This window comes from Lontra canadensis, unplaced genomic scaffold, assembly GCF_010015895.1.
Source record: "Lontra canadensis isolate GAN:19392208 unplaced genomic scaffold, GSC_riverotter_1.0 scaffold21, whole genome shotgun sequence".
Classification (NCBI taxonomy): Eukaryota; Metazoa; Chordata; class Mammalia; order Carnivora; family Mustelidae; genus Lontra; species Lontra canadensis.
Genome location: NW_022631015.1, coordinates 11,712,356 through 11,784,444, shown reverse-complemented (window position 1 = coordinate 11,784,444; position 72,089 = coordinate 11,712,356). Strand labels below are relative to the sequence as shown.

The window sequence follows — 72,089 nt, the reverse complement described above, 5'->3', positions numbered from 1 at the left end:
ACATGCGAAGATTTTGAGACATAAGCATTTATAGAGGTCCTGCCGTATTGTATTTTTAGCTAACACTTATTTGGCTCTTACCATATGCCAGACACAATATGCCAATATGAGTGCTTCACAGGTATAAACTTATTTATTTATTTATAAAGATTTTATTTATTTATTTGACACAGAGAGAGAGATCGCAAGTAGGCAGAGAGAGAGGAGGAAGCAGGCTCCCTGCTGAGCAGATAGCCCGATGCTGGGCTCCATCCCAGGACCCTGAGACCATGACCTGAGCCCAAGGCAGAGGCTTAACCCACTGAGCCACCCAGGCGCCCCGATAAGTATTATTTTAAATTCCATTTTGTAGAAGAGAAACTGAGTCACAGAAGGTCAAGTAAGTGACTCAAGATAACACAGCATAAAAATACTGTAATTAAATGAATAATAAAGTTACCAATTACCAAGGAATAGGCAGGTGTCAGTTTGTTGGAGTCTTGAGAGAACACCTCTTAATGTTCACCTGTTTCTTCTCTTCTCTGATGATCACCTGTCGATCATCAGAGCACACCTGTTGTTTATTGCCTACTCAAGATGGGGTACTATAGGAAATGGTTCCTAATAGAGTATTATACTTCCTTCCAGAAAAGGTCAGAACTAGGATGTTAGGGCCTAAGACCACTGTTTCTCAAACTTAAATATGAATAGAGATCAACTGGGGATCTTTTTAAAATGCAGATTCTGATTCTGTAGGTCTGGGAGGGGCCAGAGACTCTGTATGTCTCACAACTCCCAGGAGGTGTGGACTTTGCTGGTCCAGACTTGTTAATTTGAGTAGTAAAGAAATTGGACAAATTACTGCCTATACATGATTGAAAATAAAATTGGCCAATCTGTAACTGACAAGTAGAGAAGTCACCCCAAAGGAGTGAAGTTGAGCGACAGGGAAATCTTAGTTTCTTCTCCCCATTTTGACCATATATCACGGGAAAAGTCAAGATTCTTGAAAAATCTCTTTTCAAGTGAACAATTGTTGCCAATCTCTATGTCATTCATAGTTTCCTAAAAAATATTACTCAGAGATGAAATTGGCTTAATACCCAGGCCTTTAACTTATCTATTGTTCCCACTGGACCAACAGCTAACTCTTAAAATACCTTTTCAGTTTATCTTTAACCCAGAAGCATGGGTCTTTTCCTGGTCTTTGGCTGGCTCCCTGCTTCCTCAGCCTAAACAGAGGCCTATCCTGCTGTGGTCACTTTTCCTGCCTGCTGCTAAAGGAATTTTAGGGAAACAAAAGCACTGAGCATGCACCCCACCCCCCTCCCTTTATCCCCCATCCAAGAGGCCTTTCTGCTTTGAGATTCTGCTCTTGAACACCACAGGTGAAGTTGCCCCAGGAGCAGAGCACCTCCCTTCCTACTTAACAGGCATGGTGAGGTTAGAAGGTTAAGGTATCCTGCCCTTCAGAGCATCTTACAAAGATTAACAGATCTGGACAATGAGCCTCTGGCAGACATCTACAGTTACAGGGGAAAGCTGCCCTAGGCAGTCAAGGGACTGGTATTTCTACAGACAGGAGGAAGTTTCAAGCACAAATTGGACAATATCTCAGAATCCTTGTGTGTATAATGCTTGTGCACAGATACATGTATGTATATGCATAAAAGGTATAAATATAATGCATTACATAAAACATAATATGTGCTTTATATATGTATTTTATATGTAACATTTTATATTTATATTTATATATAAATACATACCGTTATGAGCTGTATTGTGTAGTTCCAGGATTCATATCTTGAGGTCCTAACCCTCAGTACCTCAGAACGTACCTGTATTTGGAGAGAGTATCTTTAAAGAGACGATTAAGTTAAAATGAAACCACAAGGATGGATCCTAACACACTATGACTTGTGTTCTTATAAGAAGAGATTAGGACACAGTCAATGCACAGAGGGGAGACGGTATGGGAACACGGGAGAAGGCAGCCATCTGTAAAACAAAGAGAGAGCTCTCAGAAGAAACCAACCCTGCTGAAGGTTTGATCTCAGACTTCTAGCCTCCAAGAATTGTGAAAAAATAAATTTTTGTTGTGTAAGCCGTCCACTCTGTAGTATATTGTTATGGCAGCCCTAGTAACCAATACATAACACTCACACATGCATGTGTGCGCGTGCAGACACACACACACACGCACGGTGGCCACAAAGTCTGGAAAAGCAGACAAACACATTGTAAAAGATTTACTGTTATCACACTACAGTAAATGATAAAATGATATTATTTTAGAGTCAAGACTTTATGGCCATCCTCTATAGGTAGAAACACACACAAACATTTTGCCCTCTCCTTGCACTGGGAGAGAGAAAGGGATATAAAGCAAATATAAAATGGACAGATAAGGCTGACACAGGACTTCGGAATGCTCCTACATGGTTTTCTGCCAGATGTGGGAGTGGAGAATAATGTCTCTAGAGTTATTTTCCTCTGACAGCCATTGGGTTCGCTCTGACTTTGTCCCACCAAGTGGCCCGAACACATGCCTCCACTTGGCCTTGAACGAGACACCCTTCATGTTGCTTTGGACTCCTTTGTATTTGTGAATGTTCTTCCCAGACACTCTTCAGTGAAGTCTCAGACTGGGGGAGAGTTGTGCCTGTCTCGTGGTGGTTGATCATTACTAAGAATTTGTAGATTCTCTGACCATCATTACGCACAGAAACTGAAATGTAAAAGTGAAAACAAAACCCCCTGAGAAATGAGAAGGAAGAGTCACTGAGAGGAAGAGAACCAGCTTCACCGATCCAACTCTCGAAAGTATGTGGCTGTGGGGGGCGGGGACGTGAGGGAGGAAAAGTTCCCTTCTTCTGCCACAGCAGTAATTATAAAAATAGTGGTGTCACTGCTTCATTAAATGAGGAAGTCCAAAAATAAGTATTATTGACAGAGTTAACAACTTACCAGGACATCTCAGGTCACTGGAAGGGAAGGGAAGGGAAAGGAAGGGAAGGGAAGGAGGGGAACTCGGGTACTTAAAGAACACGTTATGTATGCCCGGAGCCTTCTATAGATTAGGTCGGGTGAGTTGTTGCCATAATCATGTAAAGTAGGTTTCATTATCCCTGATAGAAAGAGCTAAGAGACAATAAGTCAGATGTTGCTCGTTGAATTACCAATCCCTTTCTCTCTTGCTGTCTTTCTCTGTGGAAGATGGAAAAGGTGAACGAACATGGACTTCTCTACCTTCCCTGCAGCTAGGGGTAAGCTGCCTATATGACAAAATTCCAGGCAATGATATGGAAGCATCTGCGGAAGATTCCCAGGGTAAACTTCAAGTCTAAATGCAGAGACTTAACATAACCAACTGCCTATTCAGCATCTTTAGCCAACGAGCTGATAAAACTCTCAGTCCAACTGGTCCGACTCATCCTCTTGGCCTTTCCAGTGTCTCTGCCCGGTCCCTGTGTTCGCCATCTAACTAAATGTCAACCCTAGTGTCCCCAGTGTGTAAGTCTACCAGCTTAGTCATCACTGCTTCCTCTTCCTCTCACGGTCCGTCCATATCCAGTCAATCCACAGATTCTGCGACTCTAGGCTTCTCCTTACCTCTGCTGCTGCTGTCCTGCTCCAGGTCACCAGCAACTCTTGGCTTTGAAGCCTCCTAATGGGACGCCATGCTTCCATCTTGCCGCCTCCTTCCATGTAGCCGCAATACAGCGCCCACAGTGACTCTGTTAATATGTATATTGTGTTCTTCCTCAGCTCACAATTGTCCCATGGCTTCTCATCTCCCTCGGAATAGAAGCCAAAGTCATCAGAGCCTCAGAAGTCCCCACCACGTGACCTGGCCTCCTGACCTGTTTTTCCTCGAGTGTCCCCCTCTCTCCTGGTTCATTCTACTCCAGCTACATAGATCTGGCATTAGAACTTTGCACTGGATAGATTCCCCTCCCCTGGAAAATTTTTCCATAATTTATTTTCATAGTTTAACACTACCTTGTCTTTATGCAAATATTACCCACTCAATGACATCTTTTTTGACCCACCTCACTTAAAATGCAATTTCTCCTTACTGCCACCACATGGAGTATCCTTCCCTTTTCCTGACTTTATTTTGTCCATAGAATCTCCTACCATCTACTACTACATTTTTTACTTATCTTGTTTATCCTCCATCACCCCCTCCATCCCCACTAGGATGTCAGCTTCATTTGGACAAAGAGTTGTTCTATTTTGTTAACTATGGGAACACCTAGAATAATACCTGATCTGAAATAACTGCTCAATAAATCTGTGATTAATTAATGAGTTCATTGATGCTAGGGGATTTAGAAGATGTCATTTCCTCCCTTATATAAGGGATAGTCATCCCTTGAGAAATCATTTGCTATCTTTAAAACTGCTGAGAATATTTCTGTTGAAAATCAGCTGGTAGCCTTAAAATGATGCTGAGAAAAAAAGAGCAAAGGATGGAAAAGTCTTAAGTCATGCTGAGTCCCTGAAGCATCACCTGCAATCTTATCTCTAGACATAATGTGAGGAAATATCACCTTATCCACACAAACCAGGTATCCACAAACTATGCTCCGCAGTCCAACAGTCCTCCTGCTTGTTTTTGTAAATAAAGTTTTGTTGGAACACCTCCAAATTAACATAATGTCTATGGCTTCTCTTACCTGCAACAGAGTTGTATGGCCCACAAAGCTTATAAGATTTACTATCTTCTCTCTCTCTTTCTTTTTTTAATCTTCTCAACTCTTTTTTGTTTGTTTGTTTGTTTGTTTGTTTTTATTTGACAGACAGATCACAAGTAGGCAGAGAGGCAGGCAGAGAGAGACAGGAAGAGGAGGCAGGCTCCCTGCTGAGCAGAGAGCCCGATGTGGGACTCCATCCCAGGACCCTGAGATCATGACCTGAGCCAAAGGCAGAGGCTTTGACCACTGAGCCACCCAGGCGCCCCAATCTTCTCAACTCTTGATTTAAGCAAACATTAATTGAATTTTCTTTTTTATTTTTCCAGTCAAAAGGATTGTGGTAGTCATGGGCTACTTGGATGTCCTGCTGTGGGAATGGCATAAGAGAACAGCAACCCCAGATCCATGGATCCATGACCTGTGGAGCCATGACCACATTCTCAGAAGCCACACTTCACGTAAATTGCTATTCCATAATGGCTAAGCATAGATGCCAAGCTCATGAGTTGCAGGCTTCCTCCATTGAGTGACTTTGGCTCAAAGACTCCCATCAACTCGGCTAAAACTTTCTTGCAACTGCACTGGAATCTCAGATTCTCCCTATCAAACCCTCCTCCCTTCCCTTTCTGCTTCCCAGGAATCAGACCTGTATCATGGTCTGAGGCATCTTCCTACATATTCCTTCGCCCTCCTTCCTTACCCTTCACAGGTGTTTTCTTCAATAAATCTGTCATGTCTAGTCTTGTTTTGCATTTTTATTCTCAAAGGATCCCAGTGAACATAAGTATTCTTGACCAAATGCTTCTGTTACTCTGAGTTCTTGATGTTAGACACGAAGAGCTGATAAGAAGGGATTTTAAGATTTGAACCAGCATCTGCCTGACTCAAAACTTCATACTTTCTTAACACTGTTCTAGTATTGTTATTCCCCTAGACACTTTTTTTTTTGTTGTTGGTTTTTAAAAGATTTTATTTATTTATTTATTTATTTAGAGTAGGGGGAGGGGCTGAGGCAGAGGGAGAGAGAAAATCTCAAGCAGACTCCACGCTGAGTGTGGAACCCTGACACAGGGTTTGATCTCACAACCCTGAGATCATGACATGAACCAAAATCAAGAGTCAGACTCTTAACTAACTGAGCCACCCAGGTGCCCCTTGAAAACACTTTTTTTTTTCTTTCCTCCTTATATTCATTCATTCAGTAAGGAATCCACAAAATCTTTATAGTCATGAACTGTGTTTTATTCACATGTATACTCTAACACCTAGCAGCACTTGTTAAACAGTTGGCAACTTTATGATAATTCATTGGATGAATGAATGAATGGGTGAACAAACATTTATTGAATATCTGTGAAGCAACTCTTCCTCTAAGTCAGAAAGGAAAGATGACAACAGGTGTTGACAAGGATGCAGAGAAAGGAAAGTCCTTGTGCTCCGTTGGTGGGAATGCAAGCTGGTGCAGCCACTCTGGAAAACAGTATGGAGGTTCAGAAAATTGAAAATAGAGCTATCCTATGCTCCAGTAACTTCACGACCCAGGATTTACCCAAAATAGATGAAAACCCTAATTTAAAAGGATACATGCCAGTAAATACACCCAGTATATTTATAGTATAGTATATACATGCCAGTAAATATACCCAGTATATTTACAGCAGTATTATTTGCAATAATCAAATTATGGAAGCAACCAAATGTCCATCGATAGATGAATGGATAAAGAAGAGGTGGTACACACACACGCACACACACACACACACACAAACACACATACACATACACATACACACATATTGGAATATTACTCAGTCATTAAAAAAAAGAATGAAATCTTGGGGCATCTGGGTCACTCAGTCAGTTAAAGCATCTGACTCAGTTTCGGCTCAGATCATGATCTCAAGGTCCTGGGATTTAGCCCTCCATCTGGCTCCATGCACAGCACAGAGTCTGCTTGTTCCTCTCCTTCTGCTCCTCCCTCTGCTCTCCTTCTCAAATAAATAAATAAATAAATAAATAAAATCTTAAAAAAAAAAAAAAGAATGAAATCTTGCCATTTGCCACAACCTGGATGGGGCTAGAAAATATAATGCTCAGTGAAATAAGCCAGAGAAAGACAAATACCCTATAATTTCACTCACATGTGGAATTTAAGAAATCAAACAAACCAACAAATGAAAAAAGCAGACTCTTTAAAAGAGAACAAACTGGTGGTTCCCAGAGGGTCAGTGGATGGGAGGTGGATAAAATAGATGAAGGGAATTAAGAGGGCACTTTCCATGATGAACACTGAGTCACGTATAGAGTTGTTGAATCTCTAGACTGTACACCTGAAACTAGGATAATACTGTATGTTAACTACACTGAAATTAAAATTTAAAAAAATTTACTAAGAAAAAGAAAGGAAGGATGAGAGCATCTGGAAAAATCCCCCGTGCTGTCCTCCCCATGCCAGATTGCAGCTGAATTCAGTGCTACTCAGCATCAGGGCTCCACATACTTTATTTCCTACATTTGCCAGCCCTGAAGACAAGTTAGATCTGATCTAAACCAGTCTCTCATCTAACATGCACTTATCCAACCACACTGACACAGTCTAATAGAGGAATCTTTCTTTCATGTTTGAATGTACTCTGTATTCTTGTTAAAAACATAATGATCCTCTCGCAAAAATGTACATCACTATCCAGATGAAAGTGATAAAATGGAGAAAAGAGCATCATCACATGTGAATGCAGAAATGGCCTTGATTACCTCAAAGGAAGGCACTGATAAAAAGCTGTAGGGAGATGAGCTATTTTCAACTCATCTGAATGATGGATTTCTGAGAAAGTCCTTCGCATTTGCTTCTAGATGCTGATCTCACTAACGAATTTTCCGTGGGCTATTAAAAACAGACATTGTAGTCAATGTCTTAAACAACTGCTTGAAGACTTCAAGTTATCGTTATAGAGTTGGGAAGTCATTTTCGTTGGGAAGCTCATTTATTGCTGGAAGTTTTAAGCTAGCTTGTGAAGATCTCATTAATGCTCTTTCTCAGATGTTTCAAGATACATCAGCTTCTACATTAGTCTTTTTCTGACTAATTCCCACTCATTTTTCTGGTTTCTCAAGTTACTATGTTTTAATATGGAGGTGTGCCAGAGTGATGGCACAAAGTGTGTTATGTCAAATGTATTAACTGAGTCGACAGAATCTATCAGTGGGAGCTGGGAAGGGGGAGGCTGGTGAGAAGTGCAGTGAGAACTAAGACCTGGGAGAGCCATTGACATTGTTTATTCCCATCAAGAAGAATTTTAAAGAGTGAATTCCACCTTCCTAGATTCCTTCTAATGTTTCCAGTCAGTGGGGTTGCTCTAATGAGTTCAAATTGAGATTAAAGCCATAGCTACAATTTTTATTTCAAAAGCTTTTGCCAATAATGATGTCTCCATTTGGGGGAGATGAAGTGGAACAAACTAGAGGTTAAGAATCAAAGCACTTGGATTGGATTCCTGGCTCTGACTACTCAGTCCTTTGTAACCTTGAGCCAGTGGTTCTTCTCAGGCATGGATACACTCCAGAAGCTCCCCCGATAATTGAGACGTGTACCCAGGAGCACTGCTTGAGGCAAATCACTTAAACTTTGTGAAATCCCATTTCCTTAATGCTCTGAAGAGGACATGGGATTCACTAGGGATTAGGAATTCTTGTTGCACATTAAAAACGGCACCTTTTTAAAAATAGTGGTACAGGACCCCATCCAAGACCAACTGAATCAGAGTCTCAGAGCGCGGGGTCCAGGCACTGGGGTTTTGTTAAGAATGCTCAGGTGGTCCTAATGTGCTGCCAGAGTTCAGAAACGTTGTCCTGATCTTCAGGTTCAGTACTAGTCCTCCAGCATGTGAGAACCATTGACTCCCTCTGAGGCTCCCACGGAATGCAACAAGAACCTGTCCGGGAGGCTCTGCACTTTATGGCCAAAAAATATCTCCAGTTTATGTCCTTGGGATCCAGGCAGGACTGATCTGGGGGTATTTTTATGGGAATAAGAGGTCACACCAGCAGTCAGATTTTTTACTTTGCTTTCCTTCTCACCATTTTTCTTTAAGCATACACAGACACACAAGACCTTTTTTATGGAGTCATGAAATAGGTACAGCTTGATGCATTTTTATCTATGTATACCCCTGTGTAGCCATCACGCAGACCAAGATATAGAATACTTCCAGAATACCCCTGAAGACTGGCCATACTATTTCGAGAGGATGTAGAAAGTCTGCAGAATCTGGCAGATGGGCTGTGTTCACCACCTGCCATGGTATTCTCCACCTACATCGTTGTGTCATGAAATACATCATTAGATGTGATTCTCCCATCTCTCTTGCCACTATTCATGAAGTTATCAAACATGCTTTTTTCTTCCTTCAGAAAATATATACCTTGTTTTCCTTTTATGTCCCGGGATATTGGCTCTATAATCCCACTCCACACTGGCTCTTAAGGCCAAGGACTGGGTCTGTCTTCCTCACCCCCTATGCCTGCAGCCCTTATATGCTGATGGACATTTGTTGAAAGAATGCTGAATAGATACATGACTTTGTTGGAGGGACGGCATCCAAACAAGAGGAGACATGCTCCTGACTTCAAAAACTTTTCTGTGATGTAGGTGGGTTGGGGAGGGTTTGGTGTAGGTACGCTCCAAATACCAGGAGTGCCTTGTGAGTCATTATAAAATGAAAGATCATCAGGTCAAAATGATTTACTATTGACTCAAGCATCAATAGACTAAAACCTTCCAGGGAACAGAGGAAGCAGAGTGAAGAGGCCATCTGAGAGAGCCCCTGGTTAACAACAGTGGGCTCCTGGATAACGAACTCGGGTCTTGAGAGGAGCAAGGAGAGTAGGAGAGAGAGAATCCCAGATTAGTGGAAAGATTTGAACAATGCCTTCAGGGCAAATATCTAGCCAGTCTTGTGAAGTGAAAAACAAGCACATTATCTGAGTTGGAAATGGGCAGTGTTGAGGAGAAATAAGAGAGGAAGGAGAAATGTTACAATAAAGCCTGATGTGGGATGTCGACGGTAATTGCCAAAACTTTTTACTGTGTCACCAAATAGTACTGCCAACAGTACCTGTGGATGCTTGTTCTGGCAGTCATGGGGGCAGGGGGTAGAGAGAAAGGCTGAATGCAGGTACATGGATTAGGAGCTGTTTCCACTACCCAGATATGAGCCCATTTGCAGGGGTTAGCAGTGGTGATCATGAGGAAGACATGCCCAAGCCTTCAGCAGGTGCGGAAAGTCAGGTGTTCAACAACACACAGGGGATACAGGTGTTAACCCCAGAAATGGGAACTTAGGGACTGGGTGACCACCTGAGGGGAGAAACTGATGGTTTTGACTGGCTCTTCTTTTGGGGTTGGGCGCGTTCTATGTCTGGTGTTTGGGTAGCACCAAACTCACGTTTGGAATGTGAGAAAGGAAAGAGAAGGAAAAAGGTGGCCAATTCCATTCCATTCTCTGGCCGAGGATATCTTGAATCAGTAAGGCTCACTACTACCTAAAGTTGAGACTGTTTTATGTACACTTGCTGTCTTCTGGATACATTTAATGTATTTATACCTGTGCCCTCCAGAAGAAGTATGAAAGCTTAGGTAAGCCTGGAGAGACCGGGGAGCCACCATTTTCGGGCCAGGTAAAAGGAGCCTTTGCAGCTCAAGGGTCTGGCTGAGCCCTGATCTGCAAACATTTTGATCATCCCTGATTTGGAGCCAATAGAGGAAAGCACTAACACGTCTCATAATTGCATATCAGACCATAATAGCACCAAAAGCTAAACAGCACGACGATCCTGTCTTTTTAAAAGGTGCCAGATGATTAACAATGGTGCTTAGATCTTATTTGTAGATATGCCAGCACTGGTAGACACCATCAGAACACATTCTTCAGGGTAGGAACCGATCACAGGCTGGAATTTATAAAATCCTGGCATGCCTTGGACAGCAATTATGTCATAGTCGTCCAGGGGCATAACTGGCATCGTCTTTTCCCTGAATTACCAAATCCTGAGCATTACCGGAGGCAGAGGAGCAGAACAGAAGGGGCAATAATAAGGTCTGGCCCGACCCTTCTTAGACAGAGTAGGAGAATGTGCCCTGCTTCTTAAGCCTCTCTGCAGCAGACTGTGCATATGAAAATAATAGAGCCCAATCAGGCCGCCCCAGGCTCCGAAGGGTACATAGCGTTCCCACAGCAGCAAGGAAGGGAACACAGGCGCAAGCAGGCCTTTTCTGCCAAGAACTTCTCCAGTAAATTGTTCAGGTAATTTATGTCACTGAACTATACAATTTGTCATCTTCCAGAGAGCAAAACACAAAACATGCACATACAAAAAAACAAAAACAAAAACAAAGCAAAAACCAAAAAAAAAAAAAACAAAAAACCCAACTAAATACATAAAGAAGAAGAAGAAAGAAAGGAAATAAAATAACTGAATTAGAACATAAAATAATATTCCCTGCAATATGGGACTTTTTTTTTTTTGAGAGAGAGTGTGTGTGCCTGTAGGGGGAGGGGCAGAGGAAGAGAGAAAGAAAGAATCACAAGCAGATGCCTTTGAGTGTGGAGCCCAATGCAGGGCTCCATCTCATCACACTGAGATCATGACCTGAGCTGAAAGCCCCCTGCAGTATGGGACTTTAAACACAGTTTACCCCTATGTTGTCTTGTCCATTCCAGAGATGTTAAAAAAGAAAAATCTTTTATTGTCACTAAGACTGATGAAAGCATTTTTAATTTGGACATGGTGTTTCAGTTTTCTTTTCTTCCTTTCTTTTTCTTTCTTTTTGTTTCCTTCTTTTCTTCTTTCTTTCTTTCCTTGGCTATTTCATGAACATATAAATTGTTCGCATAGTGAAAAGTTGTTGCTTTCCCATGATGGTGCCAGAGCCAGGCACTCATTTGCATATCAAAAGCTAGTTTGGTCAATGTCTTTGGTTAGATGGCAGTGGTAAGTTCCATTCACAATGGATTCTGAATCTTTCATTTTAACCTTAGACATGCAACAAAGAAACTTGAAAAAATATTAATCGTTTCAAGTATACTTTGCCTTGCATTAGTCAATTTTCTGCCTAGTCAAAAATGCTGTTAGAGTTGAAACAATATTGTTTTGGGGATTGACAAAACTATGGCAGACACAAGAGGAAATCTAGTGAAGTCTCTTAAATTAGAAGTAGTGTATCAAGTTGGGACTGGCTCTAAGAAACGTTGAAAAGAGGCAAAGGAGGCCTTTGGTGCTTCTCTCTTCTCAACGAGCATCATTTCCAGGACATCCACTCATCTTCACATTGTCTGAGTCTTGACCATGTGCATGCCATCTAACTTTGATGATTGGAACATGAAATCAAGGCATTTCTCTCCAACGTTGGAAGAGGAGCCCACTGCCGTCCTTCTGCTGGAGGGCAAGAGAATGATCTTTGTCCATATGGGTGGCTCATCTGTGATATGTAATAAGCCAATTGATGTTACCATGGCACAGGAAAGAAACAGCTCAAAAGAAGCTTGGGGTTCACTTCCAAAGAAACTTTCAATGTTCTCATGTAATATACATGCAGTAGTGACCAGAAAAGAGCAATTATGTCCACATAGGACTCTGTAACATTGAGTGGAGCTATGAGGAAATGGAACCTTGAAATGAAGAAGAAATGGCCACCATGGAGGTTGGGAGCATGCAGAATGAGAACTACATTTCAGAGGTGTTAAGATAAAGAATGAGGGGCAGAGAAAAAGGGATTGGTAGACTATGTTCAGAGGATTGTTAGTAGAGAATAATTACAAGATAAATCGTAATGCCAGCTTGCCCATCAGGATAATATTATGGTCTTTGTGCAACAACAGAGGATCATTGATGACAATAGTGACAACAAAACACAAAATAGTGTCTATTCATGTAGACACATACTCTGTCATTCTTGGCTCCCAGGGATTTTTGTTTCCTCCTTCTGTAGGGAGATTCTTTAGTTAAGGTGGGGAGGAATGCATCCTCGAAGCTTGAAGCTGCAACAGAAGTATTTTCTTGCTTGACTATTCTTGACATTCTTTGTATTGTCCTGGAATTTGTTTGGGGTAGCTAGACTGGGTAGGAGTGCATCACTTCTTAAGGCCAGGAATTCCCCCACAAACAGAGTTGGCCAGGGTCAACTTAAGCAAGCCTATTGTTTCTTGGGCTGTAAGTGTTCAATGAGTAAAAACTTACTAAAAATACCTCTGCAACTAAGAATAAAACACCCATAAAAGTAAAAATAAGTGACCAAACCCAAACCCACTTCAAAGTCAGAGGTATGTGTTTCTTAGGCAAAATTAGCCGAGCAGCAGGTTTTAATGTTTGCTTGTAAATTTAAGGTGGGGAAGAATGTTCTATATTATTGTTCACCAGAAGGACCCATGAGGATATTAAGAGTAATTCAGAGATGTTCAAAAACCCATGTGAGAATACAGAGTAGCTCCTGACCTTAGCATAGGTCAAGAAGATCATGAGTCTAATCCCAGACGGTTCAATGAACTACAGTTCTGACTCCCCAGATCTATCCTACTCCCCAAACCAGGCTCATCCACAGTCACACATTCTTTCATTGACTCATTTAACAAATATTTATTGTGTCTCCGGTATGAGCTAGGCACTCTGCTATGCTTTGAGGGTGTAAAGATGAAAAGACACAGAATCAAGGGTGGGAGGGACATGTGAATCAACAAGGCATAGTGTGATAGCACGCCCTGAAGGAGATACGCCCAAGGAGACCACACAGGTGGGGGGTACCTATCTCAGCCCGGAGCCTGCCGGAAGCTGGGGAATTGCATTCCACATAGGAATAAACACAGTCCCTTGAGATCAAGAATTTCAGGAGTACAAGTTATGTGTGGAGGAGCCACGGGAGATGGGGCCATCTAGGTTAGCGGGTCTTAAAGACCCCTGTGCCCCCAAATGTGACTCCATTAACTCCATGCTTCAAGTAGTCTCATCTCTCATGGCAGTGTATTAAGACTCGGAGAACACTGAAATATTTCTTTGAAGATGTATGATACCTGGCCACCGGCATTTGAGTTTAAATTAGCAAGCCCAGAGAAAATAAAACACTGGACAAGGAAATGTAGGGGGAGAATAAAAGAAAGTCAAGAAGAGTCTAGGCATCAAAGGTTTACTACGGACCAGTGCAGTAGGATACTTCAAATCTGGAGAGATGGTCCTGATGCCTGAAGAAATCTGTACCCGCAGAGAAAGGAAGAATATGGGAAGAGAGCAAGTAGGTCCTTAACTAGGGTCATTCCTTGCCAGCTCAGTTAGATAGAGGTCTTGGTACCCCAAGCCTTTGCTCTAACTGCGCTGCTGAGGTGAAGTGCTCTTCTAACATGCCCCAAATTTGGGATACCCGAACAGAAGGTCAAAGTCATCTTTAGTCTTTCCTCATTCCCCCTTGCCAGGCAAACAGTCCTAAAGCAGTGCTTCTGACACTTGAAGGGGGCGTAGGGATCACCTGGGCAATCCGGTCAAAATGCAGATTCTGTGTCCACAGCTCTGGGGGAGGGAAGCCTGCATTTCTCCCCATCTCCCCAGTGGTGCCAAGGCTGCTGGTCCAAACACCAGGTTTGGAGTCACCAGGGGCTGGAAAGCCAATCTCCTTGGCATCTCTCACATCTGGCCTCTTGTCTTTGCAAACCTCATAAGCCTTAGTTCAGGTCCTCCATGCCTGCCTTCGGCACAGCTGGTTCTACGCTGAACCCATTCTCCACACCGGCCCAGGGTGATGGCATAAAAAGGGAATAGAGCCATGTACATCCCTGCCTCAATCCCTTCAAAAAAAATGCCACTTTGCCAAATAAGTTATTTTCCAATTTTATATTTTAGTTGAACTCTTAATGCAGAAACTTTCCTGAAATTCAAGATTTAAAACATATACAAATGGTGCCGCTCTGGCCAAAGCAGAGGGGAAACGCCTCTGTTCTCCATTCTCACCTACTCAGTTTCCCATTTTCCCCTAGCAGCTCTGAGGTTCTTCCAGAAACCTGGATCCTGATGAACTAGAGATCTAACAATGAAATCCAGAAGCCATTTCAGGTTGAAGCCAATATGTACCTTTAAAGAGGTTACTCATTTTTCACTCCTTGAGGAAATGAGTAGAAAACTGCTCCCTCAGAGAGTTGTTTTACAGATTAAACTAGATTGTGTGTGTCTCATACCAGGGATAGAGTAGACACTCAATAAATACTTGTTTCTCTTTTCTCAAAACTTTACAGTTAGATATGTTTTCCTTTGGCTGAAACTTCTTTCTCCCAGTAATGATAATAATCATGCCAGTATCACTGGAAGCGGTAACATACTGGCCTTTTTAGTGTGAATGGACTTAGTTTAGGCTCTCTTCCTGTGAGCAGGCTTTGACTGGGGGTGGAGGCTGCTCGGAAGGTCCCTGAGCAGCTGCGGAGGGGGGTGAAGAACTGACCAGAAGGGACAACCGATGCACAGTGTGGGGTCTAGGCCAGAGGAAAGGATGAGCCAGTTTCCCACGAGTGTTTATCACTGGTACACCGGCTTTCATATCATTTAGCACGGAATGCTTAGAAATCCTGAGCAAGTGGCTGTTAACTAAACAAGGATGTCTGCTTGTAGTTGCAAAGTGCCACGTACACTGGCGGGCACCGAGCTTCCTGGGAAAGGGTTCAGTCCTGATTGTCTCTCTCAGACTGCATGTGACATTCACAGCTGGGGATGAAGCAAGACATTTGGTACTGCTCGGTGGGCACAGGTGTGGTCCCCGTGCTGGAGCTCTCACTCCTCGAGGGCAAGCAGGGGACAGCTGTCTCACTTTCGTTCTTGCCTTGTCCACATCTCTCTCTCCTTGTGGTCCCCTGGCCAGTCTCCTGTCTCCCTGTCACAAGGTATCCGCCCCAAGAGAACTCTCAATTTATGGCCCCACCCAAGAGACTGTGGGCACCTTTCTGGAACCAGTTTTTTCCCAGCTCTCCGCCACAAACAGGTGGCACGACAGCCTGAAGGGTGCTCTTGGGCAATGCAGAGGAAAGGTCCAAAATGTATGTGAACCGGCTGCTTGCTTTCACCAAACCAGACAGCTTTATGCGAAACCCGAACCTTGTTGCTTAAAGGATTTTACTGCTTCAGGTTCCTGGTGTGAGATCGGGGAGCCAGGCTGGGGACGGAGCGCTCTCCCTGCCCTCCAGCGCAAAGCACTTCCTCCTCAGGAAACTGGGTCAGTCCCGGTGTGGGGCCATGGCACCATCTGCGGGTTCCCAGGAACCCCCCAGGAGAACAGCCTCTGAAGGTCTTATCAGACTGCGGCATCTCAAAGCCCCCTGCGATGTTATGCACATAAAACGATAACCTCCCCCACAGAGTTAATAATTACTTATAGCCCTTGAAAAGCCAAACACATCCGCAGTTCCAGTCAACACCAGGGAGGCAGTGGAAATGCCAGCTGGCTGGTAAAGCAGGTGAGAGGCAGACAAATAAGGGCAAAGGAAAGCATCCACCCAAATCCGCAGCCTCTCCAGGTTCTGAGTGCCAGGAAGGCTAAATTCATCCCACAGATCCTCGTGCGGGCTCACGCAGTCTCTCTGCCCTGCTGGGAGTATGTTAGCAACTGCGATTTGCACAGGGACAAGAACTATGACCAAATATATCACTGTGCACAATGGGTCTGATTGCAGCGATGTCCATAGGAATTTCCGCCAGAAGCAGCTGGCTGTCTCACTAGCCTTTTGCAAACACACTGAAATCAGAAAACCTGCACAGAGAAAATATGCCAGGTGAGGAGAAAATGTCGGGGGACCTTCCTGATACTCTCCTTACACTTGCTTCTGACACCCCCCTCCCTGCCACCGAGGTGGGGCGTGATGTCTAAGGCGATGCGTCCAATAATTCGAATCATGCCAACTCTTTCTCAGGAGATCTGCTTTTGAATAAAATAGTAAGAAGCACGGAACTTGACAGTTTAACCAGACACCGCATGGATGACCTCCATGGGTTTTCTGGTTTGGAAGTTAATTGTCACCATTTCCCAAAGAGCTAGAAATAGGCTGTTCTGTTCCAGGGATAATACAATCTTGTGCCATGTAAAATGCTTCTCGTCTGGGGTGCCTGGGTGGCTCAGTGGGTTAAAGCCTCTGCCTTCAGCTCAGGTCATGATCCCAAGGTCCTGGGATCGAGCACCGTGTTGGGCTCTCTGCTGGGTGGGGAGCCTTCTTCCCTTCCTCTCTCTCTGCCTGCCTCTCTGCCTACTTGTGATCCCCGTCTGTCAAATGAATAAATAAAATCTTTAAAAAAAAAAATGCTTCTTGTGCACTCTCCCACTGCCCACACACCAACTGTGAGCCAGGTCAGGTGGGGGTGGGGGGGTGGGGAGGGCTTGTTGGTCTCATGCTGTAGCCCAGGAAGGCAAAACTGGAAGGTAGTAAATGGCCTGAGCGTAATTCTCTTGGTCTATGGCCTTGTGTTTGTCCCTGTTCAGGCCGCTAGGATTTCATTCAAAGCAAGGTAGGAAAACATGGGGTGTCACCAAACACAAGTAACCCAAAACCCTGACTCGAGCCAGCACAAGAGTTTGGACCTCCCCAACCAAACCCTTCGTCAGAAGCAGCACAGCCAAGATTTGGAAAATACCAGTGAAATGTGAAGAAGGAAAATAATGCTTTTATCTTCCCCTTTTGGTTTTGCTAATTTTTCAGTAAAAGGGGACGTCAGAAAACCCCAAGTTATGCAATGAGGAGGCTTCCATTTCATTAACTCAGTTAACAGAAACACGGACCGGTTATTCCTCTGACTGCGTACTTTTTTTTTTTTTTTTTTCTAACTAAGGAGCCAATGTCAGAAGAAAGGAGTTTGGGGAAACGTTGGTCAGAATGTAAGGGATAAGGTAGTACATTCAAAAGCATTTTGTAAATTGAAAAGAGTAATTGCTGCAGAAAATTGAATTCGAGAGCTTTTCGCCAGCGTGAAGTATTATCAAAAACCTAAATGATAGCTCCTAAATTTTTTCCCAAAAGCTCCACCCAACCATGCCTTTCAAGCCTAGATGCTTTCAACCAAGCAAGGGTCACAAAACCCAGCCTCGAAGGGGTCAAAATCTCACCTCCACCAAACACTGCCCCCAAAGCTCTCCTGCGCAAAGTTTTATTGATGGTAGCAGAATCTTGCTGGCTGTGGACTGGATCTGACCGATATGATTCATTGGTCCCCGGATTGAAGAACAGGGAGTCCTGGGCGCTGGGACAACCACCATTCTCAGTGCGGGTCTAAGAGGCAGGAGGGAAATAGCGTCTTCCTGCTCTTGCAAGTTTGGAAAAGACTCTTGAGTCGGAACCAGGGAGTTTCACCACCTGTTACCTTAAGGAGTCCTTTTTTTAAGCACTTTGTTATGCACGGAAGCAGGCTGGTACTGTGGGAAGGGAAAGGCTTAGAGTTCTGTTTGTAAGGTTACGTGTAAAGCCTGTTGTGGGTCCATGACCTGATAGTCACTCGATGTAATTTACAAACACGGGAATGCTTCATTCATTTGTATCACCGGAGAGTGACACAGTCCCCGCAAATGGAATTCCCAGACTACTGAAACGTGTTCCCTGAAACACTAACATTTTTATATTATAATCATTTTCATGGTATTTTCTCTGATGTCTATTGCACCTGTCCCTGCCTTATTAAACAGAGCCCAGCAAACCTGAGTAGCCTTTACATGGTGGCTATTAAAATAATTGTTTCATTGCAACAATGAAAATGTTTGCTACTCGAAAAAATGCCCCCCACCCCACTCCCACAAAGGGAATTATGAGAACTTTTGTCTCTCTCTCTTCTTCCTTTGCTGCAGGTGGTTGTGCCTTTTACATTCTCCCTTTCACCTGCTTGCTCTGGAACTGGATCTTGCCCTCACTCTGAGCTGTTGCTTTTCATCTGCCCTGGGCTGGAAATGGAAAATGCTAGGCTTGTCCCAATTGTGTGTGTGTTTTTTTAAAGATTTTATTTATGTATTTGACAGGGAGAGAGATCACAAGTAGGCAGAGAGGCAGGCAGAGAGAGAGGAGGAGGAAGCAGCCTCCCTGCCTAGCAGAGAGCCAGATGTGGGGCTCGATCCCAGGACCCTGTGTCATGACCTGAGCTGAAGGCAGAGGCTTTAACCCACTGAGCCACCCAGGTGTCCCCCAATTGTGTTTAACAGGAGCAAATCAGTCTCCAAATAAAGGACAGGGTGACTGAATACGTACCAGCAATGGCATTGACTTTATAGCTTTGGAAATGTTCTTCTCCCCAGCTCTCTTTGGTGTTGTCAAGGTTACCAGACAGGACACCTTGGGATGAATGAGATGGTCCGTGCATTCCCGCTGGTGAAATTGGTGGAACCGGTTATTTAACAAGCCAGAGTGGAAGTCACAGGAGGTGTAAGAGTCCCAGGTACAGTCATAGAAGATCAGGATTTGGATATTCAGCTGGAGTTTGGAGAACCTGAGGTCCACAAGCTGTGTTTCTGGGTTTCCTCAGGACTGGAAGGGAAGTGGTGAAGGAGGTGGACCCCAAGGATGAGGTCCAGCTGTTGGAATTCAGGGTCGTTCACTGTGGGGTGGAGACCAGAGTGGTAGAAATTTACTCTGCGTTCCCTTAGGTTAAAAGGGGAAGGAAATAAAAACAAACAAACAACAACAACAACAAAACCCTCAAAAACAAAACAACAACCAATGGCTTGGCACCTTCAGCATAAAGTCCAAACTCAGAAAATTTGTGATCTAGCCCCTTCCCAGGCCTCCCTTTTCACTACTCGCCCAACTAAATGATGCCATCCCCCTCTCCAGAACACCTTCCTGACTCACCATCAGTCCCTTCCTCTGTGATGAGTTCCTCCTCTGGGGTCAAGGCTCAGGCGACCTGTGAGCGTGGGTCACATCCTGCCCTCAGATTTTTTTGTTTTAAGATTTTTATTTATTTATTTGAGAGAGAGAGTTGCAAGACAAAGCACAAGCCGGGGCATGGGGCGGTGTGGGCGTGGTTGGGCAGAAGGAGAGGGAGAAGCAGACTCCCTGCTGAGCAGGGACCCTCCCCTACCAACAATGGGGGACTGGATCCCAGATCCCTGGTATCATGACCTGAGCTGAACAGACACTTCACCGACTGAGCCCCCCCAGGTGTCCCTGCATCCTGCCCTCAGACTGCATGTTTCCTAGCCTGACCCCCTGGACTGTGAGGGCTTGAGGACCAACACAGCTTCTTGCTCATTTTAGCGACTGTGGCACCCAGCCCGGTGATTGCTCTGGGGATGCTCGGTAAGTGTGGACTGAAGGAAGGAAGGAATGCACATTTTCATGTAGGAAAGCGGCCCCAAAGAAATGTCTGGAATGAAGCTGGGCAGCCTTCACAGCTTGATCCTGGTGACAGTGGCAGGAGGGGCAGAGGACGGAAGCTGGGGCTGATTGCATGCGCCTCAGGCCCTCTTGGTGTGGACAGGACACTCCTCCTTCTCCACAAGCTCCCCTGAGTCACTCCAGAGTCCCTGCCGGTCCCCACTCTAAGGGCTAACCCTACGATTGGCTTTGCCATCCCTTTGGTTGGTCGGGGTGGGAAAGGGCTCTGTTTAGAAAGAAACTAAATGAATGGCTGCGGAGCCTTTTCAAGTGTTGCTAAGGCATTTCTGATTCATGCTGGCAGCCTTTGTGTTAACTATATGGGACTTTTGAGTCAACATTTTTGTTGCTCTTTTTAAAGTTAATTGATTTAATTTATTTAATTGAGGTACAACATAGATAAGGTGAAATTCAGATTCTCTGTGTTATAATTCAGGTCTTTGACAAATGAATACATCAGTGTAACTTATACCCCTCATATTTCTGTCACCCTAGAAAGTTCCTTCCCGCTCCCTTCTAATCAATCTGCACTGTAGGGCAATTTTGAAAAAGGAGAAAAAAAACTGCCATGTTGGTTGTCTTGGAGCTTGCCTGATCAAAGCAGGCTGTGTTATGTGATGAAAATACTTGCAAATCAACGCTGTAAATGACGTGATCCAGGACTACATGGAGTGGCTCAGTTTGCTACCAGGACATGAATTGATGGAAGTGAAAGGCATTAGAATGTCACATTTGGAGTCATAACAATGCAGATACCTGCACCAACCCCAGTGCCATTAAATTGGCATTCCTTGGCATGAGATCCAGGAACACATATTTTAAACAGATGTCCCCAGGACGTCTGATAGGAAGTGGGGCAGGGGTTGGCACAAACCGCACTTTGGAAAACATAGGGTCCATTATGGTTGGACAGAGCTCATTACTGATAGATGGGGAAACCAAGGGACAGAGGGGCTCATTCAAGATCACACAATAAATTCATGGCATGGCCTACATTTCTGGGAGAGGAACTGGCAAGGTCAGGAACACAGTCATTTACTCTGGCCTACTGGGGGGTGTCCACAGGCCAGGGCTAGCCCCAAGGCACAGCATCTCTACGACAACACCCTGCTTCAGAGCTCTGGGCCTCTGTGTGTCTGAGAGAAAGTGAGGAAGCACCCACTTGCCCTTCCAGCCTCGAGACGACGGCAGACCCAGAGCCTTGAGGACTCATTGGAGACACAAAAATTTGTCCCCACCCTAATTCTTCCCCTGTCTTGACAGTGAATTTCAGGGACTGAGCTACTCCGTGGGAGGATGGCAGCTCTCCACTGCGCTGAGAGAGAAAGATTAGTCCTCACAACATTAGGACAACCAGGACAATGTCTCCTCCCCATTTGACAGATAAGCAAGGGAATCAGGTCCTGGGATGGCTGACACCATTGACGAGTGACAAGGCTGAGGCCCATTCAGCCTCCCAGCCTCCTCTGTGGCTCCAACGCTGCCACATGTGCAGCATTTTGGTGGTCCCTCAAGCAGAGTTGTCATCTCTTTCCCCACCTAGACAACCCCAAACAGCTGATAGATCACTGGAATGAATTGCCTTCCTGATGAACCTTTGATCTTTCCAAGTATTAATTTATCTCTGATGTGTGGGCCTCCCATCTATGAGGTTGTGGAGAGAGGCAGGAAGTCAACACTCTCCAGAAAAGAACAGGGTCTCATAGCCCTCTCACCCTCTCCCCTCAGTGAAAGGTAAAACTGAATGACCAGGGTGCCTGGGTGGCTCAGTGGGTTAAGCCGCTGCCTTCGGCTCAGGTCATGATCTCAGGGTCCTGGGATCGAGTCCCGCATCGGGCTCTCTGCTCAGCAGGGAGCCTGCTTCCCTCTCTCTCTCTCTCTCTCTCTGCCTGCCTCTCTGTCTACTTGTGATATCTCTCTGTCGAATAAATAAATAAAATCTTTAAAAACAAAAAACAAAACAAAACAAAACAAAAACTGAATGATCAGAGTCCTCAGACCTGCTTGGAAGTGGTGTCAAGACCAAAATCCCAGGGGAGACAGGACTCGAGAGCAGCTGGGAAGCCTTGCTTGGGTGAGAGCTGTGACTTGCATCACAGACATTTACCATGGCAATGTGGAAGAGCCCTCTGGCCTCCAGCTTCCATGCAGCCCCTCTTGTAGTCCCTGACAAGTCTTGTCCACTCCCAAAAAAGGGTAAGTGAGATGGAATTGCAGGCTGAGGTCCCCAGATTCATCCCAGTAACACCCGAGAGCCCACTGTGAGAAGAGACAGTCAGGGGTCTCCGGTCTCTGTTGGGGTCCTGTTGCACCAAGACCCTGGGCAGCCACTTCATCCTCTGGGCTTTAAGTTTCTTATTTGTCAAACAAAGCATTTGAATTAAGTTGCCTTTTGGGTCACTTCCGGCATTGTGAGTTACAGTCTACCCCTCCCAAGCCCAAGCTCCCAAGGACCTTGACTTTGTTTTGTTTCCTCTTGGGTGCAGATACAATGAGCACACAGCCAAGAAAGGCAAAGGTCGAACAGTCATTCCAGACAGAAGGGTAGACACTCATTGGTGAGATTCTTAATCTTAAAACTCTTACCTTTTTATCTTTGCATCCTTAGGACAAAATACCTGTCAGTACATGCTTTAAAAATGGGTGTGCAACCCATCTGAGAATTAGGGCTCCATGTGACCTGTTCCTGACTTGCCAGTCCACTCAGAGAAACACTGCGTACCCACTAATAAAAATGTAACAGTAATTGCAATTATTACTGTATCCCTTGAGACACTTTCAAGGAAGGAGGTCTAATTCACAACCCTGGGAAATTCTCCTTAAAACTCCCATCCTCTTTTCTCCTTATCTCTTCCACACCTGCTGCTGCTCATGAACTTCTTACCCTTGAACCCCCTCTTGAAACACACTGTTCCTGCCTTCTGCAAAGACATGGCCTCCTCTGGCCCCTGCTTTTTGGGTTCCTTCTCCCGTCCTCCCGCCTGCCTGCCTTCCTTCCTTCCTTCCATCTTTCTTTCTTCTTTCTTCTTTTCTAGAGAGAATGAGAAAGCATGTGCACAAGGGGGGGTGGGGGAGGCAGAAGGAGAAGAAGAGAGAATCTCAAGCAGAATCCACACTCAGCATGGAGCTCAAGGTGGGGCTTGATCCCAGGACCCTGAGATTATGACCTGAGCCAAAGTCAAGAGTCAGAAGCTTAACGAACTAAGCCACCTAGGTGCCCCTTCCCTAACTTCTAAATAGCAACCTTAAGATCCATCATTCTAGATATACACCTTCATTGCTTTAACTCTCAGAGACTTACGGGCTTCATTCAGGCCACTAACAATGGAAGCAAGGGGGCCAGTCACTCTCTGTGTGACCCTGCTTCACTTAAGGAGGGGAGGACAGGGTAAGGAAGGATGACACCGTGATTCTGCCAGAAGGGGCCATAAAAAAAGTGGGCTTGGGAAAGTTTTTACCACCCTTTGTTTCAGCTCATTTCTCCTTCTTTAAGTTGAGATCATTAGAGCTCTTGCAAGTTTTCAAAAAAAAATAGTAAAACGTAAAAATTTAGCAAAAGTCTTGGCCTATAGCAAGGACACCCTAATCATTATAAATACTATTGTTGCCATTAATTCTCCACTGTTCCTTTGAGTCCAAATGACACGTGAATCTCTCGGTGTTGTATGAATCCCACCGGAAATAACCTACAGTAAAACAGGCACCGGCAACAGGAGCTTATCTGAGAAGGTGTCTGGATGGAAGAGGTCCCTTCAAGGTCTTGCTTGGTTAAATAATTCATCAATCCTAATTGGGAAGAGAAAGATGTATGGAATAGAACCACGCAAGAGGAAATAAACATTCAACCCTAAATTAGTAATGACAGATTCCCCATTCCACGTGTCAAAAGGCAAATTGTCCCCACAGGAGAGTGACACAGGAAAGCCCTTATCAGCTGGCAATGGACACACGCCACAACCCTGCTGACATGAGGGGTGTGGGACCAAGGTCAGGACACAAACCCTAGGTTCTTCCTGGCTGTGCTGGGAGCCATCTTTATGGCCTTCGGCTGAGCAGGTGAGATTTGGTTGCTGGTAATTGCCAGTAATAGCTTCAAGGATGAGTTCTAGATTCTCCCAGGTGGAAGGCCAGTGGGGCTGTGTGACTGCAGAAGCCTTTTGTGGTGAGTTCTTCACTTACTGCTGCTTCTCTGCTTGCTCTTTTGTCTTGGTTACTAGTAAAAACTCCTCCTCTGTTTACTTGTCAGAAGGTAGGCGAGATCATGTCAGCTGTCAGCCAGTCTCTGCCCTGAAGGCCTTTGCAAGGAAAGGGGTCACTTGACCACCTCTGAGCCACCTGGAGTGTCTGGGTGTGCATGGCCCTTCCTCGTTCCTGCACAAATAAGCAAAAAGGGAAGAAACAAACGAAAATAAGGAACTCTAGAAAGCAACAGAAAGGCTATGACAATGGAGCAGTTGGAAAATCTGGCCATGGAGAAAAATGGAAGCCTTGAGTCAATGGCAGAATAGGACAGGTCACCCCCCATGGGATTGGCACCAGCTCACGCCATCTCCCACGGGCTCTCTCCCAGCCTAAGGAACACCCTGGAAATCCAGAGGGCGTGCTCTTTCATTGTGAGTGCTGTGTTTTAAGGAGCCCTGGAAGGACTCTGATAAAAAAAAAAAATCCTATTAATCACTCCTTGTTGACCTACCAAATTTCTATTGCTAGGAGATACCAGGCCTAGTGAAGAGAAGAAGACTTAAATTCTCATAGGCTCTCTTTCATTACCTGTAAATAATAATCATAATAATCATTTAAAATAATCATAATACTGTGTGATGCAAGGCTATTGTGAACACTGACTCTGAGAGAACAGATGACAGTGTCTGGGGCTTAGGTTAATTCACAATAAAGTCACCTGTCGATCACCAATTAATAAACGGACCCTTTCTGCCTAGTCCTCCAACTCAAATGCCCCTAGACTTGCAAGAACTTCTGATCGGCCCTCACACATGGCCTTCCAGAAAGGAAGAAAACTAGTGGCCTGTCAGCATACAGTGGTCCAGTTTCTGTGGTCAAGTCAATAAGTTACTCACCGAAAACATGATGCCTGCTCCGGGAGCTTTCTGGTTGCTGTCTGCAACTATGGAATAATAGAGTCATTGTCATAGGAATAAACATACTAATCCGGACAGATATGTGCAGCCTCTAGGGTTTCATTATTCACTTACAAATAACTTGAAACACTTAAACCTTTAAATATATAGGAAGAGGGGTGCCCGGGTGGCTCAGTGGGTTAAACCTCTGCCTTTGGCTCAGGTCATGATCCCAGGGTCCTGGAATGGAGTCCTGCATCGGGCTCTCTGCTCAGCGGGGAGCCTGCTTCCCCCTCTTTCTGCCTACTTGTGATCTCTGTCTGTCAAATAAATAAATAAAATCTTTAAAAATAATAATAATAAATAAATGTATAAGAAGGAGTAGAATCCAGAGGCTAGAATTTTCCTTGACCTTCTTTATGGACGCTTGATGGTAAAATCTTGTGTTTCAGACTCGACATATCAGGTTCCAATACAGAAGAAGCTGAAAAATAAAACATACAACAAATATGGCTTCAAGGGGGAATTATTTCCCCTACAGGCTAAACTTGATACTTTGCCTTAAGGAACTAAAACTAGTTCATGGGAGAATGCAACAACCAGTTTGTATTTTACCATTTATAATACCATTCATTCATTCATTCATTCATTATCAAACAAACACTTACTCTATCTCTGGCACCGTGAGGAATGTTGGGGATATGAAGCTGTATGAGACAGGAATTAGACATGGTTTCTGCCCTCAAGGAGCCTGTGGTGGGATCAGGGGCATAAAGCTACACACGCTAGTGGACTGAATGTGATAAAGCCAGACAAGGGTATGTGGGTACTCTGTTGTGACAGTGGAGGGGAGAGGAGGTTAATAATGCTTGAAATCACATTTGATTTGATTCTTAAAGAATAAGTGGTGTTTGTTAGGTGGAAAAGAGAAAAAAAAAACAAAATCCAGCTAGAGAGAACAATGTGAAAGTGTAGCGTGTCACAGATGTCCCAAGTATAACAATGCCAGATGAAGCATGGTATGTGTGTGTCCCAGATGAGAGATGGGGCTGGAAATATGGGTACCTGGAATCAGCAGTGAGAAGTTTAGAATGCCATGCTAAGGAAGAGGAAGAAACGTATGTTGAATTGAAGAGGGGAGGCTTTAGGTCCAGTGAAAGAGTGATGTCTCTCTAGACAAAAATACTGGGACAGTGGATAAGTAGAGAGGGGACCTCTCATACTACAGATCATTCCTTCATGTGTTCCAAGACCAGAAAAAAATCACACTGTTTGCTTTCTCTACCTTCCCTCCACAGATGTATTCATGCAAGTTTTTGAAGCCAGGTTAGAAATTTAACAAGCACAAACAAAGTCAACCTAAGTGGCAAGCAGGGGTGGGGTGGGGTAAGAGTGGCATTTGGGCTGGTGTGAGATGTTATGGAACAAATGCCTATTTTTTTCATTTTGGTTTAATTATTAGACACATCCTTTTATTTTTTTCTGATTTCAAGAGTCATACATTTATTGTGTTTAATATGGAAATGAAGCCTTAAAGAAGGCCATAAAATTTTCTGTGTGTATTCTAATTTAATGCATGTAAGTTGGTCTTTTGTAATTGGCTTTCTGTTTTTGCCTTTGTGGTTAGAAATGGTTTCCCTTCTAAGAGATCGGGTACCAGTGATTCTCTTCTATTTTCTTCTAACTTTCAAATCTGTTTTTAGCTTTCATATTAAATGCCAATCCACATTGAATTTATTTTTATGAATGGTCTCAAGAAAGGTAAAGTCATGGCACATTTATGAGCCTTATTGTTTTTGTTTGTTTTTTTTTTTCCCCCTGTTGACCTACTCATTCCTTCATCTTGTCATCACTTTTGTTCATTTCCTGTTTTTGTAGTTATCAAAAGTAGGGCATGCGTTTCCTGGGTGGTTTTCCTACAGTCATAACAATGTACTACTACTAAAGCCATTCCTTCTGGCTCTTGTTATTTGTGTCCCCAAGCTGGGTACCAGGGCCTTGCCCTTTGCCCCCCATCCCAAGCCACCTCCTTGAGTTTTTGAGCTGTTGTTAAGAGCTTACAAACTCAAAACATGGCCTGTAGAAAGTGCCCCCACTCAGGTCCCTCTGGCATAGCAACAGTCAGGCATCCGTCTGGCCCATCCCTTTGGTGATGGCCTGAGGAACTTCCAAGCTGAGGATAGGGTGCAACTATCCCCATAGATTTTTACATGCCCACTCCTTGAGCAATACAGACATTTACTCATTCCTTAAGCAAACACAGCAGTCCAGATACAGAGATGAATGAGAGGCAGTCCCTGCCCCCAAGGTACTCCCTCGCCCTTCTAGAATGCTCCAGAGAAACCTCTGAGTACTCCTACCTCTTGAAAAAGACCTCATGGGCTGACATCATGGGAACCTGCCCCATCTCATTCAATTTACTCAACAAATATTTGTTAAGCTCCTACTGTTTGCCAAGAACTGCACTGGGTGCTGGGACACGAGAGTTCCAGAAGCTGACCACCGAGCGGAAGGCAGACGGATAGAGGTGGTGACACTTCAGTGGGCTAGAACTCAAGTGGGTGAAAACTCAGGCCTCAGACGTTATGGTTTTCTGGCTTATTCATCACCACCTGCCAGGGACTTATCAGGTATTTTAGCCAAAGCATGTCTTTGGTTAAAATATTCAAAGTCACAGCAATGCTGATTGTAGTCCAGGTCCCCTGAGACCCTTCAGTGTCGCTCTCAACGCCCTCCAGACCTACCCCTGAGAGTTCCAGAGGAAGCCAGCTGAGGTTGATGAATGAATGGATGAACACATGGTTGGAAGAACTGAAAGAAGGAAGGGATGAGTGAATGATCTTCTCTCAACCAGGAACTGCCTGGGGTCACTGGGCCTCACGGCAGTCAACGCCAAGAGCAGCAGCCTGGGAAGAGATAACACAAGCCAGGCACCTTAGAAATTTCCTTTCCTTTTATCCCAGTGACCCAAACCCATGGGCCCCACTGATGTTTATTTTGGCTTCTTTGCCCTGAATCCTAGGGCAGGTCTTGTGTGGGGAGCTGCTTAGCTGACAAATCTTTTAATGGACGAATTAGCTAGCTTCTTCTGTGGTCCCTGATAGGTCAGAGAGCTTTCAGCCACACACACAAAAAAACTGGAAAATAAGCTCCCCAATCTGCAAGCAACCAAATCCTGGTCCTTCTGTGATAAAAATCTTGGAATGATCAGGGCTCCGTCTGTCTGTCCATTCTCATATTAGGAAATGGAGAGCAGAGAGAAGGAAAGCAAAAAGCAAATTATGAATTCAGACACTTTTCAGCAGTCTCCCAAACAGGTCTGCTGTAGAAAATGAAGAAAAGACTTTGATATTGAGTTTTGAGTTGGTTGTTCCCCAGCCCCCCTCTGGGCCCCTAATAATGGTAATCAAGAGTTGATTTCAGAGCAGATCTTTGCTTCTTCACAACCCCCTCAAGATGGTCTCTTATATCTCCTTTTCCCCAGCAACTGCTTCAAAGCTTGCTGTAAGGTCTCCTTTGCAGCTCTAACACTTGACTCTCCTACCCCAAAGAAATAAGTCCCTTAGTGTTTAAAAATTTGCATTTTTATCCAATAATATCGTCATTCTGACATGGGGGTTGGGGTGAGGTGGGAGGGGATGATGTAGGCACATGAGCCCTTCCTGTTGCTACCCTGTTTGTTCTCATCAATCTTTGACATTTTCATTTAATCCCTTAACTCCAGTCTGCCAAACATTTGTTGAGGTACAGTGTCATGCACTCTTACAATTGTCAAAGATAATTAGAATCTTGTTCTGGATGACTTTCTACTTTCTTTCAATTCATTACTGCTTGGACTATCAACCCTAAGCTACCAAAGGTCTAGATTTACTTTCTGTTTCTCAAGCCTCAGTTTCTTCAGAAGTACAATGGGGATCATCTCCAGCTTACAATGCTGTGTAAGAATGGGGGTAACAGATGGAAAGGACCTTCTATTTATTTGAGCAAGTAGAGGTACTCCACAACCAGTAGACATTATTATCATGGTCACATATGTCATTTGTAGTACCTTATTCTTCACGATTTATTTTGTAGCCCAAGTATCTTCGATCCTAAAAAAAAAAGGTCCAAGCCACTGCTGTGCTTTTTCTCCTAGCTGGGGATACAAAATAGGAGGGGCAAGAGAGAAGGGAGCTAAGAGCCATCCCCCAGGGAAGAAAAAAAATGAGTGAATTCTAGGTCCACATTACCAGCCCACCTGGCTGCTTTTTTTTTTTTTAAATATGTCATACTTATTCCAAAATCCTTTCTTAACTCCACTTATTTTATTTCCTTTTTTCCTCTCCCTCTCCCTCATTCTCTGCTCTGCTCCAAGAGTTATCACAACTACAATTTCTTCTCTATGCTCCCAGCCTAAAGAACCTTAGTCAGGCCCTGAGGAGAGAGCTACCTGAATCCCAAGCACAGAAGGATAAGCAGGCCTGGTGGAGACACACTTGCCTGCATTGCCTTCCCAGGGACGCCTGGCCAGGAGTTCCATTGTCCAGATGCCACTCGTGCATCCTCTGGCCTACCCTCTCCCTTATGCCTCCCTGCGAAAGGCTTATTTGATAAAAGAAAGCACATCACTGATGTATCACATGCCAAGCCAAAAATAAAAGAAAATGGACAAAGACTATTTGGAAATAATCTCCCACCACTGTTGTTATGAGTCCTTGAAGGAAACTCTAGTTGCTGGTGAGGTTTTCACTCTCTTTCAGGTTTCTCTTGGTACTCTAAAGTCTCTCCCTGTACAACTTCATCCATCCATCCATTCTTCCATCCATCCATCCTTCCATCCATCCCTTCAATACTTCCTCATTAATTACCTTCCCTGTGCCAGGTACCATTGGAGGCTTTGGAGACATAGCACGACATTGCTGACAAAGCCCATGCCCCCATCGGATTTACACTCTAACAGAGGTGGGGGCAAATCATAAACAAACATGTAAATTCTGTAAGTTAAAGAGTGGCAGGTCAGGGACGGGGGTGACAGTGAAGGAATGTTCAGTAAAAAGGGGAAACAGGGATGTTACCAACAAAGATGATGACCCTTGAGAAAAGACATCAAAGAAAGGGAAGATGAGTTAGGTGAACTTCTGTAGGAAGACCATCGCAGCAAAGTAAACACTGAATGCACATGTTTGACATGAAAAAAAGGTCTTCAAGTGTTCAAATGACAAGGGGAAGTAAATGAGACTACAGAAGGGAGGGTAAGAACGAGGAGAGCAGCAAGGAGCCAAGGACCTGTCAAGTGAGGACACTTCAGCATTATTAGGAAAGTGGGTTTGTTTTAAAGGAAATGGATGCTATTATAGAGTATTGAACAGAGGTTGGATGTGATCTGACTTATGTTTTTAAAAGGACCATTTGAACTAGGTGGGGGAGAAAAGGCTGTTGGAGAGCAAGGCTGGAAGAGGGAGACCAGTTGGGAGCCTGTTTCTACAGCTGAGACAATTGACAACGTTGGAGGTCATTAGCGATTGGGAAGTCCATGCAGGCTCATTTTTCACCCTCTCCTCCCACCATTCCAGACAGAACTTTAAGTGGGGTTTCCAGTTCTTAAAAAAAATACATGAGGCCATATTAAGCATCTTCTATTTTACTGAAGATCCTCTGGAAGGCCTGAAGATGGGGGACAATTTATATCTCAATCACCACAGCAAAGCCACGCTGACAGTGTCATGTGACCGTTACACCCTCTCATGTTCCTGCTTGGTAGACAGCTCTCCTTTCCCTTCCAAATCCCTGCTCCCCATACAATGAAGGTTTCTTTTCTCCCTACCATGCAAAGATACCCATCACTTCCCCGGATTCTAGTCCCAGAAAGCACATAATCAATATTCCCATAGTGGAAAATAAATTGTCTTTCAGTTGACGAGATCTACTCTCCCCTTAAGGTGTTGTTGAAACCATCCATTGTTCTTGAGTATGTTTTTGCAATCTATCTCCTTACTCTAAAGAATTCATCTGAACTGTTTTCCCCAAAAAGAATTCTGCCAGTTGAAATTTTCTACATCTCATCATGCCCATTTTTAGCAAAATTTCATTGTGTCTAATGTCAATGATTCTGTTTGCTCATGAGGATTTCCTCCAGCAGACCCACACTTCTTAAGGTATATCACCACACCCTTGGCATTATAACACCATCTGTCACTTAGCAAATATTGGGGGAATAGAACTGAACGGGCAGAAATCTTGATCTTATTCTCTTGTGACGAACCACACAATACAGATGGGGGGCTGATGAGTCAATGTTTTTTCTGCATTTTATAAACTGCATGAAAACTAATAAACCATTATCTCAAAGGGAAGCACAGAAATGTAAGGATCAGTAGTTCTTGCCTGAGATAGTAATAAAGTCCTCACCTCCATTCTTCCTTCTTTCCCCTTCATTCCCGGATAGTTTGCATGGTTTCAGAGCCTTCCTCTTGCTTTGCCAATTAAATCATCTGCAGTATTCTGGGGGGCAAGGGGAAGGAATATCAGTGTTCCATGGAGAATGGAAACTTCTCAGGGGTGGGGATCTCGTCTTTCCATGTGCTGTCCAGCACCTGGGATGTGTTGTTCTTGGTACCTCTCCAGGATATACACTTTCCATTGCAACTTGTCTAATCACACTGAGCAGACTACAGATGAATTGCTTAATTCAGTAGGTCCCTCTGATCTTCAGCATCTGGTTACAGAGTGGGTGCGAAGGGTGCCCCGTAATGACTGAGGACTGGCTGTCACGAGTTCTACTTCACCGTTCCCTATCACCAGCTCTCTGGATGTAGCTGGGAATGGCGGGTGGCCACGAGGCAGCAGCCCTGTGAGCCCAAGAGCTGAACTGGGTTTAACACACATGTTCATTGTGAATCAGATCTTTAAGAAAGCAAACTGCAAAGCTTAGCAGATCTCTGGCATCTAGCCTGCTCGATATAATGCCAACCATTAAAAATCTAGTGTCTCAATATGACTCTGCATGGTTTTCTACACTACATAAAAAACAAGGAGCCTGAATAAATCATTAAATTCTATGATAGGTAGATTCTGAGCTACATGAGGGTTGAAGGCTGGGTCCAAACGGGATTCCCCAGAACATTCTTGCACACTGCCTGTCTCAGAGGGTGGTGCCTAGTTAACTTTTGTGAGCCACACATGCCCTGTGTGCCTCCTCCAGGCTGGCTCGATGTTGCTAATCGCTGAGAAATCATGCTTCCTCATGTTTTTCAAGATAGCAAGGGAATCGAATCTCACGATATTCTTGTCTTCACATCGAAGCCCTAAAACCAGTGACCCCATTTCCATTCCTTTTCCTTAAACCACTTCAGAGAAGAAATACCTCTAATTCTACCAGCAAAATCCTAATTACATGCTTGGATCTTAAAGGTGTAATGAGAGAGCCGTTGTTACCACCCACCCTCCCAGATGTTGACAAGGTCCCTCCTCAGCTCTGACTCTCCCACCGGGAGCTGGCCCGGCTCCTACCACCCAGAAAGTGACAGACAAGCCCACGGGCAGAGGTCTTGCCCTTAGGGTGCCGCGAACGGAGAAAGACAAAGACAGGGCCTCCTCCAGAGGAATGAGATAACCTGTCCTCCCTGTCCCTGGGTTTCCTAACCACTTTCCTGGTGAAGAAGCAAAAAGACGTGGAGTCTCAATTAGTCACCATATGCACTCAGCGTGTATCTGGTGACCTTATCTTTATGATAATTTCACAGTAACAGCAGGGAGGGTAGATTCCCAACCCCCACCCCCACCCCCACTCCCATCTCCTTTGCTTGAGTGCAGGAGAAAAGCACCAGTAGGGAGGGAAAAGGAGACTAAAGATCTGGGCTTCACTCCCTAGTAAGGAGATCCGCATTTCCTAAGTCCGGATCTTGTGAGAAGTAAAAAGGAAAGGATTCCCCTCTGATTGAGCACAGAGCAGGTACACCAAGGTAAACAAAGTTCCCAGCCTTTTAGTTTACAGATTGTTTCTTTCCAGTTCAGAGTCACGCAGTCCCGTCTGGCAAGCTGGGCTCTCGGCTGAACGAAGGGTGAGACTAGGAGAGCAAATACTGTCTGTGGCCTCCTTGAGCTAATTTAATAAATTCCCCGATCGTGAATCACACCTGGGACACGCCTAGTGCCGAGTTCCTGAGCCCCGTAGAAGCAAGTCACTAGGCACTGCCTTTCACCCTTCTGTGCTTCTTTGCACAGACTGACCTCTTCATCTGAGATGGGTTTCCCCTCTTTAACTTGAAGTCTCTAAGAGGACTTCATTCACAGTAACCCAGCTGGGAGGCAGATATGTGAAGGTGTGACTACGAGCTGGGGTCCTATCTTCGGGTGGGTTTGGAACCAGGTGTGCGTTCCGGATACACACCTGTGACTGGGATCTAGTCCTTACCCCTGGTTCAACCAGAACTCTTAAGACTCCAGTCATATTAAGGGTTCTATATCTTGGGGCACCTGGGTGGCTCAGTGGGTTAAAGCCTCTGCCTTCGGCTCAGGTCATGATCCCAGAATCCTGGGATCGAGCCCCGCATCGGGCTCTCTGCTCTGTGGGGAGCCTGCTTCCTCCTCTCTCTCTGCCTACTTGTGATCTCTGTCTGTCAAATAAATAAATAAAATCTTTAAAAAAAAACAAAAGAGTTTCTAAATCTCCCAAACCCAGGATATCTACAGGAAAAAAAATCAAATGAAAATTTAAGGAGAAAAAAATTTAAAAGATTATCAAAAAAGATGAAGAAATTGTGTTCCATCCGCTCACAAGGTTTTCATAATTTATGAGTCTGAAAAGCTTTTTAAAGGAAAATTGAAAGCTGCTGGGACTCTCTTGTACAGTGCAGAGCACAGACATGCCCGCACATACATACATAATTTATTTAAATCATTTGAATTGGAATATATTTAAAAAACATTTCCTCACTGACTATTCAAGCCTCAGTGAAAAAGCCTCAGGACTCAAGCATAGTTATAAATCATCCATCCAAATATTTGCATCAGACATCTAGAGCAATAATAACAAAAATAAATGCCAGTAACCCACATCAGTCTAATTCGTAGTACTTCCCGGTCTGGGTAAGTTGGTTGTAAGCCTTGCATCCTGTCCCCAAAGTGATTTTGGAAGATACAATTTTCTACTGATAATTGCTTTAAAAAATACTGAGTTTCATATATAAATTTTTTAAAGATAGGTTTATTTATTTGAGAGAGAGAGTGAGAGAGGAAGCAGACTCCCGAATAAGCATGGAGCCAAGGCAGGGCTCGATCTCACTACCCTGAAATTGTGATCTGAGCGGAAACCAAGAGTAGGATTTTTGGCTGACTGAGCCACCCAAGAAGCCCCAAATTAAATTTATGCATAAAGACTATAACATACTCAATTCTCTCACTTTATCTTTTCAGACTTTTAAACCCAATTTGAGGTCATGTTTTCAAAATAGCATTCATGAACATGACTTTGGTGACTCAGGGGTGCGTGCTTTTCTGTGGAGCATATGCTGAGAAGGATCCCGCAGAGGCAAAGACCATGTGGTCCTCACTGTGTTACCCCAGGGCTGAGCACAGTGTCCCATGGCAGTGGCCAGTCACAAATGTAGAAATGGAAGGATGGTTTTGAAAGAATATCCAAAGTAAATGAACTGATGGCTGAACTAGCTAACTTCAAAAAGCAGAACATCACTGTATATTATAATTTTGGGGACACACATTTCAAATCCCCTTGTCCTTTGACAAGGACTAGGGGCTCAGGGAGAGGATTCATAAAAGAGTCCTATCAGATACCAGGTGGCACCAATACTTCTCTTTCATCCACGTATTCATTCATCGAAATTATTCTGGAGACTACCATGGTAAGTTCCTGGGATAGGAGATGGGGCAATGGAAGGCACTGCCTTCCCAGGATTAGGAAGATAATACATATATTCTTCCTTTTCCTTCCATTCCTTTGAGATCGGCTTGGTAACCACCAGAATTTGTTGATGATGATGATAAAGAAGAAGAAGAAGGAGAGGGAGGGGGAGGAGGAGGGGGAGAAGAAGAGAAGAAGAAGAAGAAGAAGAAGAAGAAGAAGGAGAAGGAGAAGGAGAAGGAGAAGGAGAAGAAGGAGAAGGAGGAGAAGGAGAAGAAGGAGAAGAAGAAGAAGAAGTAGTAGGAGGAGGAGGAGGAGAAGGAGAAGAAGAAGAAAACTGAACCTGCTGTGGGTATTTTTTCATATTCCCTTAGAAGAGGGTTTTTCAATTTCAGCACCATTAGCATTTTGGACCAGATAATTCTTTGTTGTTGAAGGTTGTCCTACTCATTGTTGGATGTTTAACAGCAACCCCAGTTTCCACCCACTGTATGCCAATAGCACTCTCTCCCCAGCTATAACAATCAGAAGGGTCCCCTGGAGGGGTCGGGGGAGCAAAAGCATCTTATTGGAGAGCCACCAACTTACCAGAGACGGACAACAGGAAATGATGTGGATGGCTGAGTGGGGCAAGAGTTAAGAGAAATTAGGGAATGGACAGTGTGTGTGTGTGTGTGTGTGTGTGTGTGTGTGTGTTTTAATGGATGGTATAGAATTTCACTTACCTAGTGATTTTTTTACCACCACCTTTAAACATTTGCTTCCTGTTAGAATGTAAAAAGGAGTAAAAGATCATTGGGCTATCATCTGCACACAAGGTGATGCACAGAAGGCTGGGGGCAAGAAAATCCTGGTAGATATGAGATACATGGCGCCTTTGGTAAGTGCAAGGCAGAAGCTGTCAAAGGCTGCAGAAGGGAGTAGAAAGCTGATGGAAATCTCAACAAGAGTTTCTAGGCTTCTGCTGGAGGCAGAATAGAAGAACTGCAAGGTGTACCCCTGAGATATGCTAGGATTTCATTAAGGGGCGAAGGCTGGGATCAGGACAGAAGAACTAAAGTAACAACAGGGTCTCTCTGCCCACCTCCACTACAAACTTTACTGATCAAAGCTCTATACTAAAAGTTTGACAGAAGAGGAGACATGCCCTCTTCTCGGTGTAAAAGAATTGGTCTGGGTCTCCAGCGTTCTTATTAATGCATGTGTCCGGCATTAAATCTAAAATAAAGAAACACTGAAAATCTAAAATTAAGGAACATATGAAAAAGCATGAAAGCAAACCCGCAAAAAAATTATCAAAGAAAAATAGTTAATATAACCAGAGCTCAAGACGTATTGGTATTTTCAGAAAGTCTTTAAAATTATATACAGATATATGTATATAATCCTTAATGAGATATTAGCAGTTAAAATCCAACAACACACAAAAAGTCATGATTAATAAATAAAAATCATGACCAAGTATGATTTATCCAGAAATGCATGATTAGTTTAATGTGTGAAAATAAATCAATGTGATTTGAATGAGTGAATTTATTAGAACAAAGAAGAAAACAATTATTTCAATAAATGCAGAAAGTGCACTAGATGAAATTCAACACCCATTCATGACAAAAACTATCAGCAAATGGAAATAGAAGAAACCTTTTTCCATCTAATTACAAGCTATTCTTCAAACTAATGACTCCGAATGCTTTTCCTCAAGAATGGAGATTAAGGCAAGAACGTCGGCTCTTACTTCTATTTTGTAATATTCTAGAAGTTGTGGCAATTCTGTAAGAAAAGTAAATGCAATAAAAAGTGTAAAGATTCTAGAGGAGGGAATCAAACTGTTATCAACGAAAACAATTTTGTGCATAGAAAATGCTATGGAATCTGCACAAATATGAAAACTAAGAAGTAAATTTAGCAAAGCTTCAGGATACAAAGTCACTATACCAAGAGCATACCCTATAACTTAGTGATAGAATATTGGCAAATGTAATCTTTAAGACATTACTCATGATAACATCCAAAAAGTTAAATAAGTAGGAATACATATAGTGAAAGGTATGCCAGATCTCTATGCTTGGAAAACTAAAAAATATTGTCAAGACAAATGAAACCTATATAAATGAAAAGAAATATTATTTTTATAAGCTGGTAGACTCAACATATCAAGTTGTCCATTCTCCCTAAATTTATGATAAATTCAATCTAATTTTAATAAAAAATCCAGCTGACTCTTTTAAAGAAAATGACAAGCCAAATCTAAAATAAATATAGAAATCCAGGGCATTTGGAATAACCAAAACAATTTTGATAAAGTTGGAAGACTTACATTAACCAATATTTTTAAAAAATTTTATTCATTTATTTTTGAAGGAGAGCAAGAGAGTATGAAAGTGGGGGGAGGGACAGAGGGAAAAGCAGACTCCCCAGTGAGTGGAGAGCCCCATGTAGGACTCAATTCCGGGACCCTGGGATTCATGACCTGAGCCAAGGGCCGACATTTAACCAACTGAACCACACAGGTGCCCCTACATTAGCCAATTTTAAGACTTACTCTGAAGCTATAGGAAATGAGATCATAGTCTATGGAACTGAAGGGGGTCCAGATATAGATCCATAGAACACAACAGAAGACTGATTTGCTCTATAAGCCAACTGATTTTCAACCAAAGGACCAAGTCATTCTAATAAGAAAATTAAAGACTTCGAACACAACTTTGGAACTGCTGGGACACCTGAGTGTTTGGGGGAAAAATTAATCTTGACTTTCTATTTCATACCATACAAAATTAATTGACTTTCCATTTCATATCATACACAAAAATTAATTTGATATGGATCATAGACCTGAATGTCAAAACAAAATATAAAACTTCTTTGCGAAAATGCATGAGGGTATCATCACCATTGGAAAGGCAAAGGGTTTCTTAAACAAGATATAACAAGCACTAATCATAAAAGAAGAAATTGCTGGGGGAGCCTGGTGGTGGGTATTAAGGAGGGCACGTATTGCATGGAGCACTGGGTGTGGTGCATAAACAATGAATTCTGTAACACTGAAAAGAAATTAAATTTAAAAAATTTAAAAAAACCAAAACAAACAAACAAAAATCCATGTATTCTGCCCTAGAATCTCTTATTCTAGGAATTCATTATAAATAAATAATCACAGAAGTGTAAAAAAAAAAAAAAAGAAGAAGAAATTGCTAAGTCAAACTGCATGAAAATTAATAATTTATTCACCAAAGGTCATGATTAAAAAAATTAATTATCAAACCACAGACTGGAAGAACATCTATGTAATACATACATTCGATAATGGATTATATCCAGAACATATATAAAATTCTTAAAAACCCAAAATAAAAAAAAATCCCGATTTATAAAAATAGTCAAAAGATGTGAACAGACACGTAACAAAAGAAAAAATTGCCAATAAGCTCGAGAAAAAGCACTCAGCATCACAGATTATCAGGGGCCTGTCCACTGACACCACAAAAGGATACCGTTTCACATAAATCAAGAGAGCTGAAATAATAAAAAGTGAAAATACCAATGTGGGCCCAAGTAAAATTAAAATACTGGCGATTCCATATGTGAAGGAATTGAAACTCTTAGGTATTGCTAATAAACGTGTAAAATGGTAAGAACACTTGGGAAAAATTTTGGAAGTTGTTTATAAAGTTATCACATATCTGGTTATGGTCCTACGAGTCTACTTACACAAGAGAAATGGAAAAAGGAAATGAGCGCATAAAGACCTTTAAAACAGTGTCCATAGCCGTCTTAATAATATCTGTAGAGGGAAGGCAGTCCAGTAGTACCCACAGAGGACAGCTGATGAGCTTCCGCTGTATTTATACAATGGAATACTACAGAGGAATAATGTGGAACAAACTTCTGATGCCAACAATGTCACGGGCAACCCTGAAGAAACATCATGTTGAACGAAATTACCCAGACCCAGAAGAAGACATATCGTATGCCTCCAATTTATAAAGGCAAAACTAATTTATGGTGAGACAAATCAGAATAATAATTTCCTCTAAGTTCCATTGGAAGGTGGGGTGGAGTGAGAAAGAGTGTGTGCATTTGTGGCAGGGGTGGGGGGTTTAAGTGGCTGCAAAAGGATGTGATTTATTTTTCCAGGGGATGTTCTACACCTTGGTTTGGATAAGTCTATAGAGTTGTCCAATCCCACCAAGCTTACTGCATGAAAATTAGACTTTATAAGATTTTTTAAGTATAAAAGATGCAAAATTTATAAAGCTGCTTGAAAAATGAAAGGCAAAATCTCTGAAGATATTGTTTGGAGGAACACAAAACAAAAACTTCCTGAAATCCACTGGCTGCGACACTGTTACAAACCAACGAAAGCGTGATTCTTTGCATCTACTTCCTCTACCTTTTGGCACAAGCCTTTTGGTACTACAGTTGTGTCTAATTGAGTAGAGATGCTAGTTCCTTGGGCTCTGGATCAGAGTCATGAAACTGACCAAGTGGAAAGACCAGTGGAATTAACCAAGAGACTGTGAATGCTCAGCTGGTCTTGAAGACAAGTGTCAATCAACAAACACATACTGCCCATTGAGGCTCATCATTGCCTTTAGTTCTGGTCACAAGTGGAGGGAAACATACTTACAGGGCACCTACTTCTGTCAAAGAGTTCAGGGAGTCAAATTCTCCAAGCAGCTCAAGGCTGATCAGCAACAAAGAATTGCTTACACCGAGGCCAGTCTTTCTTGATGCTCTCTCTTTCCTTCGATGTATTTGTTGATGGGCCTGAGCAAGGAAAGAAAGCTTCAAGTGAAACCCAAGCATTAGTAAGAAATTAGAGTTGACACATCGGTGTGGAGTGGGTGGGGAAGGAGGGAGTGGGGACAGCATCTCCCATGTCAAGCATATTTCCCACTAGCTACAATGCTCTGTATTCTCTGATGTGTCTTTTCCCATGGAGGAAGTTCTTTGTGAAAGAGGGGGAGGTGAGCTAGCTCGTGGGAAAAAAACGTCTCTCAAGCTGTGAGCAGTAAATTGGCTTGTGCCCAAGTAATGTCCTCAAGGTGTGCCATGAGAGATGAAATCACTTGGCTCATTTTACCGTCTTCAGGATGGCGTCAAGATCTGACAAAGCCGGGCAACATGCACAAGGAAGCGAATCTGAGGCAGGATGGTGGCTCTGGAGAAGCCTCCCATGTGCAGCCGAGATGGGGACCTTACGTGGGAAAAGTGTGCAGGAGGCCTTGGCCCTGAAGAGGAAAGCTAGGTTTTGGAACAATGAAGTGAACTGCGGGGAGTAAAAATGCACACTTGGGGCGCCTGGGTGGCTCAGTGGGTTAAAGCCTCTGCCTTCAGCTCAGGTGATGATCCCAGGGTCCCGGAATTGAGCCCCACATCGGGCTCTCTGCTCAGCAGCAAGCCTGCTTCCCCCCTCACTCTGCTTGCCTCTCTGCCTACTTGTGATCTTTCTCTGTCAAGTAAATAAATAAAATCTTAAAAAAAAAATGCACACTTGATGCCCAGGCCGGGCTAAGACATATATGGCTCCTGGAGGCGTGTTATAATTCTGGCACTCCTTCAGATGATTATTCTCTACATATTTGTTTAGCATTTATTTAGTGAAGGAAGGGGACAAAAATGCTCTTTGGGAGGAGGAGGTACACTTTCTTGAAATATAGCACACACACAACATAGATCATAATGCACAGCTCCAAGAATTCCAACAAAGTGAACACACCCATGTTTTCAGCACCGGGACCAGGAAATGGAGCATCAGAAGTCCCTCAGGCTCTGCTAGTTGTGGCCACCCCCCACCCCCCCCGCCCCCCGCAACCAAAGGGAGTGACTTTCTTGACTTCTAGCACTGAAACTCCTTTTTTAAATTCATGAGCTTGTAAAGATCCTTATGTGACCGTATTACCAAATTTATCATTTCAACTGACTCTGAATCATCTTTCATTTCATGGCTTCTTTTGTTGCCCAGAGTTGGAGAGCAATTTTTATTCACATTCTTCAGCAGAGGTCCGCGACACACATGTATTGATGAAGCAGTGTTCCCTGGAAAGAGCATCTCATCGTGCCTTCTTTGGGTTCAGAATGTCAGCTGCCTGTCACTGCTGACCTCGGGTGATTGCCAGGTGGCTGGACTCAGAGGCCGTTAGCGATCTGTCACTGCCCGAGGAACATATTTCATGCACAAAAATAGCAGAGATAGGTTGAGGCTAGGAAGGTCTTTATTTCTACTGAAGGGCACTATCTACTTTAGCAGAAGCAGAACAAAATTCTGTTTTGCCAGTGATGAAAGGAGAGGCTGGTGGGAACCTGAGTTAACGAGCGCTGTTTTTCTGGTTAATTGCAGTGATGTGTTAGCACCGGTTTTCTTAGAGACTGGTACCCCACAGAGATGCCCAGTCTTTTATCTCATACATTTATTGCAAAAAAAATTTTTTTCCCATTCTGCAGCTTGATGGACCTTACTGTCTTCTGGACTGAACCTTTGTGATTCTCCGTTCAGGCTTATAGATGAGTTTCAAGTCAAGGGTGGGAGAGATTCCAATCATTCCCCCCAAAATATGGGGTTGGGATTGTCATTTCAATTACCAGACACTGAAAGAGTGCCTTTTCTCCATGTTGAAGACACAGAGATTAATAACACCCAGTCCCTCCCCTACAAGAATTCACTGTCAAGTGGGGAATGAGATGTATAAACAAATACCAGAGTAGAGACAGCAAAGCCCTTTTGCCTTGAGGAGTCCAGGAAGACCTCATACAATAGAAAACATTTGAAGGGAGTCTTGAAGAATAAATAAAAATTTCACCAGTAGAACTATGAAGAAAGGCCATTCCGCTCTGAGGAAGCAGTATCCGAAAACCCGGGATGGAGAGAAAGCACGCAGCCAGAGTGAGGAACAGCTAACATAACCTTTTTTTCAATTATAATGTGAAGGACGCCAACATCGGAACCACTAGGAGACCTGCTCAAATGAAGTTTTCTGGGTCCTGCCATGTACTAATCATCATTTCTGGGGTTTGTGACCTCAGGATGTTCATTTTTGGCAAACTTTACAGGTAATTCTGTTGCACATAAAATTGGATAAGCGTTGCCCTAAAATAGGAGGTAAATGTCAGAGGGTGAAGATAAAAACAGGAGAAGTTGGAGGTATACAGTGAAAGTTTTGAGTCAAGTATTAAAAGCTGGTCTCTGGAGTGTTCTTGTACGTGGAATGCTAATCTTTACAATCACACTATGTGGTAGGTACTGTTATCTCCAATGTTATGTATGAAAAGATGGAGACTTGGGAAGGTAAAATCACTTTCCAAAGGTCACATAAGTGGTGGATCCATGATTTGAATCCCGGTGTGACCATGCTCTTGGTCATCTCATGGCATTTGGACCAATTTCCTTCAGACATTTGTGCTGACTTGGTCCCCTTTCTTCCCATATTCTCCCTGTAAATAAGGACTCTCCCAGCTGGGTGTAATGATTGGGTAGAATTGGACCTCACCTGCAGATCCCCATTCCACCCCGGGAATGAGCCAGCTGGAGCCTTTTGTGCTCCTAACTGATTCGGTGAGCCCAACTCCCACGCCCCAGACCCTTATCTATAGGTAGCACCATCAAGATTTGATTTGGATTCCTTTGGAACACTTGTTTGATTTCTGGAGTTGTCTCCTTTTGGTTTCCTGTTCTGACCATTTGATGATCTCTTGTAAAAGCTGATGGTTTATAGACATCTTGTCTCTGTTGGGTGAAAGGTACTTAGGGTTTGGTCAGTCTCTTCTCTTTGTCTATTTTGAGCTCACATCAACTAAGAATTTAATGCCAATCAGGAAGTGAATGTCCGGAATGGTGAGTTTTGTATTTCTGGGTTTATGATCGACCTCTAGCTGAAATTTTAGAATTGAAACTATAAGCTTTCTCTCTGTGTGAGCTGTATGTTTATACACCTGTAACTGAGAAAGGCCTTTGCCTCTTATTGTGTGAGTGTGTAATACTTTCCTATCTCTTGATGGTATTAATAAACTAGATTAGAAAATCTCTTAAAGGAGCTCTAGTCTGATTGGCTTAGAGGTAAATAAGCACTTATATAAATTGAACATTCCTTAAAGTCCCAGAAAAAAAATAAATTAGATCTTAACACTTCTGGTGTGGGCAAAAAAGAAGTATTCTTATAGAAATCAACTCAGAAAAAAGCAAGAAAGAAAAAAAAAAAAGAAAGAAAAGAGAAATAAACCAACTCAGAAATAGCTTAAGAATTTGAGTTCACATAATTTGGCTAAGTTTTGACAAGAAATACTAGCTTAATAATTTTGGTTTCATGAAAACAGCTGTTTTCTCTGATTTATTGGTGTTAAATATAACATAAGCATAGATTTTTATTCTACTTGTGTATGTTCTTTCTCAACTTTACAGATTTACTGATTGAATAAGCTAACATGACTTCTAGTAAATGTTTAAGACTTTGAAACATGTTAATCTCTGTTTTACCCGTTTGAATCATTACTCTGAAAAACTTTATTTCAGCGATAACTGTTACTGTGGTATGTCAGCTTGAAAAGAATTTGCAAGATCTTTGAGAAACTTAAAACTTTGAACCTTACTATACTGAGTAAATGAATGGATATTCATTTAATGGCTAGATTATAATTTTGCCTTTTCTTTTCGTGTAGTTTGGAGGTGCCATATGTGTGTGTGTGTGTGTGTGTGTGTGTGTGTGTGTGTGTGTGTGTTAAAAGTCCCTGGAAAATCACCATGATTTATTCTTTCCTCTATCCAAATAAAAAAAAAGTCTAGAAATAATTAGGCATATTTGAAGCATTCCACTGATGAGTTAGCACACCAGAAGAGATGCTTAACTTTCCCTAGGTGAGATGTGTATGGATACAATGTCATAAATATTTCAGAAATTGTGTGTTACATGAGATGTTCCTGGAGAATTATCAGTACCCTTTTTATCCCTGACATGTTTCTGTCTATCAGAGTCCTAGTAGTGCTTTGTCTAATATTAGGCAACAATGGCATAGTGCTATCAGTCATAAATTCAGGTATCTTTTAAAGATGTTATTTATTTATTTGAGAGAGAGAGAGAGGGAGCACATGAGCAGGGGGAGGGGCAGTGGGAGAAGCAGGCTTCCTGCTGAGCAAGGAGCCTGATGCAGAACCCAGTCCCAGGACTCTGGGACCATGACCCCAGCCAAAGGCAGCTGCTTAAATGACTGAGTGACTCAGACATCCCAATTTCAAGTATTTTTTTAATATTAACTCAATCATAATTTTACTTTTTTAATTTGAATCTGGCATCTTTGGGACACTGATTTTCAGTATGGGATTCCTATCACTCAGCTATGGAGTTTCATTAACATATAGATGTGTAGGACATACTCCAGACTTACAGAATCGCTTTCTTTGATATTCTTGACATATTCTTGAATATTCTCACTATACATCAGGTATACTATATTCATGATTTATCATGTCAGGATTGTTACAGTTATATCTGAAGATTTTTTTTCTCTGCAAAGATAATGATCATCTCTTTTTATAAATTAGATGTAATATCCATTCTTCTTTGACATTGGAGTAGCAATTATGTTTGTAATTACTTTGTCTCAAACTTTTTGGAATGACTTTATTTTGTTCTGCATGTCACATAAATGACCACGTTTTTGGGGTCAGTTGCACTATCCTTACAACAAACGATCCTCAAATATTTCACTACTGAAAATTATCAGTAATAAGCTTACCACAGCTATTTAAAATCTTACGTCATCTACAGATAATGCTTTGTTTTATGCCAATGCTTCCCTGAAGCTCTTGCAATTAGCTACAGGCCAGAGTACTTCCTCTCCAATCCAGAAATACTTTGGGGTATAAAGTTCTGGTAGCATCACTTAAACAAGTGGGCTGAGATCATACCAGTGGACTGAGTCAGGATTTCTAGAACTCTGACAAACAGATGGTCTCATGAGACTGCTGCTCCAGACAGAGAAGAACAAGATTTAATTACCTAAGACTGAATGAACTGATGAAGAATGACTGTGCTTTTGTCTAGAATGTGGTTGTTCTAATATCCTATTTTCTGAGGAATAAGGAAGCCCTTACCTTCCTCTTCTATTCTTTATAACTGGTAATTTAGCAGATGCTGTTTTTGTCAACTGTAAGATTTGCAAATGGCATCTTACTCTTCTTGCCTGATTAATCCAGAGTTCAGAAACTCTGGCTGAGTATTTTTTATTTTCGTAGCAATGGTTGCACATAGGTTCAATAAGAATCTGTCCTTGCGGTGCGATCAGATCGATCTAAGATGGCGACTGTGGAACCGGAAAACACCCCTACTCCTAATCCCCCACCTACAGAAGAAGAGAAAACAGAATCTAATCAGGAGGTTGCTAACCCAGAACACTATATTAAACATCCTTTACAGAACAGATGGGCACTCTGGTTTTTTAAAAATGATAAAAGCAAAACTTGGCAAGCAAACCTTCGGCTGATCTCTAAGTTTGATACTGTTGAAGACTTTTGGGCTCTGTACAACCACATCCAGTTGTCTAGTAATTTAATGCCTGGCTGTGACTACTCACTTTTTAAGGATGGTATTGAGCCTATGTGGGAAGATGAGAAAAACAAACGAGGAGGAAGATGGCTAATTACATTGAACAAGCAGCAGAGACGAAGTGACCTGGATCGCTTTTGGCTAGAGACACTGCTGTGCCTTATTGGAGAATCTTTTGATGACTACAGTGATGATGTATGTGGAGCTGTTGTTAATGTTAGAGCTAAAGGTGATAAGATAGCAATATGGACTACTGAATGTGAAAACAGAGAGGCTGTTACACATATAGGGAGGGTATACAAGGAAAGGTTAGGACTTCCTCCAAAGATAGTGATTGGTTATCAGTCCCATGCAGACACAGCTACTAAGAGCGGCTCCACCACTAAAAATAGGTTTGTTGTTTAAGAAGACACCTTCTGAGTATTCTCATAGGAGACTGCGTCAAGCAATCGAGATTTGGGAGCTGAACCAAAGCCTCTTCAAAAGCAGAGTGGATTGCATTTAAATTTGATTTCCATCTAAATGTTGCTAAGATATAAGAGAAGTCTCATTCGCCTTTGTCTTGTACTTCTGTGTTCATATATATATTTTTTTAATTTTGGCTAGAGTGTCCACTATCCCAGTCAAAGAATTACAGTACACATCATCCCCAGAATCCATAAGCGTGTTCCTGGCCCACTCTGTAATAGCTTAGTAGAATTACCATTACAAACACATTTTACCTATCCACAATATTCAAAAAAGAACTTGCATTTCTATACCTTACAGGAAAAAAATTTTGTTTATGTTCCATTGTATGCAGGAGCATATTTTGCTGGTTTGAAAGAGTATGATGCATACAGTTTTCTAGCAATTTTCTTTGTTTCTTTTTACAGCATTGTCTTTGCTGTACTCTTGCTGATGGCTGCTAGATTTTAATTTATTTGTTTCCCTACTTGATAACATTAGTGATTCTGATTTCAGTTTTTCATTTGTTTTGCTTTTGTTTTTTTCCTCATGTAACATTGGTGAAGGATCCAGGAATATGACACAAAGGTGGAATAAACATTAATTTTGTGCATTCTTTGGTAATTTTTTTGTTTTTTTGTAACTACAAAGCTTTGCTACAAATTTATGCATTTCATTCAAATCAGTGATCTATGTTTATGTGATTTCCTAAACATAATTGTGGATTATAAAAAATGTAACATCATAATTACATTCCTAATTAGAATTAGTATGTCTGTTTTTGTATCTTTATGCTATATTTTAACACTTTGTATTACTTAGGTTATTTTGCTTTGGTTAAAAAATGACTCAAGTAGAAAAGCGGTCCCATTCATATTAAGACAGTGTACAAAACTGTAAATAAAATGTGTATAGTGAAAAAAAAAAAAAAGAATCTGTCCTTGCTACCATGACATGACATAATTAAAAATAGGGATTATGCAACCAAGGCTTTGTCTGGAATGTCATATCTGAGAATGTTGCTTATTTAATCAGATATGACCGGATACTTTGAAGAAATTAAGGTTAGCTTTATGGAACCAGTGTTTACAAAGCTCTCATAGGCAAACAGGCCTGACACCCGGCTTATACATTCCTGACCTCACAGGTGAGTAAGAAAGGTCATTTCCAGGAAGGTGCATGAGTCTCAGAATATTTGGGTGACCTCAAGAAGAGAGGAATTTGCCCAAACGTTTAGCTACTACAACTAAAATCTGGTAGCAAGTTCTCAGCTTGACATCCTAACATGAAGAGACTTTTTTAAAAGTCTGATCTGAAATTCCTTGTGAAAATGTCCAGAAAGCAAACTTAAAATGGCCTATATGATAAATTATCATTCCTGCCATACCCATCTAGATAACTATGCCAGATTTAACTAAACTAGCCTGATTTTGTGATCAAGAATAACCTTTCCCTAAGATTATTTTTGACCAAAAGTGGGATGACTGTAAAGAGAAATTATGTATCTTAATGAAAACTATATGGCCTGTAACAGATCCTTCCAGGTTACAAGATTCTGACCCTGTCCATTGTCTTTGAGCTATTTTAGATAGAAATCCTTTTGAATTATGGGTAACCATTGTGTATACAAACTCTGTATTGCGTGGTGGCTCTTTTAATTGACTCGCTCCCCAACTATGAAAAAATCCCTTTGGTTTTCTATCTATAAATTGAACTAGTTCTTGTTAGCTTTCCAGATTGTCAATCTTTGCCAGATTTTCAATCTTTCAGCTCCTTTCAATATCGGACCCTAATCCTTCAAACTAATGTTTCCAGTTTTTCTCCCTGCTGCCTGACTCAGTGTCACTGAGAACTAGAACCTAAGTATCCAGATCCCCATGAGACTCTAAAGTTGCTTGGCAGCTCACCCTTTCCCTTAGGACCCAAAGAAATACTGCGAGCTGAAGTCCAATGGCTTGACATTGCCTCAAAAAGCTCAGTGCCACCGCAGGCCAGCCATAGGTCTGATTTCTCTCTGAAAAGGCCCTGTCTGGACCATTAAGGAAGCCTGGTAGGATGCTAGGAATATGGATGGCCTGGAGACAACATGATCAGAAGCATCAACATCCTACCTCAAGTGCTCCTAGAAAGTCAACAAGCAGTGGTGTCTAACCATAAAGTGTTCCTCCACTGGCCTCTTGTAACCCCTGGGGCTGCTTGCCCTCAGAGTTCAGCTCCTGGCTCTCCACTAATACAACCTTATATGCTGACATTTCTCTTTTTCACTGTAAGCATCTTTCTTTGAAGGGGCCTGATCTCTGGAATGTTATAACCACTGCTCTCTACCATCACTTCTTTACAGCTGCTTCATTTGTTTTGTCAGGAGCCAAGCAAAAACTCTTGTAAACCATTTCTGAGAACTTGTTTTGCCCTACTCTGGTGGGTTACGGTTGCTGCTGAGTTGTTTGGTGATGAATGATATCCAGCTGGAACAAAAAGGGAGGATTGACAGTGTCAAACTTTATCTGAGCCTTGTGTTCCTCAAAAGCCAGAGTTAGGATGTCTCCTTCCCCTTTGGGGTTCTGAGAAAGGGCTAGCCACAAAGAACCACCCTGCTCTTGCATATTCCTCTCTGCTCTTTCTCAATGACTCACAGGAGACCATCTCTAGCCTTCCTGGTGACTCTCATAAGACTAATGGACACCTTCTTTGTTTGCTTGCTTCTATAATACCCCAGGCCCCTTTCCTTTTCTTGAAACATTCTTCATTAATGAGCACTTTCTTAAGTGTAATGGCCTGGGTAAAATCATTTCCTTAATTATTCTGTGCATTTTGTCTTTCACCAAACTGAGGTACACCACTCAGGGCCATTGATGGGAGCGCAATGACCCAGTTAATGGGGGAACAAGCCCTTGAACAATGTCCATAGCAGGGTGCTTGGTAATGGGCCCTTAGCAAGTTCTGCTGGCCTGAAGAAGACATCTAAGTCGACAGTTAGTTCAGTAGTTCCTACTTGTATACGAAGTGGGAATTCTTGACATGGTGCAAGGACATTTGTGACCATGTGGCGAATAGTAGGAGATGGGCAAAGTATCTGAACTACAAAATAATTTTATATTTGCTTAAGTACGGAGACTTTCAGTGGAGTTATTTCATCTTATTAGACACAAGTTTAGTAAAATTTTCTAAAGTTAGTTGAAAACTATTAGAATTGCATTCTTCTTATTTTTAAAATTATGTCCTCAAATTTTAATCCACTTGAATGCCACGTAAAAATAAGAGACTTCTGTCACATTTGCTGTTGTTGTGTTGCTTTAAAATTTTCAGTATTGTTAATTACTTTTTCTGGGTTTTAGCAGAATGACTTATCACAGAAATCAACACCAGTTAGAAAAATTAAAGTCTGACTTTATTGTGGTGGTGTTGCTTCAAGATTTTCAGTATTCTTGAATTAATTATCCTTTCTGAATTTTAGTAGGATAAATCACATCTTAATGGAAACGATACTTATTTACCTTCACTGTGAGTCAGTTATATGAGCAATTTGGGCTACGTTCTTCTTATATCAATTGTAGACAGAGCACTTTATTGAGACTCTTATATACCTTTGGCAGGATTCTGGAACTGTTGAGTGGTATCTTATTTAATGAGGGGCTCAAGGTCCATTTTTTTGCAGTCTCTTCCCATGAAACCTTCCTTGACACCACAATTCTCCGTTTCCCTGTCCCCAGGTAGAATTGATCACTGCCACTTTCATACCATCATAGGACTTGTTCCTCCTCGAGTTTCGTCATCTCTAAAATAGAACAAATTAAAGTACCTACTTCATAGGGGTATAGTCATGAGGAAATGAGTTGATGAGTGCAAACCTCTCCAAAGAGTGCCTGACGTATAGTAAGACTAAATAAATGTTAACTATTATTACATGGGTTTGTATCCTTTGTTATTATGAGGCCTGTTATTATGAGGCCTCATGAGGCCTGGGAACATTTACTGCTCATTCCCTCTAAGCTCAGGGCCCCCATATCTAATCGACTATTTCACATTTTGCTTGGTTGAACAAAGCATATCAACTTCATTGTGTCCATACTGAAATATTTACAAATGGGATGACAATGATACTATGGAGTGGCTTCAAAGTAATCCACAGAAGGAAGGCAGAGCGTGGATAGAGGTGAAACACCACCAATTGTATCTTGATAACTATATGATGGTTATATGGGGTTTATTATGGTTTTCTTTCAAATGTTGGCTATGTTTAAAGATACCCCTAATAAGAAATTTAAAACTCAAGATGTTCAATACCAAAATTACAATACTTTCCCTCCTTCCTTCTCAATCTGGTCCTTCTCTAACGCTTCGGCCTCAGTAGATAACACTTTATTCTATAAGCAGAGAATGTCCGTGAAAGATCTTTCTGAGATGGGGAAATAACATGAATTATTTTTTGAGTTCTTTCTAGCTCTGGATTCAATGTAAGTATGATTGAAGCATTTGGGGAGGATAATTATGATTATGGTGAGATACAGGATGGATTGGAGTGGAGAGAAATAAGAGGATCCATCTCGTTATGACAAATAATTACCACTAGAGCAGAGCCTGAGTAAGGGAATATTTCAACACCACAAATTCTCCCAAAGAGACCCCTGAAAGTGGGTCTTATGAACCTTCTTTAGTCAAGCCTCATTTTGGTCAGAGAAGTATACAGACACCCTTCCATGGTCTGGAAGTTAACCTACAAGAGCAAGACCTGAACTTATGAGCAGCTCCTTCTTCGTGACGATCTTGGAGTGGACCTAGGACCTTACCAAACCCTGGTATAAGGCAAACCTCAGATTTGGAGGCCATAAAATTGCCCTGCTAAAAACTTTCAAGAAAACAAAGAATACCTTAGAATATTTCCATTTCTACCAAAGGAGATTGAGGCCCATGTAAAGGGAGCACGGAGAGTGAGAGAAACAGCATAGCAGGATGGCCATGCAGCAGGATGACAGAGATGGGCAGAGTGACTCCGGTGGGCATGGAGACAATGGGATTCCACTCAGTGAAGCTGTACAGAGGATAATTGACCAAGTGGAAAAGAGTTTTGATCCTTCCAAGTCTGCCATGCACAGGGGCATGTACCAGTGAGACCATTTCTGTTTTTAAAATATTGCAATAGTTCCATCCTGTTGGTAAATAGCTATAGTGAGAAGCCTAAAAGTTCCACCCTGGTGTCCCACCCCTTCCCCAGACTGCTGGACCTCCCCACAATCCAACACCTGGGGGCTTCACATCTGGCCTAGCTGGGGGCCACCAGGGACCTGCTCCCATAGTTCTGTCCCTGTCTGTTCCAGTTGGTCAGTGCCCATGCCACATCAATGGTAGCCTAATATTGCGAATTTCATTTTAGATACTTGCACAGCAGTTTAGGGTAGAGGCCTGGGATGATTCAGAATATGAAAGGGAAGAAATAAGAGGCAGAAACACACACACACACACACCTCTCTGAACCAGCAAGTCTGTATGTTAAATCCCCAGTGTGCTGCCTCTCAGAGCAATGAGCAGCCTGTCATGGTTGGGACCCATCATTTCCATTAACCAGTGTCCCCAAGGTCTAGGTCCTTCTGTATTCATTATCCAGTGGCACCAGTCCTAGATCTTTCTCTGGTTATTCTAGGGAAATAGTATAGCCTCTGCCATCACATTTATCACGACAGTTTCTTCCATGCATTGGACCTACAGCCAGTAGTTGTCAATGAAGCATTCCATGGTACCAGGCTTGGAAACAGGCATCATAAATTGTCATGATTTCTCTACCAACCATGCACTGGCTCAGGATGATGTAGTAAGCAAATATTGTGCAATGAAAATGCTCCAGACAAAGGTGCAGGAGCACACATGGAGCATTAATATTCCTTAGAGTAATAAAAAGTTAATTCGCTGGAGCTCACTGGAGAGATGGAAATACCCCACATTTGTCCAAGAGTCAGGGCCAGCTCTATGCCCTGATCTCTGGGGGAGTTTTAGGAAAAAGAGTCAAGGGTCTTGAGATCCAGTATTGCTATTTGCCTGATGGAGGAGTCTGGACAAATCACTTATTCATTCAATATATGTTTCCTCAGCTGTCAAACAGGTATAAAAATATGCCCCAACATCCCAAAAAGATTGTTAGGGGCTGAGGATCAATGGCAAAAGGAAAAATGCGACGGGAAGTCCAGTTCTCTACAAAGATGAGAAGTTGCTGTTAAATCATAAGGTCCTGAGTAACAGCCATGTTCACTAGTAGCCCTAGACCCAGGATCCCAGGAATTGTGAGGGGCTGCAAAAAGGAGCAAAAGCTGACGTGGAAGGAATTCCATTGAGAATATGGGCTTGAAAATAGTATGTTGCACATGGAAAACTTGGGTTTGAAAATAAGCATTTTCAGGACTTTAGAAAAATAAAATGCAACATCTTGAGCATTAATATACTTAAGTTTTACTATAGAGTAAGAGAATGAAGCAAAAAGGATTCCTTTTCACTCATATTATCTAAGGATTATTTAGTGAGTGAACCCTAGAAAATAATGATAAATGTAACTTCCCTGTTATATTCTATTCATCCTATAGAAATTCACTTCACAAAGCCATGGGACTTGTATGTCTCCTTATATTTCTTTTCTCTTCCCCTACATTTCTTCCCTTACAAGGATGGACCTGCCCTTTCGCTCACGAAGCTGAAAGGTAAAACTTTTATGAACCCTGACTTTGCCTTTACCATCCAGAACCCTCTGTCAAGGTTTACTTGGACAACAGTCTCCACTGGTTAAAACGTCTGTGTTCAAAGGTTCAGGGTTCAGAGATGCCATAGCTTGCTGTGTGATCTTAGGAAGGTCCTATCCCTCTCTGGGTGCTGGCTCTTTCACCAGGAAAGATGAAAGATTTCTCTTTCTCACTGTCAGTAGGTGTCTTCCTGAAGGAACTCTAACTTAATTATAACCCCAAGTTGGCAGACCTTGACTTAGTATAATACCCTGACTATTTTAGGGAGCACAGACAGGGTTAAAGCCAATGGTTTCCATCACAAAAGAAGCCATTCCATGGGGAGAAAAATTCAGTACCCTGTCGGGATTTCTTTCCTTCCACCAAAGGTCACTGCTCCACACCCAGGATCCTCTGGTCCTCGGAGTCCTGAGATGAAAGCTCTGCCTGGCCTCAGGGCGAATACAGAAATCTGTCCTAAATGGACTTCCAAAAACTACACTCTTACTGGAAAGAAAAACAGCAGGAAACGTGACAGATCATTCCACCACTTCACCCCTCAAGCCAGCATGAGCCTCAAATAATATCGAATCTTTCCTCTACATACTTGAAAAATAGTCATTTCCTCTAAACCTTCCAGCTTCATTTTACTACTAGCTCTCCTGGCCTGGGAGAGCTCCTTCACTCTTGTTGCTTTTCTTGTCGGCTACTGAAGCAGGAAGCATGGAGGAAGAAGATTTGAAGGCCCAAGTAATATTTTTTTAAAAAGGAAAGAAAGAAAAAGAAAATTCCTTTGCTCGTTGTGTTGTTCTTGTACTCAGTGGCTTTTCCCATCCCAGCTCCCTCTTAAAGGTAATGGATCCACATCCTCCAAGCCCTCTCATCCTGCCTCAACTTCCTCATGCTTCATGACATCACACACTCTTTCTCGGAGCCACTAGAGAAATTCCCCACCCCCTCATTTAACTCATGGGAAAACTCATGACGCAGGTTCAAGCCAAGCCCCTGGTCATTGTGGACAAAACGCCACAATTCCCGTAAGAATCACACACCAACAAACAACTGGCTAGATCAAGGGATACCTGGTCCTTGGTGTCTTGAGATCAAAACTCTGCCTGATCTTTAGTGCAAAGGGAGAAACCTGCTTTAAATGGACTTCCAGATATCACACTTTTAGATATTGGACTGTCCCTTAAAAAAAAAAAAAAAAGAGGAGTATGGAAGATAAAAAAAACCAGTGTCAATAAAGATGGACACTCCACGTGGGACACCGGTTACGCTCACCTGAAGGCTGCTATTCAGTGTCCTTGGATGTGTCACTGTTTGGACAACAGTCACCATCATGAGCTAATATTTGTTGAATGCCGGGCATTCTTTCTTCTAGGGAAGGACGGTGAAGCGTCTTGAGAGCTCATCAAACTCTTTTGGGCTTCTGTGGTAACAACCATTCAAAACACCAGTCTCCTGGTTGGTTTGGCAAGACCAGCAAGCCAAGAGGAGAGGAGGGGTGTTACCACAATGCCTGTGCCCCAGACCAAACATTCGGTATCTTGACCGCCACCGGCATATGTGTGGTCCTGGCTAGCACAAAGAAACGAAGGTACTTAGTGCTCCTTAATAAGCAAATAATAAACTTAATAAACAAATAATATATAAAGGCACTTAGTGCTCCTTAATAAACAAAAGTCTAAATCTGAGCCAAAAACAAGCCATAACAAAACAAAAAAACAAAACAAAACAAAAAAACCTATAAACAAATTTAAAAAGCTAGGGGGTGCCCCTCACTTGCTCTGAACTGGCTATTTAATCTAAGCATTTTTCTGGTGTGGAACTGTGTATAATTAAGTATGTTTTGGGGACTCATCTTGCCACTGCTTCCTTCGGCCCGTTGATGTGGAGAAAGCACCTCTCACCACACCATCAGCTTTAACTGTGGGATCCTGTCTCATAGCCTAAGCAAAGTTAATGCATGAAACAAGCCCCTGGAGAGTTTTCAGGGGGAAGAGGAAGCAGAAGCCTGCTATCCAGGGAGAGACAGAGGTATTAAAGCTGGGTTTTTGTTTTGTTTTCGTACCTTAATGTCATCTAAGGGCAACTTTTAAGATCCAGACAAAGTTCTTTTGTGATTAGCCAAGACTATTTTCCTTCTTATTGCCACCCAAAAAAACAACTTTAATCATTTCCCTTCATAATTCTCAGCACTTTGGCCCACTTCTTGGGAATTTCAGAAATCATTTGAAATCAGTACAGTAGGGAAAAAAATATTTATTTTCTAAAGTCATTACCTTGACAGGCAAAACAAAGCATTTTCTCAATTTCATTCAGAAATACATTTAAAAAAAATACATAGACCAATATGGCCTGCCCAAATGTATATTTAACATGGTAAATATAAGGAATAAATTGTTCTGAATATAAATATCTATAAAAAAATAAGTACATCAGAATTTAATCCAACCTCTTCCATTAGCCAGTTACATAAAGGAAAATAATTTTACTGCTTTAAAGCATAACTGAATATTTAGTTTGCAATGTCTTTCATAAACAACCCTAGACCATTGTGTTTCCAAGGATCAAGGTAAGGGAACCTTCTTTTTCAAGGATCTTTTTTCTTATGGATCAGAGCTAGTAGATTACCATGAAAATGTTACATCTACTACTGACATGGTAGACCAGATAGCTATGAAGCCAAGAAGGACTACAGAGGTTCCGGGGGAGGGGATGGCAGGAGGGGACCAAACGGGGGAGGGGGGGATATAGTTAATGGTGGGGAAGTACTTCTTTTTTTGGCGGGGGGGAGTACTTCTACCAGAGTGCAATAGAGGTGAGGTAGACTCAGATTCATCAAACCCATCCTGATTTACAGTAGTAGCAGTATCTTTTAGTTTTGCATTTTGTGAATTTAAAAAGAAAAAAAAGTCTTTTTCTTTCTTTCTTTCTTTCTTTTTTTTTAACTTGAGTGTCCTTCGAGAGTGTTTTTAATTTGTGCATTCCTTAGAAAATCTTTGCATGGACTTTGGAGTTTCTCCCTGAAATGTGCCAGGCGCCTGAGTGAGACACAAACACTCCCTTCGGACCCTCTTCAGAAATTCCACCATGTGTGGAATCTCCTGTCCTCCCTCTGGATGGTGACACCCGAAATCACAAGTCACTGTGTGTCTCTCTGCCTTCTGAGTAGTCTCTTGTCACCCCAAACGAGGAGAGACGAAAGCAGTTATCACCAATGGAGGCAAATGAAGATGGATTGGGGGACTCCTTAACCTTCCCTGGAATGTTTAGAGCGAGGGCACTGGTCCATTGCCAGTTGGAGCAAGAAATGGTCGGTCAAAGCAGGGAGGATGCTGTTGCTCTGATCCCAGCCATGGGGAGAGAGTGCAGAATCAGCCACAGGGTTCCCTCCTCGGAGGAGAAGGCTTTCGGGCGGGCCAGCCATGGGCCCTGGTGACCTGCCATCAGTGTGCTCGGTTGTGAGTCACTTGCCTCTCTGTGTAGATCCCCGCCTTCAGCTTTGCAACACGAAAAGCTGTTTTGATGCGGTTGCTGATGGCGTCCAACCTATGAAAACAAGACAAGAGAAAACAAATGTTATTTAAAAAAAATCATTTCTGGGCAAAAGAAGCATCTAAAATTAGAATCTGACACAAACAAATCTAAGTCTGGTTCCTGAACTTTCCCCACTGACCACAACAACGTGCTAATCTTGGTTAACCTCAAGTGAAAAGGCAGCACCCCACCCCTTTATGCCAGGGATGCGGGGAAGGGGAGTGGAGCTACAGTCATATCTGAAGATAATTGGGTATTCAATGCAATTTTAAAGTACATTTTTAAGGTAAACTGGAGATATTCTCTTTTCCTCTGTTGCCCCATCCCAACTCCCATCACCATATGACTCTGTGGAGAAACTACCTTCTCATGGGTTTCAAATAGCTATGGATGTCTTCTTAAACACAAGAGCAGTTAAAGATGACTTGAGGGGAAAGGAACAAAAAGAGAGCAGGCCAATAGGCAGGCCCAAAGCAAATGGTGTACAGCAATGAAAAAATATAAATCTCTATTTTTTACAGGTTTAATATTTTCCTTCGGCAGGAAAAAGAAAGGGAATTCTAAGAGTGATTGAATCGTTGACAGAATCAAAAACAAATACAAAAATAATAATAATTCCTAAGTCAGTTAAGGAACTGTGGCTTATGCAACCCTGTAATCTGGGGGGAGCATTGGGGGCCTGACATTATAAACATGAAAATGACAATGGCCAGCGAGACGTCCCAAACAGCTCAGGATGTCCCGTCCCACACATTAACAGTAAGCAACACAGCACACTTTGATCACAGAACTTCTTGCCACTGGATTTCTAGGAAAATTTCCAGGGAGCAGGGTAGGGAAATGTAGAACACGTGACAGCTCTAATGCAGATTTCTTCCCTCCCACTTGTGAATTCCAAAATCTTTTGAACTTGGAACGGTCATCCCTCTAGAGCTGCCCATCACAACCCCACAGTGTGCACTAATCTCCATCCCTTCACTGCTCCAGCTCGACTAGAAGAGATGAGAGCTTTTCAGAATGATACGGGCTCTCCACAGAATGTACTTCCCTATTTAAAAAAACAAATAACCCCTCCCAAACAGCATGCTCTGATTTTCACCTTCCCTACCTAAGGACTTTATTTTTCCCCTTTGGCCACTGGAGTAACTGCTACTTTGTGAAGAACTTGATCATACATGAGACTCTGACTTAAAAATAAAATGAAGTAAAATAAACACCAAAAACTCCTTTCCCTGAAAGGATTGTTAATTTCCCTAGGAAAGCAGCAAATGCGTTGACTTGGAAAAGCAAGGACTATATAGGACCAAATGACAAATGTGTCTGTAGATGTATCTTGTTGGGAAAATCTAGCTTTGGGCGGAGTGGCACGTGCTTAAGATCATTCAAGGGTACAGTGGGCAAAGGTCTGCATTCAAAAAATATTTGAGAGGGACTCCTTTGCTCTTTTTTAATCTATAGACTCTGAAAGTCTTTGTTCTTTTCTTCTAAACCTTTCTCCTATCAAGGTGAGAACACCTGGGGGAGCAGGCCATTGGCACTGGTGACTGGGGCTAGCTGTCCTTGGGAGTCTCTTACCTTTTCATTTTTCTTCCTGCCACCAGCTGCTGATGAACACACTTTTCTCCAAGCCCAAAACAGTCTTTGCCTTTCTTAGGGTCATTCCAGCTCTTCTCCATACCATCTTGGTCCCTGTTAAAATACAGATAAAGCAAAACATTTCAGCAATGGTACCTTCAGCTCTCACAAAGTCTCTATTAATTTCTCGTAAACAAAAAGGCGACATCATGACGGGAAGGTCGGGAGGTCATAAAACTGGAAGCAAAGGGGTTTCTGCCTCACCTGAATTCTTTTCCCACTTGGCAAAAAGTCCAGCACTTCTTGTCTTTTTGGCTGGCACACTGACATCTCTTCCTGTGGTCTGTTGCCTTTGTGGTAAATAAATCCTTTAAGGATCGTTTGGACCTAGAAGGGCTTCCGAGTCCATAGGGAACAATGTGCCTATTAACAAAAAAGATGAACAAAAGATATCAGCAGAAGTAATAGTAATAGTCTTTGAAATGATGCATTCTGTGGCGCAAACTCATTGCAGTGGGACACAAGGAGCTCCCCACACAGCACCGAGTCATGCAATTTAGGAGAGCCAAGAATGGCGGTGGTCAGGGTCATGGGCCCACCAGGAGAAAACCAGTTTTCTAACTCAATGAAATTCATTTGTCTTCTTAACAAATTTCGGTTTCTTCTCCACACAAGCAGCTTTGTTTTTTGTCCCAGATTATGACATCTCTGCTTTGGTGTCTGTTTCCTATTTTCTTCCTTTTCTGACTTTCCATCTACTTAACAGCTACTGCGGGGGAGGGACCTCGATGCAAAACCATGACTCACATGATTTTGAAAATCTATTTTCAATTCAAGTCATATGATAATGCCAAAAGTGCCTCCTGGGGGTGGGGAGTGGGATCTACTATGGCACGCACGGTTCACCCCCAATTTCACACATCTCCTGCAACTGGTGAAACCATGACTAATAGAAGGACTCGTCGCCAGAAGGCTCCCCAATAAATTCCAAAGAGTCCCTTTTGAGCCTCACCTAAAAGGAATAAAGTCCTCTCCTCGGAAGTATCACCTCCTTGCGGTTTTTGTTTGATTCGATTTTGTGTGGACTGGGGGCATCCCTCACCAACTGGTCGCCCCGTACAAGACACTGTGTGCCGTGTTTTGGTTAACAACTCTGTCCTATGGGTGAGCCCATTTTCAGGATGGAGGAGGACGGGGAATCTGCTTTCTTCCCCACTCTGGAGACAGAAGGGAAATCTACAGGCCATGTTTCCACTGGTGTCTTGAAATGGGCTTTTCTAAAGGGAGAGTACAGAGGAGTCAGGACATCCCTGTTCCAGATCTGACTCTGCCCTGAACTCATTCTTGCACAAATGATGTCCACAACTTGGGTCTGTGCTTTTCTATAAGTAAAATAAAAGGGACTGATGATCACTCTGTACAATCCCTTCTGCCTCCCAGGGGTAGCACAGGTTAGACTAACCCATGTCCGACCATGGCAGCTGATTCCTTAAACCCAAGCGGATGCCACCAAAAGACATCCCTGCTCAGAAGTGTGTAGCAGGGGACTGCCTGCCATCAGCCTTTTCCATCTGTGCTGTCTGGAGTCTTTGAGCCACAGGGCCTCAAGAAGACCCTCCCCTGTGTTTCAAAGAACCACCCCGCCCTGTATTTACAGGAATGGGGAGGCACTATCCCCACACCCCCGAGGCACCTTCATGTTGCCAGAAGAGCTACCTTCAGAATCCAAACCAGGACCCCTGTCCCAGAGCAACTAGTGTCCCTCGGCTCCAGTCTCTGGAGAAGCCAGAGGTAAGGAATAGCTAGAGTGACGACGCCCTCTAGAGACTCACTCGGGAGTGTTGACCCAGATGATGTCGAGGTGGCAGAAGTAGACGCACTCTTTATCCATCAGGGAGGAGCAGGAGCAGCGCTTGGACCGGCGGGCCCGCCAGGGTGCACTGGGGGCGGGCTTCTCCCCTCCGCTGTCCAAGCCCGTGCTGAGCTCCGCGCCCAGGACCGCTGGGGAGAGAAAGAGCAGGTCAGCAGGGCACGTTGCCTGGGATGTGGCCGAGCAGATAAAAGCCTGTGAAGCATGCAGCCCACCTTCAGCAAGAAACACAGAGCAAAAAGGGCTCTTTATCTTTCCCCTCCTTAACATGACTTCACCTTTACCCCGACTGGCTTATCCACTTTCGGGGAGATTACACACGGGCAGGGGGAACAGCCACCTGAAAAGGGGACCGACTGGCCAGCTCCCAGAGAAATGCGTGGATAGCCGCCTGTTAGAAATCTGGGGTGGCTTCTGCATGGAATTTAAAAGGACAGCCCAATTTCGTAGGACAGTGGCTTAAAGTTGGTTGATGACCAAAGTGCTAAAGTTACATGAACCACCCGCCTCTTCCTAGGTGCCGAGCCACTTCCCCATGCAGCTTACGGGAGAATCCACCACTTCACACCTGGTAGAGGGCAGGGAGGAGCCCAGGTGATATATAGTCCTTGAAATTAGGTGGCGTTCAAGAGCTTTGAGGGGATGATTGGAGAGAAAGAAGAGAAACCAGCTCTACAATATTCATCTCAAGTGGTAAACTCTAGAGTAAGTGTTGACCTAGGGTGAGACTGAGCAGCGGCTCAGGGACCTAATCAAGGTTCTGTGGATTTTGAACGCAGGATCCCCGGAGCAGGACAGCGTGTGGGGGACTTGCCGCCTCCCCCTTCCCCACCACAGCATGGCCTCTTACTGACAAGTTAGCCATGTGGCTTATCTGCCCAATTTTGTACATTTCAAATGATCAGACACATTCCAGGATTTTCATTGCCTTGACATCTTTTCTCTTTAGTCAGGGTCATGAAAAGCCACACAAAAAAGGGCATTGACCCTAAGAAGGGGGAAACGGGCAGATATACGCGTACTATCTAAATCCTCAGGCAGCCAAGATTTATCTTAGCTCCCCTTCAACAACAGGTGAATAAAACTGAAAATAGCCCTCACAGTGTTTTGGGTGCCAAAAACCTGCCAAAAGAAAACTAAAGTCAATAATGACAAATTTTAAAGAAAACATCTGCTTCACCCTGAAACCGCCTGAGGGTGATTTTACTGCTCATACATTGCTTGAATGACTTGAATAAAATTCCTTGGCTTCGAGCTGAAATTAATATTTTACACATTCACACACTATTAAAACATGATTTAAATAAGATCTGTAAGTCCTTCTATGTCCTATTACCCCTGTACGAACACATACACTGCAAATATACATTCGGCTACATTATATCTTGTCTTTACTTTTCCTGAGTTATATTTTTAAAAGCCAAAAAAAATACTCTATGCATTAATAACAATAAGTTATCCCAATGCTATAGGAGAAATTGTTTTCAATTTCCCCACCAGAAAACTTAAGTAGCTTTGAGCAATAATTCCCAGACACTTGCTCTCTGAGCTGCAGTCCTAAAAAGAAGTGGAAAACAGAAGCGAGAAAAACATTAAGGAGGACAAGAAGACATTAACGTTCAGAGACGTGCAAGTCGGTGTGCCTACCTGCTTCTGGAGCTCCTTGGAAAGCCACAAACAGCAGAGAGAAAATCATGGGGAAATAATCCATTCTGAAAAAAAAAGGGGGGAGGGAGTGGGGATCAAAGTCCTCCCCTGCCAACTGAACCCAAAGGAAAACGAAGAAAAATAATAGCTTCGGGTCCCTCAAAGCTCTTCTGGTTATTCAGATCTCAAAGTGAGCCTTCAGCCTAAGTGCTCTTTAACGGAGAGAAAAAAGAAGTTTCTGCCAGGAGGGCCGGCAGTGGGAGCGGTCTGCGGGCGCACGCGGCGGTGGCGTGCGGGGACAGCAGCGCGGACCGAGGACCCTGTGCGCGCTCGCCCCAGCGCCGCTGCAGAAGCGCGTCTGACTTGGACAGCTCTCCGCCGCCTTTTTATATTGAACCCCTATAGAGTGGGGGTAAACAGCTCCAACTTTATTCCAGCCCCAGACAATGTTATTGTGTTATTAGTCACCAACAGGCAACGTGCGGCCGGAGATAAGGCCAGGCTCTAAAGGAAATCACTGCTAACTTCAGAGGCAGACGCCCGCCGTCTGACAATTCAGGGGCAGGGCTAAGAACAAGAAAATACCCATTTAGAGACCTTTGGTAAACCTGCCCGTGCGGCGCTTGGGTCTGCTTCCCCTTTTGCAAGCTGCCAGCCCCAGAGTTCAAGAATCAGAAGAGGGACTCCAGAAAAGTCATACCATTGGTATGAAAAGTATGAGCTACAGTTTAAATAGATTGTATTGTTGCGCGCGGGGATTTTTTTTTTAAATTGTTGTTCACTTCGTTTTTCCTTTAATGTCTCCGATTTCTTACTGTTGATCAAACAGGGGAACGCTTTCCCTCTTCACTCCCCGCCCCAACTCACTGGGGGTCAGATTATTTTGGCACATCGAGGTACTTGTCCCTTACTCCAAGCCCCCTCCCCCAAGTCTTTTTTGCTAGAGCTCTTGGCGCGCACAGTAAAAAAGATCAATGAAGGAACAGCAAGGAAAGAACGTTTTTTAAAAAAGAGAGAGAGCGAGAGCCCTTCCAGGCACATACCTCAGTGCTTTTGATATCACTGAGTAGAAGCCCCATAAACTTTTTTTCTGTGCCCACCCTCTTTCCCCTTCCCGAAACGCCCCCCGCCCCCAACCCCCAACCCCCGTTCAGTAGCACCAATGTTAAGACATAGGGGGAGAGGAACGCCAGGGGGCGATGAAGAGCTACAGGGGCTGATGTTTTCTGAGAACAAAACCGAAAAGCCCAGACTGCCCGGTAGCAGGAGGAAGGCAGCCTAAGATGCTGAAGAACGGGAAGGAAGGGCGCCTCCTCCCATGAGAAAGGGGTGCCCCTCAGAACAGTCACTTGCCCCCTGCGCAGGGACACCGCTTCTGAATCGTTCTTACCCCTCGGCTTCTTCATTTAGGGCAGGGGTGTTCCAGTGCGGGGTTAGGTGGCTAACGAAGTGAGGGTGGTTTTGGGAGGGAGGAAATGGCCCGGCTGAAGAAGGAGATCGGATAATAGCTCCCATTTAATCGTGCGTTTCCATTTTCAAAGCCATTTCTGTCTCTTTGCCCTTAAACTACCCCCTGAAGTCCCCGGGAAGGGGGTGGGGGGCAGCCCCTGTGGAGTTGAACGTGCTGTGTGGAACGTGCTATCAAGCGAAACGTACTGTAAGACATTGACTTTTTCCAGTAGCCTCGTGTGTCCGAGGCTCCCAAAGTTCTTGCCGTGCGCTGAGTGTAAGGCCGAGGGGAGAAGCTGAGAGCATCCTCCCTGCGCAGGAAAAAGACGAGTCTACACCTAGCACCTGGGGACGCCATCAGATAGACGCTTGCAGCACTTCCTCACCTTGTTTAACTCCAGTCTCCTCCCCAGGGTGGGCGAGGGATGGGGGTATTCAAACGCGGGCCCATTTCCAATACTCAGGAGGATCCCCTCAAACCATTTCTTCCTCCTTCTCCCTGCTTACCCCTCACCTCTAGAATCAAAGGGACAGATTTCATCCTAGAACCAAACCTATGGACCTGGGCACCCTGGGGCCCCTGGACCTCCCTGCAAATCCCAGTGGGGGCGACAGCAACAGTAGCGGAATCAGGTGCATAAGGAGATCTGCTCCCTGGAAAAAGCACCGTAGCAAGGGCTGGAGCTGAAGGAGAGGCAGGAACCCTCCCTCCCACACCCATACCAAACAGGCCTCCACCCATTCCCCCGGGACTCTGCCTGGGCCTTCTGCCTCTTCATAGGCTTACCTCAGCCCAGCCCTGGAGGCTGGGGAGGGCATAGCTCGCCCTAAAACGAGGTGACTTCCCGCTGGAAGCCGGCTTTGCCCCCCCTCAGCTCTGGCTGGTGTGTCCCAACTTCCTCCCCTCAGCACATAAGAAGAGTCCAGAAGAACTGATGTCCCATTCACAGGCCCCAAGCTCCAACCCCCACTCCCGCCTCCCCCCACGCAGCGAGAGAAAGGTTGCCTGGGACACCCCTTCTTTAACCTCCTGGCAACGTTGACAAAACCCTGGTCACAGTCTGGACCAACCTGTCCTAAGCTCCTCCCCGGAAATGACCGCCCCCGCCGCCCTCTCTCCAGATCGAGCCTGGGCTACCCTCCAGCAGGGAAGCCCCTCTCCCCGCCGCCCCCACATGACCGAGGCTGCCCCTGCGGGTGCCAGCAGCTCCCAACAATCAGGTGGAGACATGAAGCAAAATGAAAACTGCCCACACGCCTTCCCACAGTCTCCCCTCCTCTCCTGTGTGTGTCACCTGTGACTGCGTTTCAATTATAAATACAAAAAGTGGGCAGTAATCCACCCCCGCCCCTGACCCCAGGCCTTCTAGGACTCTGGAAGGTAAATGCACAGGGTTTCAGATCTGGGAGAATCCCATTGTTCCAAGGGCCGTCTTGCCCCCATCTCTGAATCCTGAGTTTCAAGACGCCTATGGGCATGTTTACCTCTGACCTCTCCTTCACTGTGTGTCTTGGGGGGAGCGGTGGGATCTGCCCTTTCCATCTCCCTTTCTATCTCCAACTGGGGGTGCAGCCCCCTTTCCTTCTGCCAGATGAAGGGGAAACCCCTCTCAAGCTCAGAAAAGGCCAGGCGACTGCCCAGCAAGACTTTTTCCCAAGAAGCAAAGAGAGGGAGGAAGAACCCCAACAAACCAGTTTTACAAGCTCTGTGTTCCCTCTTCTCCACTTACAGCATTGCTGGCCTGGGAGGTAGGAGAGGTGGATGTGAAAAAAGCCAGATAAAGTAATGCATGTGGACATCCCACCTCCCTCCACAGCCTGAACCTTGCCCCTTCAAGATCGCCGAGGGTGTGGGCTCTTTGTAGCCACAGACCTCAGAGAGGAAAGGGTAGGGAAGAGAGAGAAGACTGAAGAACATGGCTTTTTTCTTCAATAGAACAGTTTGCTATTGCTGTTCTTGCTTTTGATATGACACTTGAATACTGGAAACTATTTGATAAAGCTATTTTTTATGTATTTCTTTCTGTATCTCTTGCTGTGTATTAATAGATATCTATAAATAAAACACCCGGAGCCCAAAATGTGGATACTACACAGTAGCAAAGTGTACTGTTTTTAGCACTCCTCGGCTTTGCTCTTTCTCAACTTTTGCGTAATAACATTTGCAACTTTGCCAAGCCAATAAATCTGGCGTGAGATGTTGCATTTAGCTCAGCAAGAAGAACAGACGTTAGGTTGCTTGACGATAGCCCGAAGGATGGGAAACTAGCTTAGTACAGGCACAGCAAAGCTCTCCATGTCACTAGACTTGGTTCGATCATAATATTGTCTCCTGTTTGACATTTTCACTCTGCATAGGGTGAAGCACAGAGGTCCCAGCGTGATGTTGCGCAAGAGCGTGCACTACTGATCTTACTCCGTGATACATTACACACCTCCAGGAGTCATCAACAGCACAGCTTCCCTCTACAGCCCAGAATATAATGGTCGATTCAGTGAAGGAAATAAGATGACACTCAGGAGAGATTCACTGCCTGCATTTTACAAACATGTAATGTCTCCTTGACGCTTTCATCCATAAGCCAAAAACAGCAAGTCTTTAGTTTCAGAGAATGTGTGCAATTCTTTAACATGGTATTCCCCTGTCCTCAGTCACTCATAAACGTCTTTCACAATGTTGCCATCCTTATGGGCCACCCGTACATTTTTATGGAACATTCTCCATTCACTGATGAATTTCTTCTCTTTTCTTTTAGGATTTTAATTATTTGTTTTAGAGAGAGAGAAATAGAGAGGAGAGCCAGAGAGAGCATGAGCTATGAGGAGGGGCAGAGGGAGAGGGAGAAGCAGACTTCCTGCTGAGCAGAGAGCCAAAAGCCGGACCCAGGACCCCAGGATCATGACCTGAGCCAAAGGCTGACGCTTAATCTACTGAGCCACCCAGGCGCCCCATGACTAATTTCTTCTACTTGAGTAATTTTAAGGCAATTTACTATTACTGCTATCGTAAGCAGCAGTATACATGAAGCCATGCTTTGTAGAGTTAAGTAATGTACATGAAATCATAGTTTAATACATGTTAAAATGAACATAACTATTGTGTGTTCATTAAGCTATTGGAAATAAAAAATATTCAGGCACATATATCACCTTATATCCTAACACTCTTAGGGAACATGGCTCCTTACATGGTAATGTCTTATACTTTGTTATGTTGAGAAGCCCTGGTTTAATTCAGCCCTCTGAATCTGCTTTAAGGTCATCTCAAAATATTCTGCATCAAAGCTCTCATACGAGCACACTTCAAAGAAACAGATATTCCAACATTCAGAATCTACAGAAACAGAGTCTATGTCCAAAAGTTCCTAGTCGATATTTCCCTTGGGTTTATCACCTTAGTGTTGTTTTTGACCCCCTATCCTGAATTTAAATACCCTCTTTGAGTGTTTCTACTGGCATGTCAATCACACACACACACACACACACACATGCACCCCACATATGGATATAGAGATTGGAATGGGAGAGTAATTATAATATTTCACACATCAGAGAGACCAAACAATGTGTCGGCCAGTGGCTGCTTCCCCATCTTTTTCTCTTTAATTTTAATCCTACGTAATTTCTGACATGTGGAACTAAAGAGACTCTGATGTGGGGGTTAAAGAAGAACACCACTTGAGAGTGAGTTGAGTAGAATCAAGTCACTTCATTAAACCAGATCTATGTAGTCATTCTAGACAAGCTTTCCTTCCACGTTTTTGAATGAGATGACAAAAGAAACTCATTGTGGAGCAGTTGCCCATAAATACAATGGCTATCTTCGTGTTTCCTTAGGCCAGGGGCTTGTGTGTGAATGAGTAGGCTGCCTCTGGTTAAGTGTGGTCAGAATGCTTTCCGTGATTCCATTTCAATATTGACGGTGTATTTCTTTTTTTGTCTTCTAAGAATTTTTTTTTTGTTATGGTTTTTTTGTTATGGCTTATTGGATTTACGGTGTCAGGGGGACCAGATGGCCGATGATGAAAGAAAAAAAACCACCATTTTAAGTGGAATGGTGGTTACCAATGGTTGGGGTTGGGGGGCGGTAATAGAAATAGGGAGATTTTGTCAAAGGGTATAAGCTTTCCATTATAGGATGAATACCTTGGGGAGGTAGAATTTACACCATGTTGTTACAGTTGACAATGTTGTATTACGTACTTGAAAGTTGCTAAGCATATAGATTTAAATGTTCTTGCCACAAAGAAGAAATGGTAATTATGTGATATGACAGAGGTGTTAGCTAACCCTACAATGGTAAGCATTTGCAATCTGTAAGTGTATCAATGTATATCAAATCAACACTTTCTACACCTTAAACTTACACAGTGTTATATGTCAATTATATCTCAATAAAGTTGAAAAGGGTTTCTTTTGCACCTCATCTATAACGACAAAAAATAAGCCAAGTGTCTTAGCTCTTTCTAAACTTCTTTGTAATAAAAACCTTTGGTATCCTGCTGAACATTAGAGGGCTAACCTAGGAAAGTAGCAAAAAACGATTCATTTGAAAGTCATTTTCATATTAAAAATCTTTAAGCGGGAAGTTTCCATTATTTTACTCCTCCAATTTCATGTCTGTATTATGCCCCCACTGGGTGTCAAAGTGATTCTACGTACTTCATGTGTTCCAGTGGACAAGTACGTTGGACTTTGTATTCACAAGTCAATAAACTGGGAGAGGATTAATAAAAGTCACCAGGTGAAAAGCAAAACTGGGGGGTCGGGCGAACAATCACTCAGGTGGTTGGGGGAAGCTGGGGTATTTCTAAAGGAGCAAGGGCTGTGACCATACCAGGCACCAAATGATTCCAGAAATAATCATGGAATGCAGGAGGCTGAATGGAGAGTCTAAAAGATAGTGGGAAAGATCTTCAAAGATGAGAGGATTTGGAAGCTGGGACAAAGGATAGAAATTGGCTAAGAAGGGGCAGGGTGTTCTAATTAGACGATTGGCTTATTGGATTTACGGTGTCAGGGGGACCAGATGGCCGATGATGAAAGAAAGAAAAATTGTGTAGGTGACCTATGTGGTCAGTGTGTCCCATACCCCTGCCATGTACCAGTAGGATGTAAAACGTCTACCATTTTCACTGCGGTTTCTGACGTCCTGACGGACATGGGCCACTAGAAGGAAAAGCCACAGGAACCATGAAGAACTCCTTCTGAGTAAATAAGCTCAAAGGATGTTGACAGATCATTGTGTAGACTATGTCGCCATTGGAAGGTCTGGATTCTATTTGTATTTGAAAATATTAAATGAGTTAAAAGTATTCCCACATTTTGTAGTTCTCCTTTTTGGACTCAGCCATTTTCCGGGGGGGAAATACGTATTCACTCTGGAGTTCTAGACTGTCCCTTTCTTGAGAATAAATTTAATGCAAGAATGATTTTGTTATTCCTATCCGCTGCTTACTTACAAGTAAGAATGCAACCCTTCCTCTCTAAGCTATCTTTCTGACAAAAGTACCTTTCTTTTCAAATAATATTTTTTTCCCCAAATCTGAATATGCAGTGAGAAAGGAAAGAATATTTATTACTGGTTGTCAACATAGGGGAAAAAATTAGGGGAAAAGTGGATTACTTTTCTAAAGGGGCATTTGGATTCATTTAAACATGCAAATTTAATTTCACAAGCTCCAGAATATATTTAACGCTAAGGGTTGTGTTTTATTTGGCATTTGTGCTTTTTTCCATTTGTTCTTTTGATGAAAAAAAAAAAACTTCTGGAGTGGTTACAAGAATAATTTTCCTGGAAATTAAAGTCTTTACTTTTTTTTTTTTCTGTGAAGCTCAAAAAACTCCTGCATATTTTTTGTTTTAATATTATTTAACATTTATTGATTAATTGTCTTTCCCTAAGTGTAGTTCTTACTAAAGACAGTGAGCTAAGTCCAAAGACATTGAAGTACACTTGTTTTCCTAGGTATGACTCACAAGAGCAAAGAATGCAGAGTAATGACCTTGTGTTTGTTACCACCTTAGGCTGATTTATTTTAGAGAATATGGGAATAAAATGAAGGAAGATGGGAGGTGTCTGCTTATGGCTGAATCAGGCCACTGGAGGTCTTCTGGGAATGCAGTATAGAAGGTTCACTTTAAAAGGAGGGGAGGGGAAAAACAAGGTTGGGGGGGGGGGACAGGAAAGAGGAATCTTGGGGAAGGGGGACAGGGAGAGGAGGTTGGGGCGAGAGGGTCAAGCACGGAGCTGTGCTCCTGGGTCTCAGTTTCCCCCCTTCCTGGGATGTGAGGGAAGCAGGGAAGCATGAGTTAAGAGAGTTTGGAAACTGATAATGTTCATGTAAAAGAGCATTATCTTGCTACAAAGTGGAAAAGATTTTGTGAGCTGCAAAGTAGCTTGTTTAAAGACTTTTTTCCCCCAAGTTGTTTCAAGACTAGTCAGGGAGAGCTAACATTTTCTAGATAAAGCATTTTAACAGCATTGTTTCTTTCTGTCTGTTCTTTCTCCCCCTACGTCCATTCTATTTTTATACATTATCTGGACGAAACTATCTTTTTGGACTAATGACCAGGTCTCTGCACCAGCGGCCTCCTTTTCTTCAGTTCTCTCTCCAAGGCCCTCCCCCACTTCCAAGGAACATTTTGCCACTTTATGGTGACTTGAGCCCCACAAAATGGGACAGAGAGCACAGGTTCCCCACGTGCACGGAGATTCCCAGCCCACCTACCCCCCTTGATTGGCTAACATCTTTTTATAGCTATGGATTGTTTTCTTTCTCCTCTCAGGGGATGACCAAATCACACGTACGACACTTTAATCCTAATGATGATTTCAGTTCCTTTCCATCAAATCTATTTTTACTTTGCTTTTTCCCTTTATGAAACATAATATGATGTTGCTTTAAAATCCTAGAACATGTAATGGAAGAAATAATAAATAAGAAATACATTCTCAGGAATTTTTTGAAGGCTTCCAGGCAACAGGGAATCTGAAAAGGGCTACCACCCTTGGAGGAGCTCCAGCCTGTTATCTGAAGAACAGGGGTGAAAAGGACCCATTAGGAAAGGAAAACTTAACTGGGCAAAGTGACCCGATCGAAAATTTAGTCAGAATGCTCAATTATGAGAAGACCCAATTCTTAGGAAAGCGGAACTCCTAACAGTGACATGGTCCACATAGAAGTTGTCCGACTCAGCAGAGACTGGCGTCAGCTAACTGGGCAACCCTGCCCTCACACACTCAGAGGACTTAACCTCTCGAGCTGCCTTACCCCCTTATAAACAGGGAAACCATCATCTATTTATCTCAAGATGTATGAATAAAAGAGGCTGTCTGTCAAAGAAAGGAGATGGCCATATTGATTGGAAGAGATTAATGAGGGAAGTATATACAGAGATCGACATGTGATTCTTTTTTATAGCCAAGGATCCACTGAAAGAGGAAAGGCCAGACTTCACCAATGTATTATGCGAATAAAAGAAGTGTGAAGAAGGACAGAGAAAGAACAGTTTTAGCTAAGCTGCCATTACCAGATGTTGACTGTGGGGGGGGGATATGTAGTTTAATATCAAAATCATAAGTAATGGCAGAGATCTTGGATTTGAAAAGTCAAAAAACCTGAATCACAAGAGACAGAGTGCACGGGCGTTTGAAAGAGGAAAGGTTACGCCATAGTCATGAAGATACACTTCAGATACTGAGCATCTGAGTTCGTCCACATTATAACTGAAAACGTAGGACTCAAGCTATGAAGTAGCAGCAGGGAAAATGTAGTCTGCAAAGATCTAAAAAGGACAAGAAAATTATTCTGAGGAGGAAAAGTCTCTTTCATTTTAATCCTCCATAATTGTTACCTGATCTGGGGTGAAATGTGTTGTAGAAATTTTCACCTGGGCTGCAGAGACACTAAACTGATCATAGATAAAAGCACTAACGTAGTTAGAAAGAGAATGAAGAATTTCAGTTTTCCAATTTAGGACAGTGTTAGGAGAAAATAGTCACATATTATTCAATACAACAGTGTATGGAAAAGGCTATTGTTGGGTATGAGGTTATTACTAATAACAAAAGACTATGCTATTAAGAAGATTAAGTTATCGCAGAGTGGAAAGGAAGAAATTTTCTCTCCTGGTCTTACCTTACTTTTATTTTTATTTATTTATTTTTAAAAAGATTTTATTTATTTATTTGACAGACAGAGATCACAAACAGGCAGAGAGGCAGGCAGAAAGAGAGAGGAGGAAGCAGGCTCCCTGCTGAGCAGAGACCCCGACGCAGGACTCGATCCCAGGACCCTGGGACCATGACCTGAGCTGAAGGCAGAGGCTTAACCCATGGAGCCACCCAGGCACCCCTATTTTTAAAGATGTATTTATTTTTTGAAGTGGGGGAGAGTAGGGGGGAGAGGGGCAGAGGGAGAGAGAGAATCTCAAGCAGACTCTCGCAGAGAATGGAAGTCAATGCAGGGGCTCGATCCCACTATCCTGAGATCACAACCTGAGCCAAGAGTCTTGACCATTCAACTTACTGAAACACCCAGGTGTCCCCTGGTCCTACATTTTTTATACCATTAAAATTCATGTCAATGCCAAAAAAAGCAGAGCTGGTACTGCTTCTCTTCACTGAGAATATAAAAGACCCTTTTAACATTCTGCAGGAGTTGGGGTTTTCTTGTTTGGGGTTTTTTGGGGGTTTTGTTTTGTTTTGTTTTGTTTTTTGTTTTTTTGCAAGCTTTCGTTCACTCTAGAAACTAGCTTTTCTTGTCCCTTATTTTGTTGCAGAATTGTTTTTTCACAGATAGATTAAAGCCATCCTTACATCTGTAGTTGGTTATAGTCTCATCCTTACATTTTTTATGTAGGTTTTTTTATAAGGAATTCCAATAAGACTACTTCCTGCTTAGTTATACAGATTTCTACCCTTTCCTTCTTCCTCCAAATCATTTTTGACTGGATTTCTTCTAGTTATGCTTTATTTGAGTCATATTTTTATCTTCCCATTCTTCTTGAATACTTTCATTTTAACAATCTCGGGAGGTTCATACCTAATTTTTACTGTGAGTTTTTTGAAATCTTCTTTCTAGGAATCCATGGTATCTGCCTACCGTCATTCGGGATTATCCTTCTTTCACTATTGAAATGAATAATAGGCAATTACTTTCACTTAAGGCTCTCTTCGTTTCCATTTCACCAGTCAGATTTTCCTCTCTGGTTCAGGTTTTCCAAATGACATCTTTTTGAGAAAGGGATGAGCCAGAAAATGCAGATCCAACATGGGAGATTGGTTGATAAAGGGAAATCTCTTCTCGGATACCCTGCCTTAGCAAAATTTATCTGGAACCAGC

General features: G+C 43.0%; 2 protein-coding genes across 2 annotated transcripts; one reads left to right on the top strand and one right to left on the bottom strand.

Moving 5' to 3' along the window:
• The first annotated feature begins 45,251 nt into the window (after nt 1–45,251).
• On the top strand, nt 45,252–46,734 carry LOC116869941 (eukaryotic translation initiation factor 4E-like). The gene has a single exon (XM_032861575.1). The coding sequence runs from the start codon at nt 45,262–45,264 to the stop codon at nt 45,913–45,915; it is 654 nt and encodes a 217-aa protein (XP_032717466.1). The 5' UTR covers nt 45,252–45,261; the 3' UTR covers nt 45,916–46,734.
• Nucleotides 46,735–55,405: 8,671 nt separating this feature from the next.
• EDN1 (endothelin 1) lies at nt 55,406–61,844 on the bottom strand. The gene is made up of 5 exons (XM_032861574.1): nt 61,294–61,844; nt 59,609–59,777; nt 58,041–58,199; nt 57,777–57,890; nt 55,406–56,213 (listed from the first exon to the last, which is right to left on the bottom strand). Exons 1-5 carry the CDS (start codon nt 61,355–61,357, stop codon nt 56,111–56,113), a joined length of 609 nt encoding a protein of 202 aa, XP_032717465.1. The 5' UTR covers nt 61,358–61,844; the 3' UTR covers nt 55,406–56,110.
• Nucleotides 61,845–72,089: the final 10,245 nt, after the last annotated feature.

Coding starts and splice junctions, on each gene's coding strand:
- LOC116869941 (XM_032861575.1), top strand. CDS start 45,262: ATGGCGACTGTGGAACCGGAAAACACCCCTACTCCTAATCCCCCACCT.
- EDN1 (XM_032861574.1), bottom strand. CDS start 61,357: ATGGATTATTTCCCCATGATTTTCTCTCTGCTGTTTGTGGCTTTCCAA. Junction 57,891..58,040: donor CAAGTGGGAAAAGAATTCAG/GTGAGGCAGAAA, acceptor GTATTTTAACAG/GGACCAAGATGGTATGGAGA. Junction 56,214..57,776: donor GCAGGAAGAAAAATGAAAAG/GTAAGAGACTCC, acceptor TTGTTTTCATAG/GTTGGACGCCATCAGCAACC.